The sequence below is a fragment of the Coturnix japonica genome, chromosome 2 (assembly GCF_054131305.1).
Source record: "Coturnix japonica strain WE chromosome 2, WE-NBRP24, whole genome shotgun sequence".
NCBI lineage: Eukaryota > Metazoa > Chordata > Aves > Galliformes > Phasianidae > Coturnix > Coturnix japonica.
Window position 1 is genome coordinate 6,782,528 of NC_140664.1, and position 72,089 is coordinate 6,854,616.

Sequence of the window (72,089 nt, forward strand, 5' to 3'; positions counted from 1 at the left end):
TGAAATTTTACAGATGCATGGAAGTCTAACAGAGTTCAAAAGGAATATTCACTGCTGATTTTTTTGTGGTGAAATAGTAGGATGAAATGTACCCATCTCATGCAATCATCTTTTGTCTCTGTATCATTTTAATAAATCCAGTAATGTCATTGAAATGAAAAGACTTTGTGATTAGATCTGGAAAATGGAAGAGCAACCACTGAGAACTTGTTTATTTAACAATCTTAAAAACAGTTAATGTCTGTCTGAGGTAGGGGTGTTTCTCACAGAACCTTTTCTTCCTCTAATTTATGAAGAGCCATGACTATTAATAGCATTCATCTTAATGGGCTGAATACCTCTATTAAAGAGATGGAAAAAAAAAACAGAACAACATACTGAAGGACCTGATAGCTGAGCCCAACACTGTAAATGTTTGAATCACATTTAATTCTCCTTAGCTATGGTAACAATGGAAATAAAGTCCCATCTCAAAGAAAAGAAAGATATGAAAACTACATGAAATGCCTCCAAAGACATAGCTTTGCAATCTGACTGTGGCAAAATGTACTTTAAAGGGGGAAGGGGATGCCTGTGTCAAGGTGTACAGAGGTTCTGACTTCAGTTATAAACAGTGGAATGGAGAGTCATGTCATGCACTGATCCCCAAGAAGTTAAACAAGCTGAGGAGGGGCATCCAACAAGAAAAGAGCTTTTCAGGAAGATTCTCTGCGAGAAGAATATTTCAGAGTGATGAATTTCTTAAATGAACTGTTGAGACTGGTTGGTTTGGGTTCAAAAGGCTACAGGTTAAACAGCTGCTAACTATTCAGCATTTGCTAAAGGTGTCTTATAATCCACTTTCAAAGCTTGGATAGGTGGTGTTTGAAACTAATGTGTACCAAATGTCACCTTGTGTTAACACTGTCATCAGCAGCAAACAGCAGTGATTCATAGGCATTTCTGCAGCGATTACCAAATTTTTCTCAAGTGCCTTAAAGAAAGCTTGTTCAACTCGAGCTTTATTAACCCATTCTAAAACTGAATAGAAACAATTCATTTTCCTGGCTAGTCCTGAATGTAATTTTTACTATTCACCAATCCCGTAATGGTTGTCTTCTCTCATCATCATCCAAGCTCTCTCCATCCATAAAGCAAACTGCAAAGTGGGATCTGCACTCAATGATTTTATTATTTGCTTTTATGTTACTGAGAGCCTTGCTTTTAAGTCAAAGTGAGGAAGAATTAAGCTTTATCAGTGGCTATGCAAATGTCCTAGAAAGAGTACATTAATGTGAAAGCATTACATCAGTGAACATGATGTGAAAACTTTGCTTGCATTGAGACTATAAATCCACTTACACCTGTGTAACACTATTTTTCTATTGGTAGAAAAGGAATTAAAAGAAGTGCATAGGGGAGAAGAAGGTAACAGGAGGGAAATACTAAATGGTATACCATACGTTTTCCTATAGTCTGAAAGAAATGTAAATGTGCGTGTACACTGAAGCAAAATAAGGGGTTTGTAACCAGAAAGGTGCAAAGGAAAGCAAAAAAGTTTAATGAATTCTTCAGTGTTCTTGAGATCCTAATGGCGCTACCTGATAGCACACTCATTTGCCCTGAGACACACTGTGGTTTCACTCCTTCCTGCCACAGCTGGCACTTCTGTAACTCCACATTCTGGGCATGGCAATGTGTGTCTTACTAAGCACTAAGTAAAAAACAAACCAAAACAAAATAAAAAACCACATCTTGATCTTATCCTGTCTTTTTTTATTATCTTACTATTGCTACTTTCATCAAAGAGTATTGGCGTATACTATTGCAAGACTTTTCAGTGGATGTATGGAGTTAGTGCCCAATTTAATTCTCTCAAAGACAATGGCACCTTTCCCATTACTAGGACAGACGATATAAATACCTGCTGAATAAGCTGCTTAATATCTTAGTGCTCTAAAATCTGCCTTGCTCATTTGCAAGATTATCTGAGGTCCTTCAAGAAGCAGTTCATCATAAAATTGATCCTATTAGCCATACAGTTACATTGATCTAAGTTAGTGTCTGAATTTCAGACTCCATAGCATTTTGAAAAGTAAAGGTATGTCAGAGACGTCCTGAAATCAGAAGTTTAGTTCAACTTCAGATCCCTTCCCCCAGATAATTATATTCTCATAACTGTCAGAAGAACGTTTCATGTGCTGCCGCTACAACACCTTTGACTGTGATTTTGTTATTCCTTATTAAGCAAGAAATGAAGAGAGAAGGAGAGGGAGCTGGGGCTGTTTAGTCTGGAGAAAAGGAGGCTGAGGGAAGACCTTATTGCTCTCTTCCAATATCTGAAAGGTGCTTACAGTGAGAGCGGGGCTGGTCTCTTCTCACTGGTGACAGGTGACAGGATGAGGGGAAATGGCCTCAAGTTGCTCCAAGGTAAGTTTAGGTTGGACATTAGGAAACACTTATTTGCAGAAAGGGTAGTTAAACACTGGAATAGACTCCCCAAGGAGGTGGTTGAGTCACCGTCCCTGGATGTGTTTAAGAACAGTTTGGATGTGGTGGTCAGAGATACAATTTAGAAGAGGGTTGTCAGAGTTAGGGCAACATGGTTAGGCTATGGTTGGACTTGATGATCCTTAAGGTCTTTTCCAACCTGAGTAATTCTATGATTCTATGATTCTAAATACTTAACTCTAAAGTTGTACTGTGGTTAGGCTACAAGATCACTGAAATTACTACTAGTAAAGCTTTTCCAGTAGTGATGTTCAGATTCAGATCTAACAACCCTGAGAGTTACATATAGAAGGTACTGACAGTAATTCTAAATGTGTTTTATAGGCACACTTATAGGAATAATCATTGTATTTTCCTCACAGATACAGTCCTTAATGAATGATGTCTAAAGATTTACAAAATTATACAGTTATGGGAGAGACTGAGTAAACTAATAAACAGAAATTTAGTTTTATGAAGTTAAGCTTAAAGCAGTATGAGGAAAGGCACTCTTCTCAGTTTTTCTTCAAACAAGCTGAAAATTCAGATTCTGTTTATTTGGAATTTCCTCCCCAAAGCACTTCCCCTTCCACTGCATTTGTGTATTTCCTTTTCTCAGGTACAGGAAATAAAGATTTCAAGTAACCTACTTATAAGTTTCTATTTTGTTGTTCCAGATCCATAACTCCATTCTTAGAAAGTTACAGTACTCATTTAAGTAATTTATTCTGAAACACTAACTTGAAAGATCACTGGAAAAGTTTGTGTAGACCTTCTTCTCTGATAAGTAAACCTAAATACAGGAATGTCCTTACTAAATAGAAAATATTTCTGCCTTCCACCCTTTTACTGACCTTTCTTTTCTCAGTTTTTCCCTGATGCATTTTTCCTACCCTTCTGAGAAGGGTTTTTTTGCCAATTCACTGCAAAAATTTTAATAAAGGTGCACCGAAGAAATTCAGGTGGCTTTTCTACCCAAAACAATTATGTGCTGTGACACGTTTCTGAATATAAAACTAAGTAAGACTGGAGCTGAGTATTCTATGCCTAGCAAATAGACCTTGCAGTCTGCTGGAATCATGAATTCCAATTTCTTCATTAATTCACTAACTAAAGAAGAAGAGATAGATATTAAAAAGCAACAGGAGGCAAAAATAGTAACAGTTTGGTTTTTTTTTATTTGTAGCCATATGCCCACCTTCCTGATCATCACTTCACACACCACCACTTAGATAAATATGGAAAAAAGGTAAAGCTCCGCTCTGGGAAGCAGGGACAAAGATGGGCAGAGACCAAAGCCACCTCTGAGAAATGCCTCCAGGCTTTCATTCTAAATAGTCTTCTTCTGCCTAATGGCTCATTGTTAGCTATGCTAGTGACATTCACCTTGAACATCCAGAGGTGATTCAGGCATGATAAAACTGAAATCTCTCCTGCAGTGCGACAGCATGGCTTTCTGTTGGCTTCAGAAATGGCTGTGCTGCCACGATCTTATTTCAAGGCCTCCTGTTGCTACATAATACAAAAGAGAATTCTGTGATTTCTTCCCTTGAGCAGTTCCTTGCTTTTTCTATGTTTATTTGATAAGTTTGAAAGATAAAGAAAACTTTGGATGGGTCCTTGTGGAATGTGTGTGCTACCAGATTCTCTTGACTGCTGAATAAAGCATGTAAAGCTGTATTACTACACAATTCTTCCACTCGTGATTTTAATTGGTAGTTTTAATGATGCGGTTTTTGCAGTTATATTTCATACCTGCACTTCAAAATATGGTATCATCCCCTGCTTTCCTTGTACAAGCAGTTCTAACAATAACTTAGATGAAACAAACATGCTGCACAAAAATGTTACATTTTATCATCACTTTGGATTTGTGTCATCAATATGTGCCAGGAGGTGGTGCCACAGAGCAGGAAACAGTTCAGGTATGGTCTGGCAAGCACGTTGCAAGAATAAGGGCAAAATACATGCTTTTGCTTTTTTGCAGTATCTATTAAAGATCATAGCTGAAGCTTGGCACAATTCAAATATATTGGGACAGAAAGCAAATACCTGTTTGTCCTCTAATTTGTGTTCCTCTCACAACAATTTCACATCTTTATTTGAATGTTTTGTCATGGAAGGATTCCCAGCTTTGTTCTACACAATAAAATCTCCCCAGTTCCCCATTATAAATTGACAATAAAGTCATTAAAGACCTGTGACATGATCCATCATTTTTACTCTTTCTCTTTTCCTTTCAACAGCCTTATTTACAGCTCCTGATTTATTCTGAAATGAAAAGGTTTTCAATCATCTGAAACAGTCTGAAGACCAATAATCTCTCTCTTACAGCTGATCTCCGGAACAGTTTCTGTTGTTGTTTTTCCCTGTTTACCTGCCTCAGTACTGCTTAGAAAAGTGTTAGGCTGCGCAAAGCAGAAGGAAACGTACACATCAAAGCACATAGGAGATATTTAATGTCCTCAGTGCTCAATAATTATACGAGACATCTGCAACACAGAATGGGACATTCATTTAATTATTATTTCTGCAGAGCTCCTGCATGTAACCATGCACTGACACAGGCTCCTCGGTACGCCTACAAAAAATTCCTTCCTGAGAGATGTGTTCCCCCTTTTAAGTCACACAAGAATTGTTAAACTAGAATTTTGAATCATTTTAGGTGGGGTGTACTTTACAGGTTCATTTGTCACTAAGGCAAGTGGACATTAACCTGTTCCTGAACCTATATATATGTGGCTTTAAGCACTTCTCGTTTTATGTTTTGAGGTCATATGCTTTCAAATGAGTTTGTTTTCAAACTCGATTCTCCACTTCTTGTTTAAAGTGAACTTGTTTTAACCTTATTGCTTCCTTTTTGTTGCATGGCAACCTGTTGACTCTACTTCAAATCCCCTTTCCTCTCTCCTCTGTCCTCCTGACACCTCTTCCTTTGGGTCAAGCTCACTCAGGGTCATTTACGCCTTTTCAGGGTATTCTGCCACCTACACTTTGCCTAAGGTGTCAAGACATGCTTTCTGTTCACAACCCCTCCTTTCATTAGAACTTCATTCTCTGCCTGGAGTCTGTACCTCACCTGTTTAGTTCTCCTAACTGTTGTGTTTTGCTATTGGGTTGTGAGGCCCTTAGTACTAAGCCCAGTTCTGCAGGTTTTCTCTGAACTACCTTAAAACTGAGCCTTGCCAATATAAAAATTGCCCGGCTAATGCCTTTACTCCTATGGAAAAGATACACCTCCATCTTAGGATAACTCTGAAGTCTGATAGAAAGATTGCTTTCTCCCTTTCATTGTCTGGAAGTTGTCTGGGACAGAACTAGTTTGCTTGGCCCTAAACCATACCATACACCAGATTGTCAGTTTAAAAATGCAGACAAATATGTCACAGTGTTCAAAAACACCTCCTGATATTGTTGAATTTAGTGACAAGCCTGAAAAGTATAGTAGGAACTCACAACTCAAAATATCTCTTATGTTTAACCAGCCTTAAACTGTTGCTGGAGTTTCTTCAAAGTCTCTTGCATGGCAGTTTTATGGGACAAGGTTCTCTTCTGGACTGTGCTTCTTCTAATAATACAAGCGTCATCAGTTATCTCTGAGCCATCTGTTGGTTTTATCATGTAGCACTGCAGGACCTTACCCTTTTTGTGGTACATATCCAGTAGTACATGCCCCGCTTGCCATACGCTGCTGAATAAAAAAGCACACTGACAAGATTGGGTGTGTTCACAGTTTCTGATAAAGTTTACTAACTGTATTAACGTTAATGTCTACAGCAGCTTTAAGCCAATTCAGATTTGATTACTCCTTGCTGTCATACTACTATATTTTTGTCAACATGACAGCTCCTTTTCTACTGAAACTGGCAAGTCAAATAGAGCCTGATTTTTCAATAAATTATTGTTGCCAAATTTCTTACTCAAACTTGCTCAGTAAATGCTCTGTAAAAAGGAATGTATTTATAGGCAGAGTCCCTTCCTGCCTCATTTTGACTCTGACAGTATCCTAATGTCACGCTCCTTGGTGTCCCACAGTACATAATAATTCTGCATGCAAACTGCTAGAAGTGACAGGGTAGAACATGTCTTGTTCCCTGGGCTTTTTATGTTTGACAGGCTTCACTTCCCCTTTGGCTTTTAACTGTGAACATCAGGCCTCAGCCACGTCTCCGTGAAAATTTTGTATTTTATGATGACTGATTGTCAGACTAACTGGGATCAGGCTGGTTTGGATACATATACCAGTGTTTGTACACAGAAACCATTAGGGTATGTTATAAACATGCCACAGATCTTTCCCTGTTCTCTAGAATTCTCCCTATTTTTGCAACTACTCTGTGGGTTTCCTTGGTTTTCCCTCTTGGAGTATTTAGTTTCTGGGATATAAAAGTTATTTACATTGTATTCTTTCGTTCCACATGGAGATTCTTCATTCAACTATGAATAGATCAGGCTCTGTGTCATAAACAATTAGATGTAGTAGTGCAGCACTCTACCCAGGATAATGATTCCTGCTAAGAATACTGCACTCAATATTCCCACAGTCTCTATGGCCCTACATGAGTGCCCGGAATCTCATTCCTGCCTTTCACAGTGCCATCATTATTGTGCACACTGGACCATCCTCAGTCAATTTGCTTGTCATGTGTGTCCCATTGCTTTACTTTGATGCTTGTATTCTTCTTCTGCACAATGGCTCTTTGTTTTGATGCCTTCCTCACAGATGCCTATTGTACTTATTATTAGCTGGCATTTTTTAAGGTTAAATCTTCTCTGGTCTGCTAGAATCTTAAGTTCCACTAACAAACCCATATCTACTTTAATATCTTTGCTCCTCAAAACAGACGTCTACATTTCTTTCCTAGTTGGATTCATTCCATATAAAACAGTATCTCCCAATGGCTTTGCTTCATCTGTATCCACAGCGCTTATCAGATACTCTTATCTACTATGCCAGTAGCTAGGACATTATTCCTGCCTTACATATTTCTTGACATTTTCCTTTGAAGCTTTAGATGTCCTTTCTTTTATTTTCTTTGATAAAGGCAAGTATTCTTGTATGTACTCCATCATTATTGTCATGCTTGAGTGGAGTTCTGGTCTGGAAATTGATGAATCCTGGTAATCCAGATCCTTTTGTGCTACCCATTTGCTATACTTTTAGGTAATGCTGTGCTACGTTAAATGTAATGGCCTTATAATGTGCAACTACATTTCACAGCACAGATTTTATAGTGGAATTAAATGTCTCTTGTAATCTGCCAGTGACTGTGGATGGTATGATCGTGCCAGGCCTTCATGGTGCCTGGCATGTTATTTCTTGAGGTAAAGGACAAGGGACTAGTGCCTGCCATTCCAGCCTAAAGGTGTAAGCATACTAGAAGACATATGACTTCCTATAGTAGAGTATAATTCTCTACCAGAGGAACTTTTGACACATCTATATAATTCCTCACACTTTGGACCACTGATTCCTGATATCTGTAAATGATTGCAAATATTAACTCTACCCGGTTCTCCTTTCAGATACTTTGCTTGGCTTCTTCTTGCATCAATGAAAGCTCCTTGGGCACCAAGAGTTTCTGAAAATCAGATTTTATTTTGGTGCCTGTCAGTGGATTTTATGTGCTTGGCTGTTAGCTCCATTTCATCTGCTCAGTGATGTATGGAGCAGTCCTATGGGGCAGATGGGCTGTCAGGTTCCATTTCTTCCGTGGCAGTTTATAATTAAGTGCATTTTCATGCAGATCATTTTTCTTTGGGCACAATCTGTTTCAGGCATAATCGCTCCTCAGAAATCAAATGCTCCCAAACCCATGTAGCAATTAGAATGACTGGTCATCTGGCACTTCATGGAGTTCATAAAGACAGAGGGCAACTGCATATGAATTCCCCACTTATGCAAATTGGACGTGCAGAGTTTTCATCCTTTACATTTCTTAAATACTGAGATACAAAATGGTAAAAAAGCAGTCACCGGCTGTCAGCAGTTTGAGAACCTAATTGTGTGTTTCAATATGCGTAATACAAATGAGGAGATGGAGAAGGCACTTTTAAGTTCAGCATCATGATCTTTGAAAAGCACAGGACAAGGGTAGTTCTGGCTGGTCAGACTCATGGCAGTGGCTCAAGTGAAAGGAGAAAATAGATAGGGGTGCACAAATAAATATTATGAAGAAATGTCGCCATTAGGAAGCATGTGCTTGTGGAACAAATATCAGGAGGGTAAATTCAGAAGTGGGAATGTGGCATCCTGGCTTGTACCAGAAACAGTGTTGCCAGCAGGAACAGTGAAGTGATTGTCCACCCGTACTCTGCACTGGTGAGGATGCATCTCAATTACTGTGTCCAGTTTGGGGCCCCTCAATGCAAGAAAGACATCGAGGCCCTGGAGCGTGTTCAGAGAAGGGCAATAACGCTGGTGAGGGGTCTGGAGCACAGGCCATATGAGGAGAGGCTGAAGGAGCTGGGATTGTTCAGTCAGGAGAAGAGGAGGCTCAGGGGAGACCTTCTTGCTCTCCATAACTGCCTGAAGGGAGGTTGTAGTGAGCTGGGGCTTGGCCTCTTCTCTCTTGTAACTTGTGGTAGGACTAGAGGGAACAGCCTCAAGCTGTGCCAGGGGAGATTCAGGCTGGACATTAGGAAACACTACTTATCTGAAAGAGTGGTCAGGCAGTGGAAGGGGCTGCCCAGGGATGTGGTGGAGTCACTGACCATGAAGGTGTTCAAGGAATGTTTGGACATTGTGTTGAGGGACATGGTTTAGTGAGAACTGTTGGTGATGTGTGGACTGGATGATCTCATAGGTCTTTTCCAACCCTGTTGATTCTGTGATTCTGTGATTCTGTAAATATGATGAAAGCTGCCTTTTTGTGCTGAATGCAATGAGCAATGATGGGATAGAGGATGGATCTTGTATCTGATTGCGTTGCAAAGTAAACTTTACAAAAATGTAAAGACAGAAGAAAGGTTTGCACCCCACACACACAAAGAAAAAAGAAAAAGAAAAAAAAAAAGAAAAAAAGGAGCAGAAGTAATGAATTCTGAGATGGAATTTCTGTCCACTTCACCTCTCTGAAAGGTCTGCTGTGTAAAGAGAATGGAATTACAAACTTCCTTTTTCCTTCTGTATTTTTTGCCAGAGTCGATTCTGGAGAATCTAGGAAAAATGTTTTCATTACACCTTCCACTCGTAAGTTCTGATGGAAGGGATATATTTTGATAGATCTTGGAGGCAGAACATAAATAGTAAATGCTTGAACAGAACCATGCATATTTTGAGAATTACCCAAGCTTGTAACTGGAGGTAGAGGCAAGTTGCCAGAGGTAACTTTACAAATTTCTTCAGTCCATTAAGCATCCCAGAGCCTGGTAGGAGCATAAGGAGATGGAAATATCTTGCAGTTCAATAGGGTTTAAGTGGCACATGTGTTCTCATGTTACTCAGAAAGGTTTTGGGGTCACTTCTGGGCATGGCATCTCACTGCAGTGTGGAAATGAGGAAGGGCCTTTTACAAGCTACTTAGTTTTCAGTGGAAAGGAAGACAGGAAAGATCCAGTGTCCCAGATGAGAGTAAAGTAGGACATCAGTACACTGAGTGACTTCATCCCTTGCCTGCTCTGTACACTTTTAGTTAGAGCGACAGTGCCCTAATTACAGCCCCTCTTTCCAGCTGCCACGGCTGCAGTGAAACAGGTGCTGGTTATGCAAAGTCTCCCCAGGGGTCAGAAAAGTGGGTTTGATGTAGCAGAAATGCAGCAAAGTGGGTACCAGACAACACCAAGCATTTAAAACTTACATTGGATACTTGCATTCATAATATGGGTTTCTTCCACCATCAGGACAAGAAAACACTGGAAGGCAACTTGCCAAATTTCTTCTCTAGCTAATTAATGAAGAAAATGAGTTGATCTGTTTACATCAGTTTCCTACTTTACTGGTGAGATAAAGTCCTGGGTCTCTCCAAGATTTCAAAAATTTACTTTCAGAGAGCAGAATTACATGGGAGTTTTTGTTCTAGAACCAGACACTGATCTTTAACAGTAGAAATAAAATGAGTTTGACTCTGGAATGGATCTCTGAGCTCTTCAGAATAAAAATGCCCAATACTTCACCTTCTTGTCTGCACAAACAGCAGTCCCAGCAGCATACAGTCTTCTCTTCATATCCACCGATAACATGGATGCCTGTGCATTAAGGGTCTTTGATTGATAAGGCACACATGAACAACACTGTTAGCTTTTAAATAGGACAGAGTTTGCTCTTGGGCTTTCTGCCAGTGCATCTGACTAGGGTGATTTACACAAGTGGACAGATTTACAGCCACCAGTTGACCACTTGTCTTTCCTTTCAGCCTGGTGATGAATTGCTCGAACATGAATGTATGGAGATAAGGATGTATCATACCAGAGTATCTTATATCCTGACTCACTCTGGGGTCCTCAAAATCTTTCTTCTTCATTCTGGAAGTAACTATATATGTGTTTAGAAGAAAAAGCAGCAACCCTTCCTCCCAAACTATAATATTAAATAATATCTGGTAATTTTGCAGTGTTGTACAAGAGTCAAAGGAAGAGTTATTCCTGCTTGAATGGGAAAAAATAAATATCTCTTATTATAGCTTGTGAAAGGGGAGGAATTGCCCCAAGATAAAGGGCAAATTTATAAAGCAAATTGTTCACAAGCAACCCTCTCAACTGAAACTCTTTTGACTGAGCAGAGATAATTTTCATGCAATATATTTTCCAGATTCTGAAAAGCAATATATTGTTTCAGTCCAGATTCACATGAAATGTGAGAAAATTGGGTAGTACTGCTAGTTATCTGGGAAAAGAGTCCAAACCCATCTCACCACAACCTCCTTTTGGATAGTTTTAGGGAGCATTAAGGTCTCCCTCAGAGCCTCCTCTTCTCCAAATTGAACAAACCCATTTCCCTCAGCCACTCCTTATAAGACTTGTGCTCCAGACCTTTCTCAGCCTTGTTGCCCTTCTCTGGACACACACCAGGACCTCAACACCTTTGTTGTAGCATGGGGTCCAAAACTGAATGCAGTGCTCAAGATTCGGCCTCACCAGGGCTGAGTAGAGAGAGATGATCACTTCCCCAATCCTCCTTTTGTATTGGACTTGATTATCTCTCTGGGTCTCTTCCAACTCGGGATGTTCTATAGATGAGAATGCTCTGAAAAAGCTGGAAGCTTCCCTTTGGGGCAAGAGGAGCAGTCTTGGTGGATTTGCCTGGGAAGTGAACTTTCTTGGGCTTTGGATCTGAGGATGTCAGAGCTTAAGAGATGTGCTGGAGCATAGGGTCTGAAGTCACAACTTCCTTGGCAATGGGAAAAGAAGTGGGAGAAAAAAGGGGCTTAGATTCAGAGGAGCACACATGTCAGAGATATTCACTGTAGACAAAAGACAGGGCAAACAGTTGCTCAGGTCACTCTAGGGAGAACACATAACAAGGCTCAGCTATAATTAGATCCAGATTTGACTTGAAAGTTCAAAATATGGATAATAAAATATGTAATGGGAAAAAAAAAAAAAAAGTAAGGATCTTTTTTTCTTTTACTGTGGCAGAAAAAAATAAATAAAATCGTTTGCCTGCACCAGGTAAATATTGGTAGTAGGATTTTTGTTTGTTTGTTTGTTGTCTCTGTTTAGAGAAATTTATCACTTGAGATAGAGTTTATACCAGTTATTACATCTCAGTACTAGGAAGGATTAGGCTGAACAAGACCAAAAACTTCCATTCCAGAGGAGTTATATGTATACATGAGTTTAGTTATTCTAGTTAAAATAAATATTTAAAGGAAAGAGCTGCCAGTACAGCCAGGCTAGTTCTCTAACAAATCTGTTGCAAGATAAAGTGGAATTTCCCTTCTCATACCAGATCAGTAAAGTTTTTTTCTTTTTTTTTACTTCTTCTTTTTTTTTTTTTTTTTTTTTTTTTTTTACTTTTTCCTCCTCTCTGAAATTCCCATTAACTCACAGGATAAGAGTTGTGTGAGAACCGCTACATTCCAAGGGGATTAGGTAACGGGGTCAGAAGAAGGAAATGGATTGCTGAAGAGTCTTGACAAAAGTCAAGGGTCTTCTCCCCATGTCTTTTTCCCAGTCTCTAATCTGCCTGTCTCTTTCCTGGTACCAAATTGCATTAAATAAATCAAATCACTAATTCAAGTACACATACTTTAGCAGGGTGGGGGTCAGTCTCTTTTCCCAGGTAGCGAGCAACAGGACAAGAGGGGTTGAATGGCTGTAAGTTGCTCCACGGGAGGTTCAGGTCGATTCTCAGGAAAAATTTCTTCTCAGAAAGAGTGGTGAGGCATTGGCACAGGCTGCTCAGGGAGGTGGTGGAGTCATCATCCCTGGAGGATTTCAGGAATGGAGTAGATGTGGCACTGAGGGACATGGTGTAGTGGGCATGGTGGTGATAGGCTGGCAGTAGGACTTGTTGATCTTAGTGGTCTTTTCCAACCTTAATTTTGCTGTGTTGCTATGATTCTGGGATTCTATGATTGTTTAATTAGCCTTAACCCTGGCTGCATATCTGACCTTCTCCACACCCTGACGTGGTAGCTAGGCGTGCAGGGCAGGACAGGAAACTGAAATGAATAGGCAACTTCTACCCCAAATTACAATAGAGAACAAATAACTGCATTTGAGGGTGATTCATTGAAAGAACTGATCTGCCAGAAGCAAATAAAATGGGAGTAGAAGTGAACAAACAGTTCCAACGCCTGCACACAGCCTTTAGCTCTGTATCTACCTCTGACAGGCACCTGCAGACTTTTATAGACTGGCAATGTTTTCACAGTTTGTCATGACAGTTAAGTGTACTCAAACCGCGAGCGAGAATTACAGATGTACACATGCTTCACCCTCACTGATCTCATTGCAACAGCACTGCTGAGGAAAGTAGATAGGGGACTCCATTCTGCTGCCACAGGATGTGAATAAATGTCATTGATTTCAGAGGGTACCGCTGCTGCTCTGTTTGGCTCTAGCCAAGGTAGCTGGATCTCTGCAGTAATAGCAGGGCTAATCCTGCTGCCAATTTTCTCCCTGTGTTTGTTGTTTTATGCTCTGCTTTTATTGAACTAATCACTGGCTATTAGGAAGAAACTTTCCCTCTGGCCATTATTGTTTGTTAGGTTTTTTGCACTTCATCTGACACGTTCAGCACCAACTTCTGCCAGAGATGAGGCTCAGAACCATAGGCAGCTCAGAGGTTCAGGATGCACAGAGCTCTTGGAGCTGCAAAATGGAAAACACTGCAAATGTAAATGGCAAGAGAAACACTTCATGCACACTCAGCTGCTTTAAATACTCCTGAACTTCACTTGCCCTCGTTACTGCAGCTCATGGAGGGGGTCCACATGCTTCTCTGATTCCACAGCCTTGGTTTTCCAGCCATTTCCACTTCAGAGCACTGCATTCCCAGCTCTGTTTTCATAGATACAAGCCTGTGCTAATCAGTTTTAGCAGGCTCATCATTTGATTGACTTCAAAGCTGTAGCTCAGTTGCTGTATCTCTTAACAGATAAGAAAGGCCAGCTGGACAAGGGTTGTTTTGCCTGCCTTTAGTTTCTAACTGTCCTTTGTGGGTAGGACAGAATTGAAAGTTTATCTGCTTCATGTAACTTTTGTCAGATTTCTTTCAGTCACCGTTGGACTCGTTTCTCACATCTTTGTCCAGAAAATGTATTTTCAACACTTGCAACAAAGCCTTTCCTTGCATGGTGTCAGATGTCCGTGTTGAAGGAGCGTTGCCTTTGCTTTTTGTGTGTCTGAGGTTAAGCAACTCACTGATCTGCCACAGAATTCACTCTCTCCAAAGGGAACAAAAAAGCAAAGTCCTGTACAAAAAGTACAGTCTCTGGAACAATCTCCATAGTTAAAAACTTGTGTGCGGCATGCTCTTTCCATAGCAACATCTTGCAGATAGCTGAGTTTCGACAGATACCTGGGCTGACACATTTATTATTCTGCACTGGAAGAACAGAACGTGAAATGATCTTATATGCAAACGTAAGCAGTATTCTGAGCAAGTCAGAAGTGGAAAACTTCACTTACTATCTTTTTGTCTATCATGAAGTCTGAGGTTTAGGATTTCTACCAGCAATGAATTTTTCATGGCAAGTATTTTCCTCCCTTCCTATTTATGAAATAATTACAAGTATCTTTTGCTCATTCATTATCCAAACGTGAGTTACATACCTTTACCCATTCATATTTGGTGTACAAGTCGTTCTGTACATAATGTTTCACCTTGTGTACAATCTGAGATCATTGTTGCAGAGATTGCTCTGAGACGGAGATGCTCTCTTTGATGCTTTGATGCCTCTTGATTGAATGGCTGTTTACCTAGCCAGCTGGAGCTGTGGAATGGGAGAAGTGGTACTTAACTGTCTTGAACCAAAGCACTCTGTCCACACAGGCATGCCTTCTCCAGCAACTGAACTTTAATTCATCCCAGCATGGGTTCAAGCATTATAAGTCTGCCTCCCAGCTTTGTTCCTTCTCATTCTTTGAAGCCCTGTAAGTGAAGGATGCCCTTCCTGTTCATGCATCACTTTATTTCTTGAGGTTTTTGGAGAGAAGCTATCAGCTTAAACTAAAAGATTTTGCAAACAACAGGTGAAACAAATAAAACCCAGACAATTATGAAGTCCGTAATATTACCTGTAAAACAAGAGATCTGCCTAGCATGGGGTAATGCTATTTACACACACACAGTGCTGAAAGCAAAAGGTGAGACCAGTAGGTGACTGAAAATTAAGTATCAAAGTGGAAACAAATTCAAATGGAGCTCAGAGTTACATAGGCATGAAGAAATGCATCAGCCCTTTTGGGTTTGGTGACTCACATGGGTGGAGCTTCATTTTCTGGGTAACACTGCATGGGAATTACAGCACCTTTCCTCTCAGTGTGTGGCTGGCATTTCAAGTCACAAGTGGTCTTACAAGAGATCAGTGAGAGAAACCATATGTTTCTCTATTTATTTTTGACCTCTCCCCACCTCTCCTTTCCCCTTCCCTCACACTGTCAGCATTCATGCCTACATCATTTGCTTTGGGAAGCTTGCTCTTTGCCAGGCTACTTTGCTTACAGGTTTCTCTATCTTACCAGTCTGGCTCATTAATGATGCCTAAGACTGGAGTAATATAGATTCACAGTGACACCTCTCTTTTCTTCAGGTCTCCTTCCCTGCTTCAGGGATTCTCTGTGCCAATCCTGTGGATGTTTCCAATCTAGAGCACAGCACAGACATTGTATGAACTGCATATGTCAAACATCAGCGTTCAGAGAGCTGCAGCGTCTGCTGACAGCGTGGGGTCCAGGGGTTATTTGACACTAAACGCCTTGGTGAAGGACCTCTCCTTGTGACAGCCTGCTGCTTTGTGTCTGCTCTTGGGATGAACAGCAGTCCCAGCCCAAACAGGGCCCCTCTGTCCGACCGCTGAACCGCACTCCTCACGGTTTCCAGTTGCTTTGGCTAGACAAGAAACAGCACAACTAATGGACAGAAGGGGTTATTAATTTGCATTTGAATACAGCCCAACACAGTTGCTCAGTGTTACTGCTGGGTAATGGGAAAATTAAGCTAAAAGGGAGTTAGCATATGGAAAAGAAATGTAGCTGATGCTGCGAAAGCAGACTGCAGTTGCGGTGAATTAGTGCCCACAGCTGCTGCACAGGATGCCTTGCTGCTCTCAGGGCAGGTAGCACTGCAAAAGTAAATATTGCCTTTTACACACATTATCACTCGGTGCAGAGTGCCTGGAGAAATAAAATCAACTGAGAGGAATAAGAAGAAAGTAGGGGAAAAAGTGATGTTGCTGCAATACTGATAGTCCAGTGATGGAAAAGCCACAGAGGCGAAGGAATGCAGCAGGGGAGATCCTGCCATCCTTAGAAAAACAATAAAAACCCATAGAAATGTTTCCTTTGACTTGTGGTGGGCCACCACCGTTTTTCAGTAGGGAGTCTGATTAATCACAGACATTCTGCCTGAGTCAGAGAGAGACCAGAGCTACTTTCCTACGTGTGTTTCTGGGCATTATTATAGCTGAATGCAATACATGGTTACTGTCTGAGCTACAGCTTCCTCTTATCCCCCCTCTTTCTGTGCAGAATTGCTCTGTGAGCTGCCTGTTGTCCCAGGGGGATCAGAGGGAGGTTTGAGAAGGTTTGCACAGTCAGCTTGTGTGCAGCTCTGGGTCTTCGTTTTTGTTCATTCAGCCCTAATTTGTTTTGTAGCATTCACTCCTGCAAAATCATTGTGGCATGGACTCACTGCAGAGTACTATGGGAAGTCACAATTCTTCCCTCTATTATCCTGAAATTAGGAAGCATAGAATCATGGAATTCTTAAGGTTGGAAAGATCACTAAGGTTATCTAATCCAACCATTAACCCATCACCACCACCATGGCACTAAACCATGTCCCTCAGCTCCGCATTTACACCTTTCTTGAAAGCCTTCTCACCCCATTTTCTTACCAGGCAAACTGTCTACATCTTGAATCAAAATGACAACCTTTCTAAAGGCACTAAGGCATCCAGTGCTCAACATAACTACCAGCAACTTTCAGTATCCTTTGAATTTTGTCACAGATATTCCCAAAAAATGAGTAGTTGTGGAGATGAATTATTTTTATTTTTTTTCTTTTGCTATCCAAAGCAATGCCCAGGATTTAGTTACACATCTCCTAGCAGTAATGGTACATGCTTAAGTACTTTGCATGGCTTTGAACTGCTCAAGTATGATTTTAGAATGATATTGTCTCTTTTTATTATTGGCCATATAGGATGAATCCTACTTCAGCCATTTTCTTGGCTTCTGATCTCATTGGGAAAAAAGTTAAACTTTTAATCTGTATCATGTTTAGCAGCTTTGTTTAGTTGTTTTTATTTTGTTGTGTTTTGTTTTTAACAGATCATTTAATTCTGAAGCCTGCACCATGCTGCTTTTCAACTAGTGTTATTATTACCAAATTCTTTCTCAGGGTTCGCTATCTCCTTCATAAATCATTATGTCCCCATTTAGCAAATTTAATAACAGGATCTGGTTTCAATCCTTCGTACACAGAAAAGCCATTTCAGCTTTTCATTTGGATAAGGAACTTGATGGAATGCATCTGGAGCGTTCTGGGGCCATGCTTCCTGTGCTACAAAAGCATGGGGCTGCCTCACCTCTGCTGCAGGGAGAGAATGGGTAAGGGATGAAGAATGAAGGTAAAACAGACAGTGACTGGGAGCAGTTTTCATCTTGGTCACAAACTGTAGCTATGTAGACAAATGATGTCAAGGTGGGGAGAAGGAAAATCACCAAAACTGCTCCTTAATGAGCATGCCTCCCATTTTGGCTGCCCAGCCATCTCTTAGCAGGTGATTGCCGTTCATGCATTAAAGCATGTGCTTATTGGCATTCACTAAGTCATAGCTATGTAGGCTTAAAGGCGTTTACAGAGTCATAGATGAAATAGATTGACTCATTTGTTTACCCCACAGTCACACTTTCAGGTAGATGCTTCTTTAAAGTTACTTGATACCTGAATACAGGGATGTATGCAGGTCTCAAGCCTTCTCCAGGTTTCCCAGCACAGATGTTACAAGCACATACACAGGACACCCAGTGCTTGAGCCTCTCTTGTCTCTAGATGTATAAGTTGTGAACTGTGAGATTTATTTTCATCAGAAATTTGGGACCAAATTGAAAGTAGTGATCCTAGAAGACCACGTGGTTCTCATACTTTTGATGGCAAAATGTGTCCTTGTTTGAACTCTGTGGCTATTCAAGCCTGAAAAGGAATTTGTTGTATTAATCTGAGACCTACGAGAACCTGTCCCTGTATCCTGCCTACACAGCTCATAGCCCTTCCTGAGAGCTCATTAGGCAACAGAATTTCACATGAGGCCCAAACAAAAGTCTACCGGAGCCAGAGAATGGTTGATCCAAGCCCTTGAACCGCAGTGGTACAGGCAAAGCAAATTGCACAAGCTTTCTGCTTTCAACACATCAGGACATTTAATTTTTCTGCTTTATGTCTCTTTCTTCTTTTGTCTTTTTTTTTTGAGTTTGAAATATTTAGGCCAATTTCCCCTTTCTAAATCTGTTTGCATTTCTAAGTGCAGTTACTGCTCAATGAGAAAGTAAGCAGTAGGAAGAAACCAAGGCAGATCTTTGAGCGGATAGGGAATGGAACTCTCTTTAAATACTCAGCAGCCTGAAGAGGGATAGCGAACCACAAAGGACTGTCTGAATAATGATGCTATTAAAAACAATAACAACAAGTAGTCATCATATATTCTGGTTTTGCAATTAAATAGTATCCTTTATCTGATGAGCTCCTTGTGCTTTATGCACTTCAGTTAATTAAACCTTCCTCACGCACATGATATGTAGAATGTGGTAATCTGCAGAAAGAGTTTCAAATGGCTGCTGAAGCTGAGAGTGGAAAGCATTCTCCTTCCCCAGGAAATAAACACTTTGCACTGGAAAAATCATTGTTTTCTGTATCTCTCTGGCAAAATTCTTCCCCGTTCAGACAGAAGAGTTACTAAGGCAATGAGGCATTCCTTTAACAGAGCTTAGACAGGGCAGTATAGGGCAAGAGAACCTGAGTTTCTTAAACAGCAGCTATTAAAGGCTGGGAAAAGATTGTAGCTGGAAGAGGAAGAGAAGCAAAGGTTACACAACTGCTACATTAACTGCCACATCATCTTTCTTTTTTGCCTCCTGTTTGCCTGCTTTTCCTTTTGCCAGTTTCGCTGAACCAGGAACAACAAAAGAGCTCTCTGCTTGGAAGCAAACATGGTTTAATAAAGGAATTTTAAGATGTTTCTTCTGCAACAACTTACAACAGCAGCAGTAGCAATAGTGGGAAATAAATGCTCCTTTAGGTGTATGCTACGTGTTGGGTCTATACCAAACAACGCTCTTCATTAGTGGTAATGAGCTGGCAAATTCCAGAAAGTTCATAACCAAATGTATTTTTTATAACTATGATCATTTAAAGACAATAGCGTGTTACAAATGATGATTAACAGGACAATGCAAGTGTCAATTAGAAAATGTTACTTTAATCATCACGCCTTCCCTTAAAGCACAAATCTTTGTATGTGCAATTCCTATCCAAAGCAAGGGAAGAAAACAACAAAAGGCTAAAAAGGAGATGAGTGTATGCTGGGAAAGTAAGGAGCAGAACTATTCTGCTTCCCACACAGGATTCTGAAAGGATGGCCCAGAAATGAATAAAGAAATGTCATGATATGTCACACAAAGCGACTGTCATCATGGTGCTGTTCTCAGTGACCAGAAATCACTTTCAGAAGTCACTTTCAGGGCATCCCAGTACCGTGGGAGGAAAGAGAGTGGCCTGTTCAACTGTGTCACCTTTTGCAAGGCACTTGCAATGAGATACTGTGGCTTTCACACAGGTAGCTACTGCCCTTTCAGGCACCTCAGGATATTCCTCCTAATTTTCAGCTAATCCAAATGCCCAAGACTTGCACATAGGACACAGGACTCAGGGCAATGCTATCATCTCCTATAGGGGCAGGTGGAAGATGCAGGTAAGAGCCAAAGGAAGAAGAATTACATAGGTTTCTCCAAAAGTAATATCTCATTTCTTTTCATGAAAACTGAAACAGATATAAAGAGCACAATATCACCATTTGATAGGGCAGATTCTCAGCTACAAAACACGATTTCTCAGCATAGGTAGCACCATTAGCTGTGTCTGTTTTCAACTTCTCTTATATTGTTATTACCACTGAAGATCTGAAAGTTTTAGACTAATTCTGTGGTGTTCATTTGGAGGTTATTACTTTTTGCCCCTACACTGAAGAGCACAGTAGAAAACAGTCTCAGTGTTGTACAAATTTGTTAAATAGAAAATATCAACCTGCAAAGCCATGGAGAAAGATGTCTCCCATCCATTATGGTGACACCGCTGAAGGCCAAGAGAAAGATGTTTGATTTAGCTCTCTCTGACAGCGCTCATTCAAACAGTGATTCTCTGCCACATTACATGCAGATCTGAAAGGTAACTGGGAGCACAAACATGACTTATAGGTACACAGGCACAAGCAAATAAGATGGGGGAAAGAAAAAAGAGAAGAAAAAAAACATCACAATCTTGAAAGCTTTGGGCAGATAGAATATGGGGAGAACTGCCGTTTGTGCTGTAACAACTTTTAGAAAGGTCTATTATGAGCAGACAAGGGAAAATAGTTTCAAACTAAACAGAAGAGATTTAGATGGCATATAAAGAAAAAGTGTCTGACAATGAGGGTAATAAAGCACAAGAACAGGTTGCCCAGAGAGGCTGTGGAAGCTCCATCCCCGGTGACACTCAAGGTCAGGCCGGATGGGGCTATGAGCACCTAATCCAGCTGTAGGTGTCCCTGTTATTGCAGGGGAGTTAGATTAGATGACCTTTGAGGATCCCTTCCAACTCAAACAATTCTACAATTCTATGATTCTGTGAAAATAGGTTCTATGCTCAGCACAGGAATCATGTCTATTATATCATGTCTGTGTAGTTTCAAAGTAGATTTAACCAGGAACTAGGGATATTATAGATTTTCCTACATGTGCATTTAGAGGGCTGTGTCAGAGCCATGCCATCTGCATCCTCTGTCCTGACTCCAAGCTGAGTGGTTTCCTCCTTTTCATTCATATCTATGCAACACTTTAAAATCAACATTCAGGACCCTCAAAAAAGTTTAAGTCTTCCAAATAATTACAAGATAAAAAAAGAAGTCATTTTTCTTGGCTTCTTTTTCTTGGCTTTTTCATTTTCTAACCCTTTTTGGCATGATGTGACTGAGAACTTCCATGTTATTGACCGCAGTACAATATAGTTTTAAATATATTATCTTAGGTGCTAGTAGCAGCTTGGCTGCAGAAGAATTTTGACAGGACAGAAAATGTCATCTGTAAAACGTGGCAATTTAGGTCAGGCTTTGAATTCTCTGTTGGCAAACTCAGACTTCTGTCACACCAACCTGGTCATCTGCAGGACAGGACAATTCAAGATTCCAGGATGACAGGGTGGGTTTATAGCCTCAGGCAAGGAAATCAATATGTGACCTACACAGGAATACATTTAACTGATGGATAACCCTTCCCCAGATGTCAAAAAGGAAACAGCATTTGTGTTACAGTGTTTAGTATCATAGAATAGCTTAGATTGGAAAGGACGTTAAAAATAATCTATTTCTAACCCCCCTGACATGGGCAGGGTTGCCACCCACTAAATCAGGTTGCCCAGGGCCCCATCCAGCTTGAACTTAAACACCTCCAAGGATGGGGCATCAATAGTCTTAGTAGTCTCTAGTTTACTCAGCAAGACTTTTGGGTTTATCAGACACTGAAGTGATGTCTGGAGGTAAGTACTTCCCACGTAGATCTTTGGTTTGGTTGCAAGTTCCACGTAGATCTTTGGTTTGGTTGCAAGTTAGTGCAGTTAAATTTTGCTCACTGACAGCTCCCAAACTTTGCAGTAAGAGTGAAGGACAGACCAGTCCTGAACTCCTTATCTTTACAGCCTCTCCTCATGTGCCTGGATATATTATCCATGTTTACATTCCATGTTTACATTGGAGAGCTGCTTCAGAGATTCTCAGTCTCACCACACCCTGGACCTGAACAGTCTGTTTTTTCTGGAACAAGATATTTTATAATCACTTCAGCAGAGCCTACCTAAATAAATTAGCTGTTCTGAGAAGCATCTAACTGTTGACTCAAGAACAGCTTGGCATCTTCATCACTTTCTGCACCTCTAGATTGCACAGTGCTGAATGGCACTGTGTGGGTGCCCCAGCTCTCTTGGCACTGACTCACAGGGCTCTTCCCACTGGGCTTCTTAGTGCAGCCTCATGCAAACCATAGGGTAGAACCATATAATATAACCTAGTGACATGTAGGGAATTACAAAGCCCAGACCAGGCTGGAGGAACTCAAGATGAAGTGTCATCACCCCCCTCTAATGAGGATTTACAGTTTTCTTTTGTACATTAATTTAGGTTGGCAGCTGGCATAAGTCCATTTGAGTTGTCATTTTGACTGATCACAGAAAATCATCAGATGGAAGTAATGTTGTTACATCCCTGTGCTTTCTGAAACCAATGGGGCAGTGTGCAAAATAGCCCTTATGAGAAGAGACAATGAGAAGATGTTTTCAGATTGGCCATGGGTGACAGCTGCGTGGCTGGTACCTTCCATATGGAAATGCAATGATGACTGGTTTGAATGGTGCCTTTTGAGGCATTTTGCTAGCTGGAACAGCTCCCCGGCCTGAACAGTACCCAAGGAACAGCAGGAGCTGAATCACATTTTGGCTTTATGTATGTGGTCCAGGAGGAGAGTAAAGAAATTAAACAGCTGATATCCTGGCTGCAAAGATGTGGCAAAGCCACTGGTCAATAAGCTCCCTGGAAAAATGACTGCAGTAGTTTCTTGTATACATTAGGAGGTTGGTTCTTGTTGTCAGCATCCATTCAGCTCTTTTGCTTTTGTTGTTGTTGCCTTGGTGTAAATAAGTTTTGGAGTAGAACATCTGATTTTATTAATTTATTTTTTTTTCCGGTTTTTAACTTCTTTGTTTAAGCTTCATCTGCCACAAACCATCATACACTGATATGAAATTAAACGATCAGTTCCAAAATGCAGTTTAACTTGGTCACAAGCCAAAAAGACAAGGAAAAGTAGAGCCAGAAAAAACAACCTTGAATATGCCAGGGAAGAATGGTCTTTTTTTTTTTTTTTCCTTTTTTTTCTTTTTTTTTTTTTTCAAAAACTGCATTCAGTAATCCTATCATTATTAAAACAAACTGCAATGTCATAACGTGGATGCTGCTGTTATTCATACTCAGTTTTATAAAAAAAAGACAGAAAGTGCAGCTTATGGTCCATATTAAACAAATAGGAAATTTAACTGCCTCAGTAACAGTTGGAAATTTGAGATAAAGCCGAAGCCCCATGTTTTATATTAGCAAATTACTAGCATGGCTGTGTAGACCATTGTACAATTAGTGACAAATATGGTGCCTATGACATATTTAGTGCACAAAGAATAGAAATGGTCTGTGAGATATATACTGAGTGAGTAGTGACTGTAAGTGATGGCCTGTTTGTACATCTGAGCAAAGCAAAGAAAGCAATTAGCTCTTTCCATAAACTCTCCATCACCAATGGGCTGTCACGCATCTGCTACTTGCTTGAGGCAGAGGGGTGAAGAGGAGAAAGATGGAGAAATGTGTGAAGGCAGGAGAGCAGAGCCTGTTATGGACACCAAGGCTGGTGTCTAGTGTCTGAAGAATAGGAGATTTGGAGAAGGCTTTATTATTATTCTATATCTCTCTCTGAAAAGTCAACCTCTTCTCCAGGTAACTGGTGATAGGACAAGAGTTGATGGCCTTCAGTTGCACCAGAGGGGAGGGGAGTTTGGGTTGAATGTTTGGAAAATTTCTTCTCAGAAAGAGTGGTGAGGCATTGGAACAGGCTGTAAAGGGAGGTGGTGGAGTCACTGTCCCTGAAGGTGTTAAAAAAAAGGGTGGATGTGGCACTGATGAGTGTAGTTTAGTGGGCACAATGGGGATGACTGGACTAGGTGTTCTTAGTGGTCTTTTGCAACCTTAGTGATTCTATGGTTTTATGATAGGGTTCTGTATTCTGCCCCCTGCTTTTCCTGCTTCAGTGACCAGTGCTCTCTCCCACTCAGATCCATCACTTGATATATTTCTTCTCTGCTAGTCCTTTCCCCAGAAGATCAGTATGTCTGATGAACATGTATTCATCATGTTGATGGATACATGGACAGTCCCTGGACAATCTCATTCCTGCACCTTTTGCCCTAGTGGCCAAATCTTAGATAATTTTCTGGCAGCAGCAGCTCAATTATAATGAGATGTTTACCCTTCTCCTCCCTTCCTGTCCCAAAAATAAGGAGAAAGATTATTAAAAAAAAAAAAAAAAAAAAAAAAAAGAGAGAGAGAGAGAGAGGAAAATAAAGGGAGGAAAAAAAAAAGTGTTATTAGAGAAGAAACATAAAAGAGCAAATAACAGATCTTCTGTGCACAAGTATGCATGATTTTTCTATATTAGGTACTTACAGAGGATGTGGAATATGTTCAGGGGGAAGGGAAAAGGTGATTTGAAGAAATACACAGCTTCTGTATGAGGAATAGCTGAAATCAGCAGCCATTAAGCCACAAGTACAGAGGAAACAGTTTAAGGAGGAAGTATGGGAGAGTTCTATAAAATCTCGAGTCACAATGAGCTGCAGATGAGAGAAGAATTGCACCCCATCCCTGTCTGTCAGCAGCTGGGAGGTTTCACATAAACCAGTTGGAAGCTCCAGGCCAAATCAAATCAAAGCAAGATGGTTCAGATACTGCAGTCAGTCCATGGACTCATTGCTGCTGTCACCTCCTTACTAACTTTACTTTTTAATTCTTCCCCATAGTACAGACAATATTATTGTCTCTTTCAGCTCCATCTGTCTGCTTACCTCAGAAATCTTCTCTACAATGTTTTCCTCCTGCAGCATCCATTTTGAGTGCTCAGACTCATTACTGTAATTATCTGGGCTCAGTATTTGCTTTTACTTCTCTATTAATTGGCATTAAAGTATGAGGCAGTACCACAGAAAAATTTCCCCTTCAACCTGCATACAGTTTTAACAGCAGCTGTAAACAATGAGTTGTTTGTGCCATTCCATGCACATTGTAAACACAGAAGATATTGGCCTGAATCATGGGAGCTAACAGAGGATTGATACTATGTTCCCCTTCTGCTCACCTTGGAGGGAAGCTGCAGTCTGAGTTTATTCTGAATGGAGCAGAGCATGAGGTGCTGGATGGAGATTCAGGTATTTCGAGTATGTTATCTGTCATCTCGCTCTCTTGTCTCAGTGTATATCAGTATCTTTCTCAGGGTCACTGGGATGCAATCACAGCCTATAAATCCTGCAAAAGTGCTTTTCTCCCTTGGCATACGAAGGGCCGACACTGCAGAAAGTCTGGAGACTGGAAGTGAGGAGGAACAGGCGCCTCAGCGAGACTGGCGTGAGAATGTACGGGAGGGATTTGCAGATTTTCACACTCTTCTTGCTCAAAACAGCATGAAAAACATCCTTCTTTAATCTTGGGTAAAGAGAAAGCTGGCTGACAACTTCACAGAGAAATGCAAAATGCTGAAGGATATTGTGGAAATAAATGATACATTTGACCTCAGGTCAAACAGAAGAGAGAGAATGAGCTGCAGATAAGAGAGCAGCAGGTAGAAGGGAATGTGAAGTATGAGGGGAAAACACAGGGCCAGGGTAAAAACAAACAGTAAAAATGCCTTCTTTGTTCCATGGCATTTATTTCTGATTGGCTCATTGGATTTATTTTATTTTATTTTATTTTCTTCAGGGGGAGGTTGTACACGTTTTAGATATGAGGAGTTCTGTTTGCTTGTGTGTTGCTTTAATTTTCATTGTTTTGTGTCTGTGTGTGGTTTTGGATAGAAAAGGTTTTTGAAGTACCCAGCTCTTATTTGAAGAAAGGGGAATTCCTTGGATTTTCATACAATTCCTAACAAATTAAAGAAAGCTTCTGCATATTACAGCAACCCAGCTCCTTCAGACACCTCAACATCTGTGAGGTATTAAAGAATTAAAGAATCCTTTAAAATACAAAGCATACTACTTCTATTAGTCAGAATATTCTCATCTTCACCACACTTCATACTAAGCTCCACCCATTGCAACCCAGTAGATTTCCCTACCCTTTTGGCAAGAAGTGGGAAATGATCACAGAATCACACAATCGATCATAGGAGTTGGAAGAGACCTCTGGAAATCATCAAGTCCACCACACAACTGCTAAAGCAGGTTCACAACATCAGGTCGCACAGGTAGGCATTCAGACAGGTCTTGAATATCTCCAGAGAGCAAGACTGCACAATGACATACGTCAACTTTTGCAAACATGATGGGGAAAAAAAAATAATGATAATAAGAAAGAAGAAAGATTAGGTCTATGATTTCCCTTCCTCATGCAGGAACTGCTTATTCTTTGCACTTCCAGTATCAACATCTTGTTGGATTTCTGCTAGACTGATAGGTGGAGATGGCACACAAATCCCCAGTGATGCGATCTGTCCAGACTAAATCGGGGCCTGGAAGTTGCCAGATTTTTTTAGTTTGCTACAAAGACTCTGTTCAAATAAAGGTCACAGCAGGAACTGGAGATTCCCTTCACACATACAAGATGCTAATGACAAGGCAAGGCCTGCATCCTGCTCAAGGCAACACCTCACTGCCTTCCACTGCAGGTACGGTAGGCTCTTTATCTTCTAATTTGAGAAAGAAAAAGGTACAATCCAATTTTTTTCCCTGATCAGTTATGTTTGCCCCAATTTTGTCCACGGTGACCCTCACTCCCTCAATGAACTTGCTAGCTCATTGCAGAAATTACAGGGCAAAATGGCCTCATTGGGGTTTTGCAACAGTTCAGCAAGGTGACTCTAATTGTCCCCTCTGGCCTTTGTGTTTGTACTTCTTTGAACATTTGCCCCTATAGTCACAGGCAAACAGAGCTGGGTTTAGAAACCAGAGGTTCTTGCATTCTGTTCAGGTCACAGACCAGCAGTTCATCCCTTTCTCATTATCTATTATTTATGTGATGGTAGAACCATATATCATCTAATTTTTAGAATGGAAAGATAAAGTCATGCTGGAGTCTTTCACCAGTTTATTTATCCTATTAGCACTTTTCCTGCTCTCTATACTTAAGTCTGCCAGATGATTCCAGTGAACTAAAGCTCAGTGAATCCAGGACTCTTTTCTCAGAAATCTCCTGCTCTTTTTTTCACTTTTCAGCAAAAATTAAAGGAAAAAAGTGTCCCTTTATTACAGTCCCATCACCTGCTGAATCATCAGTCGATATCCTGCCTGTGTGTGGGAGGCTTTTTAAAAATACTAGACTCATTATTCCCTGACCTAGTGATTTATATTGTGATTCTTTGTGGAAAGAAAATGCACCAAGGTCTCAAAGTTGGGGACTGAAATCAAGAATTCACTGTAATAGGTTGAGCAAACAGTACTCTAGATGATAGAAAACTGCAGGCAAGCAGAAGGGAGCTATCAGGCTCATGGGAAATATTCCAATTTATATTCTCATTATTTTGACAGAACAAAATCCATATGGTTTTATTTGAGGTGGGTTTGTGTTCTCAGAAGTCCCTCTGAAGACACAGATAAAGCCCAGCACTCCATGCACACAGTGGTGGAATTGCCAGTTATATATATGAACTTATATAGCTGTATATATGACATTTATCAAGTATTTTAAGCAAGTTTTAAGAAGATCCTCAACTTGCACTTGGATACTTCCTGGAGATTAATGTCTTCCAAAGACTGATTCTCCCAAAGGCTTCATCCAAAGACCATAGAATCACAGAATTTGGCCATGTAGTCCAACTCCCCTGCAATTAAAAAGACATGTACAGCTATCTCAGAGCCCCATCCAGCCTGGCATTGAATGTGATGGGCATCCACTATCTCTCTGGGCAACCTGTTCCAGTTCTTCACTACGCTTAGTGTAAAAAGCTTTGTCCTTATATCCAGTATTATTCTCTCTACTTTTAGTTTGACAGATCATTCTAGATTGTTCATCCTTCCAAGAAGGATCTTTAAATCTACTGCAAACTCAGCAATGTAGATTTTGGCACTTATCCTCCAGGCTCTCCCTTGAGTGGTTACCACAGAACATCAGACTGTCTTTTGAAGAAAGATAAATAGCCAAGTATTAACCTCAGGGTTCATTTGAAAATCAACTAGTTTTCTTTAAAATCCTTCTCCAAGGTGTCCACAGGGTGTGGACCTGGCATTCTCTTTGCAAACTGAGATCTATTCCACGTTCATGTGGTGGATGCTAAAAAGACCAAAAGTCATTTTCCCTTTCATTGCAGCAGATTGGTTCAAATCACAGTCAGCACTGGAAAAGGGAGTTAAAGTGAGAAGGGGAAGATGTCCTCTTAGTGCCCACCCCTGCTGGGCTCTGCTGCATTTTGTGCAAGCCAAAACTGGTGTGACTTCAAAGTCTGAAGACTGTCCTGAGGTATAATGCATTTATCAGGTGTTTCGTTGGATAAGTCTCTTTTCTCCCAGCTCTTTTGGAGTTTTCTTGGCACAAGACAATAATGGAACAAACCACATCTTGTCTATGCATGTTCAGTTAAGATCAACTGAATTAACCTTTCTTAGTTAAGACAGTTCCCACTCTGCCAGCTGCCTTTGGATTTCTACATCCTGCAAACCCCCACCACAATGCATAGTGCAGTTCCATGTATATAAAGAAAGCTGAAGTTTGCTGCTGAAAAAAATACTGTAGGAAACCACCATGGAAATTAGTCTTGTATTTTTCTAGAACTGTTTCTCCAAGATGAGTGCTGGTAAATTTTATGGGAAATATTTGCCTTTGTTTTCAGCTTCTTTACAAGGAAACTTTTAGTTGTTTCCATGTTTCCTTTCATCCTTAGGTAATCTTATGGCTATTAAAACAGCAAAGTTCAAGCTCTGTTGGAGACCACTCCAGAGAAGCATTTAACTGTGCAAAGTGTCCTACTGACTTCCAGAGGTACTGCTCAAATGCTTCAACTTGTGCTTAAGTGCTTTGCAGCAGTAGAGCTCCTGACCTCTCCGGAAATGTGACCTCAGGGATGTATCTTGGATGGATGATAATTTTTCTCCTGAAGAGGCAGAACGCAGAGCAGAGCATCGTCTCAGGTAGTTGTTGGCATGCAGCTCTGAGAAGTGACCGCTGTGAGTGACACATGAGGTGACTGTGCCTCACTGGAGACTGCAGAATGGAGGGGAGAGCAGCAACTCAGCTGCCCTGCTGCAAGGTCCAAGTTATATTCACAAAGACTGAGATGACAGGCCACACTGCAAGGTACAGCTGGTGAGGTAAAGACACATGGTCTCTTTCTCTGATCCTCCTTCACAGAAGGGCAGAGAGCACCAAATCTGTACAAAGAACAGATTTCTGCAGCTGTTTGCAGCGGTGTCAAAGAAGTTGTACAGGAGATATGCTTGGCACACTGTGAGCTGCAAAGCAGTGGTCAGAGGTTGCTGCACACAGCTGCCTGGGACCTCTCAGACTCAGGAACATTGATGTGGTTTTGTTATATAACCAAAGCTTTTTTATGCAACTGTTCCTTTAGCACTGCCCTGCTTTATCCGATTATTATGGAGGATGACAAACACTGTTATTTTTAACAGCTGGATCAAGGCTCAATGATCTTAGAAGAATATTCAGAAGCAGCTGCTTCCATGAGGCCATGCAGACAGTGGTGACTGCTGCAAAAACTGTTTGCCCCTCTTTCGGAGACTGAACCCAGAACTGATGTAGCCATGCACTTTCAAATGACAGGCTGTGATCATTTTTTCCCCTAAATGTTGTAAGCTGCCTGTTGACATTCACACACAAACACAACAACAGCTTTCCAAAAGATATCTTTCTATTGCATCAACAAAAGTAAAAAGTAATAATAATTATCTAGTGTTTTTGGAAGCATCTCAGTCTCAGCCTCAGTCTATAGTATGATTTTTGTATGGGGCATCTATTCCCAAGCACCTGTTGATAAAAGCAATTCACACACAGCTCAATATCAACCTCATTTAACCATAAGGGGAAGGAGGAAAGGGAGGAAGAGGGAAAGGGAAGGGAAGGTGAAGAGAAATGCTGTCTTCTGTTTCAGAAGTAAAGATACAGTGCCTGGAAGTGGCTGGTATGACTTATATGAAGAATATATTAATAAATTCCAGCAGTTAGATGATTATGGACTTGATGTTAATTGAATTTTGTAGTCACAGATTGTTTCAGGAGCCGAATCATCTAAAAGTTCTGGTCTGCATCAACTTGATATTTACAAATAAACACTGATGTGGAATTTAAACTCCTACATAAACTCCTACTGAAATGAAATTAGAAGAGTAACATCTGTGGTGCAGTGACTACATTGCACCAATCCTCAGCAAGTAGTTTCTCTTTTGATAGCTTATCATACAAATGAAGTTCCAAAACAGCACTGAGCAGGATTAGTGCATATCACATTTTCTTTCATTAGACAGCATTATAATACTCAAACAGCACAAAGATCCAGTTTCACACTTAAAAGCATAAACTTACTTTTGAAATCATGAAATCAGACAGAAGTTGCCAAGATATGGTTTTAATACACGTTACAACCTGACATACTGTTGTTTGCCTTTGTGGACTACAGAGGTGGCACTAAGGAAGGTGCCAGTATTCTGAATTATTTTTTCAGTCAGCTGTCATTCTCTGCTCTTTTTTCCACCCTGTATATATATTCCCTCAGGAAAAAAGTCACCAGGTCAAACACTCATACATGTTATTTTCATATATTCTATGATTCTGTGACAATGAATTCACTCACTACTTCCCATCTGCAGGCAGATGTTCAGCCACTTCCAGGTAAGCAGGACTCATCATGTGTAATGATTTATTGGAAAAGCAAACACCATCACAATAAACATCCCACCTTCCTCCTTTTTTCCCCCAGCTTTTATTGCCAAGCAGGATGCCATGTAGAATGGAGTATGTCCTGGTTCTGTCCCCTCCCAGCTCCTTGTGCACCCACACACTCTCTCTGGCAGGGCAGTGTGAGGAGCTGAAACATCTTTGTCTCTGTGCAGCACTGCTCAGCAATAACTAAAACATAGGTGCATTGTCGGTACAGCTTTTCATTAAAAATCCCAATCACGGGAGGCTGTATGAAGAAAATTAACTCTTTCCAGTCTGATATCAGGACAAATTTATGCCCTGAATTTCTTATTTATCCATAATGACTAAAATGGTATTTGAAGTGGACCAACTCAGCTGGACATATCTACACTGTAGATGTCTTAATGCAACTGTGTAATTATGAGTTAGTGAACTCTCAACCACAGTTTGTGTTGTCTTCAGCAGTCAATACTTCCAGGAAGGGATCAGGTCTGAACTCCCTTGGGTGCTGTACAAATGGAGAGGAAAATTTCTATTAAAAGCTTAGATCTGGCTCACCTTAGGAAGACAGAGAAAGAGCAGGGAAACAAAGACATGGAGAGATAGACCTGTTGGCAGAGAGATATGGAGCTCTACAGTACGGGGAAGAGAAGGTTCTGGGGGGACCTTATACTGGCTTTCCAGTACCTGAATGGGGCCTACAGGTAAGCTGGGAGGGACTTTTTATAAGGGCAAGTAGCAAGAGGACAAAGGGAAATGGCTTTAAAATGGAAGAGGGTAGATTTAGGCTAGATAGTCGGAAGAAATTCTTTAATGTGAGAATGATGAGACAGAGGAACAGGTTACCCAGTGAGGCTGTGAATGCCCCCTCTCTGGAAGCATTCAAGGCCAGGCTAGATGGAGCTTTGAGCAACCTGGTCTAGAGGGATTTGTCCCTGCCTATAGCAGAGGTTGGAACTAGGTGATCTTAAAGGTCCCTTCCAACCCAAACCATTCTATGATTCTATGAATCTGATGCTGCATCCTGAAAATCTGCCAAGGAAAAAAGCAAATTATACAGTCACATCTACTGTGTAATTCAGATAGGAAAGCTCCTGTATATATATTTTTACATTTTATCACAACTCTAAAATACAATACATGAGGGAGTCACAGAATAATCTGCCAGACAACAAAACCATACTTGGATGACATGAACATAATTTATTTTTTATTCTCCTAGGCAGTGAAGACAAAGGACATGACTGGTCATAAAATATGAGACTCCAAGAGAAGTGTTTGTATTTGGTGTATAAAGCACTTGCAAAATGCAATTATTTAAGGATATTACATTGTAAAGTGAATGAAGGTCAGCATCAGCAGATATTAACATCTTCTGCTAGAAAAGGAACAATTAGACATCGTAGGTCTAATTGGACTTCTAGGATCTTTACAAGATCTTTACAAGATCCTAGAAGGAAAATACTAGAAAAAGTAGTGTTTGTCAGTGAGAGTTATTTCACCAAAGACAGAAATACTAATGAGATGATAGGCAACTGGTCTGTCTTTTCCTGTGGAGCTGCATTCTGTTCCAAAAAGCTTGGCAATATTTTCAAAATTTCTTTTTTCTCCTCAATTTACTTTAAAAAACATTAAAAAATACATCTCTCCAAATAGATTTGGAATTGAAACCGTGTTCTGATCCTCAGTTTCTTTAAACCAAGTAACATTTCATTAAATCATAGAATTACTCAGGTTGGAAAAGACCTCAAAGATCATCAGTCCAACCACAGCCTAACCATAGTACCCTAACTCTAACAACACTCTGCTAAATCTTATCTCTGAGCACATCTAAATGGCTTTTAAACACATCTAGGAACAAGGACACACACTCCAGAGTCCAAAAAGTATTGGCGGGGAAAACTGGAGTATCATAAGTATCATAAGGTCCCTCTTAGACCTGACTGTAAATTATCTTGTCTTCCTTAGTCCCTGCATCTTGTAATGACACTGTGAAATTACCTCTGTCTTGCTAGCCATGTACCTTCTACTGGCCTCAGGGAAATACATACTCGCATGCTGTAAGGATCTGGACCTTTCTGAACTATATCTTATTACCATTCACACGAGTAAAATCTTGTTCAGAGAATTATGCAGGTGAAGCTTGAAAAGATAGCCATCACATATGCTCAGTGGAAGCCTGGTTAAAGTCAAGTGGTACAAGTGACACTTTTCATCTGGGCTTCATCCAAAGGGTAAATACGTACAGTGTTTGCATAGGATGGGCACAAGTATTGGAGTGACAGCCCACAGTATCTTTGAGATTCTCCATAATCTGAGGGTGGATGTGTGAGTGCCAGAAGTACCCCAAGTGGCCAACCTTGGCCCCTCTTCTTGGATTTGTATCTTGCCAAGCGAGCAGATGGTGTAAGTCAGACTGGAGAAGCTCTGCAGCTGCTGGGGACCTGGGAGACCTGCGCTGCTCTGGGGTATGGTGCTCACTGTATAGGTAGGCTTCAGGTTTGAAGATGAGAACACTCTCTCTCTGTGGGCTCAGGCTGTGCTTGGGATAACAGCATGTTGGTGGTGTATTTGCATTGTCTGTTTAGGCTTTCTGTATAACCAGTAAATAGTGGAAGTTCCCTCCGGGGCAAATTTCAGTGGAGGAATTTAACAGGACTGTGCTGGTGACTTTCCTCGCTCTTTAATCTGGATAAAACCTCTGGCTACTTTTTTCAGGCTCCCACTGCTTCCAGCTTAACATAGTTCTTCTTCGTGCATCGTGAAAGCTGAAGTGGTGATATCGCTCTGTCTTGGAGCAATGTCTACTTTATTAATGTTTTGGAGGTGCAGGTACTATGGTAACGAGCACCTCAGACAGTGCCTAAACGGGATTTCATATTGCCAGTGACGCTGTCTGTGAACAGCTTGACACATCTGTTCATCAACAGCAACCTGATCCTCTGTCAGCCCACAGGAAAGCTCAGCTGAGATGCAGCTGGATCAGACAACGCAGTGGTGTCAAGATTTCAGAGGTAAGGAAGGCATCTGACATGCAAGTGAGAGGGAGAAAATACCTGGAGGTTTCGGAAGGCAGCAATATTCATCAGAAGTCTGAAGTTATCCGTTCTGAGCAAAGCACCAGGAAAAGCAGAATTGTGTATTTAACACATAAACAGAAAGAAAGGCATACTTCAAACCAAGAGGATTAATGCTCTCCTAATCCTGGCAGTCTTCTTGGCATTTTGAAATATTGGCAACTTCAGGTAGTTGCATTTTCCCAAGAAGCAAAAAACCATGACTACTTTCAGACAACATTAAGTATGCCAGGAAGAACTGAAAAAATCAAATTAAACCTTGGAATAAGCTGTCTGATGCTAGCAGGACTGCTTGGAATTGAATGCAATTGCTGAAATATCTCTGGTTCACATAGCCATAAAATGGTACATTGTTTTCTTTCTTAGCATGTTCCACCAACTTTAAGTCATCTCTAGCAGCAAATGGAAGGACTCAAAACTGTCAGATTACTCTTTAATTTAATTCCAGCAATGAAAGCAAAAGAGAGACAATGAAAAAAAAGAGAGTGAAGAAGCTGAAAAGAAACAAAGAGCAAAGGTATATAATAAATGGAAATTAAGAGAGGAGAGAGAGAATATTTCAAAGATTAAAAGAAGTGGAAAAGCAATTAACAGAATACAGTTAGGCAAGATGCAAAGACCATGACCCATCATTTCACAAATGAAAAGGTACTCGAAGCTGCAGTTTTTGCTGGTTGTAGAAGATACTGTGCAATTATGAACATAATGGGATTCGTATGTTGATTTCTAAATTAAAAAGCTGATAAACAAACATGGAGGAAAACATTCCTATTTCAAATATTCACACTGAAGAAATCTATCTCACGTGAAAACAAACGTTCACATATGGAGTGTATGAAGTGTAGGGATTTGGGCTGGCAAAAAATATTAGGAGAACCGGAAAAATGAAGCTGAGATGGAAAAGGAAGCAGAACTACATGGTAAGTTTTACCATGCACATGCACATGTTGTCAGTGATGGTGTATGGACAACGCAGTAATGTGGATTTCACTTCGTGTGATCCCAATGGAAACCAGCTTCCCTGGGTGCATATGTATGCTGTAGTGCATTCAGCTGGACTCCACCTGTGCAGCCCCAGATGTTTAATGACTGCAGTTGGTGGTATTCTGATCATTAGATTGGAAGAGTAGTTATAATTTTTTTGAAGAATTGCCAGATCCCAGATCGGATAATTTTGGTGAATATCTTTTAACAATGGAATATTTTTGTTTTGAAAACTTCTGATAAGCTCTTAATGTGTCAGAGGACACTGGCAGTAAAGATAATATCATACAAATACACTTAGGATTTGATTAAAAATCAGCATTTTTAAACTATGAGATCATTTTACTAACATCTTCAAAATGGTAAGAATGTATCAGTCCAGTGAGTGATACATACAAGAGGTACAAAACCATTCCAATTACTAGCTCTAATGGGCTTTCCATTTCATACCAGCTATCCTTAAAGACAGAAAGAATAGAAACTGATATGAAACTTTATCATGATGGATAGAAGGGCCTGGGTAGTGAGAGACACAGGATGCATCAACTGAGGTTTCTGACTGCTTGGAGTTTGATAATTATCATAGAATGACACCTGTGAATACTCTGATATTGATCTGGACTGCAAGAATTACTTAACTAAAGAAACTAAACAAGATATGAAGCTACCCTTCTTTCCTTCTCCAGACAAAGGAAAGAATAATTGTTTTTCTCAAAGACTTTCATATCTTCAGCAGTCTGAAGATTTCAGTTGCCCTTTGGATCTATTTATTCCATTCTCACCAGGAAGACAGTTTGGAACAAAAGGACCAAAAAATACTGAATAGATCTGAATTTTGAGCATGAAGAGGCAAGTTCCTTCTCTATGATTTCTTTGAATTCTGTGTCTTCCCTCAGTGTTGGATCATGTCAAGTAAGAAGCCTGACATATCTGGAGTGAGTTGACAATCAAGGTTTATGTGGATAACTCTGTATCATATATACACTGTTATCATAGAACAGCGGGAATTCTCAAGATAAATAAGTAAATATTTGTGGAGGGAGGAGCCCTGGAAAGGTACAGATTGACTTTCAGACAACTTCTAATTGGGATTAACCTATTCCTCTTTTGTCTTGAAAAAATAACATTGTTTTTCTTCTCTAAGGCCTCACATTTTTATGTTCTGCAATTAAACAATAACCCTTACTGTTGAGGGTTTTGTTATGTCATAATTTGGCCATGGCATAAACTGGAATGCATGATCCGCTACAGTCAGTAATTTCTTTGTACAGCCCCAAAACAAAGGATGGTTTGTGGTTATGACAAAAAGGACAGACCTGGATACTTTCTGAGATGTGTACCACTCAGCTCCCATGTAAACCAACAGGACATGTATACTTAGTGTTTTGGAAAGCTGGGGCAGGAGGTGGGAGTGAAAGCTGACCTATTCTCTACTCCCTTTTGTCATTCCTATCTCTGTTTCTTCCTGCCTTGTCTTTCATTCCTCATACTTTGGTCTAAGAGAACATGGTGAAGCAACTCTTTTTCTTAGTTACTTAAAAAGGAACTTGTTTCCTTGACAAAAAAAAAAAAAAAAAACCAAAAAAAAAAAAAAAACACCCACAAAACCAACTCCAGCTGGACATATTCCAGGAAATTCTAATTAATATTTGATTTCCAATTAACATTTTCAGATGTGGAGAAAGGATTAGAATAAACATGTGCTTTTCATTGCATGTGATGAGAAAGATTGCTCCAACAGCTAGGATCATAGGAAGGTTGACAAAATCTGTTTTTCAGACCACTGTTAGCTCTAACTAGTTAGATTTATATGCAGTGCAGTCCTGTGAGTTACAGAAACATTGTCATCCCTCCTTCACAGAGTTATAGTAGAGACTAAGTGAAGGATGGGGAACTGTATTCAAAGACTAATTATAAATGGTGGCAAATCTAAATAAAGAATTGAATGGGTTTCTGCAAAAATTCATCCAGTCCTGTTAAAATACTTTATTTCATTACTTGGAAGAAGAAGTATAGAATGATCTTATTGAAATAATTGATAACATAAAACTGGAAAATGTTCTCCAGCTTTTTGGAGACGAGGATAAAAATTCACAAAGATCTCAGAAAATGGATAGGATATGTGAAAGAATAGAACACAACACTGCAAAGAAAAGAGAAAAGTCCCAAAGACAAACACTCCCACTTTGGATTTTCTGTACTTCTGGGGCACAGCAGTCTCAAAATAAATCTCTCCTTTCAGTACTAAAAAATCACCAAGAATCCCATCGGTTCTATTCTACATTAAAGATGATTTCTTAATACCTGTCAATACCTACCATGTACTTACAATCAGTGTACAGCCCCTAGATTTCTCCTTTAAGGAAGAGAGGCTGCACCACATCACAGGGGAAGATGTGTTACCACACCTCTTCACATCCACGTGGAAGGAGTGGCAATAGGGAAGCAGGACATTGAAAGAGTACAGGCTTTTCTCAGTGCTACTGGAATCTTCTGCTTTTTACCAATTGCTATGAGAAAAGTTTCTAGCTACTGTGTTTTTCTACAGAAGTCTCAGAAATGTAAGCTGAGACAACAGTCTGTGATATGGGTGTCTAGAACAGCAGGTCAGCTCAGCCACCTTTACAAAGAACTACCTCAGATGGCTTTTAACTGTCATAGAAATTACTAGTTTCAGTGTTGTTCCTGTTACCATTTAAAGACTAAATTCGTGAGGAAAACATGTCTTTTGTGTGTTTTTGTGATGGCGTCCTGTTTTTAAATACTCATGGCATTATATCCTACATTCAAAATGATGTGAATCTTCAGGGAGAGAAAGTCCATCTCAGTGAACCCAAAGACTCTCAGTAGCTATTCACAATTAAACTTTCCACTGTACTAACTTTCACTGTACTAATGAAGAAGCTTTGTATGTGAATGGAAATGGGTGAGATGCTACTTGTTAGAAGCAGGAAATTGGCTGCAGAATGGAATACAATCCTCCTTTCAAAGCAGACCTCATTTTGATAAAGCTGTTTCTCATTTTTCATAATCATTTCAGTCTTTCACCCCACATTTCTTCCCCCTGTTTTCACTGAACAGTAATGGAGTACAGTAAAAATATTATGTATGATTTTTCTTTGATGCTTTCAAAGTAAAAAATCTGCATATTCTCAAGTGACACTTTGCTGTGACTAAAAGATTTGTCATCTGGTGGATGTTCTAATTAGAAATCTTAACTACCATTAAGATTTACCTGCCAATGCATTCTGTTGTCCAAAAAAGATTACACTTGTTTACTTTTGGAATCTCACATCTTTATAGATTTACAGACAATGGAAATGAGAGTAAAATGTCACAGCACTGTTCAGAATTGCACTAGCATCAGCACCTTCTTGTCTTTGTCACTCGTATCTTTGTGTAGGACTGTAAGGACTACAAAAGCCTTCCAGACATTCTAACAAGAGAAAATGGGAAGAAAGCAATACCAAGAAAAGCAAACTATCTGAATTTCTGGGTGGAGAGAGGAGGCTCCTGTGGAGATTCCAGGTGTGGTCACTCTACCTTATTATTAAGTTGAGGCAATATCCTAGAAGCAATGAAAACAACCACATGAAGTTCACATTGAAGGAAGTGATTCTATGAAGCAAGTAGGTGATTGCAGAGCATGGATTACATGCAGTCCTGTTTGCACATGAATGCTTCTGTATTTCAAAGGAAGGACCGTAACATTACTGCCAACTCCAGCCTTTTGGGTTTTTTCCCAGATGGATTCAATCCCAAGCCACTAAGGAACTGAGGCTAACCAAACACAAGGAGATAAAATGCTCAGTGCAAGGAGTTAGCAAGGCTTTGTTGCTAAATCCATATCCAAGAGTACAAGGCTAAAAACACGGAAGCTGTATGTTTCTATGTAGTGTTCCGTGATGAAGTTTAGCCAGTCTGTGGAAGACACATGACTGCATTAGATACACAAGGGTTGTTGTTGTAGTTCAGGAAAAGTTGAGCATCAAAGTTGGTGATCTAGAAAAGATAGCTGTAAGGGTGGTTAAGTCAGCCAGCAAAGCACCGTTTGTGTCACGGCTCTCCAAATCAAGATGCTAGACATGTGGCACTGGGGAGAAAGTTTCAGAGACTAACGTTGTCAAGAAAACTCTGTACCACTGAGAACCTTTTTCCTAAAACATGGAAGAAAGATGTTCTTCCTTTACCCAGTAACCAATAATCACTGTTGATGTGATCTATTTGGACTTTTGATGTCTTGGTGACATTTGGCATAGATTAAATATAGCATTCCATTGACTTTGTGTGGATGCTTAAGATAGAAATATGAATCTAGCTGTCCCAAGTTCCCATTACAGTTAATAGAAGACAAATAAGTAAATCTCAGAAGCTATGTACCTTAGTTTAAGTTGGATACACAAAGCAGATTTGCTAAATTATATACTGGCAAGACCTACTGCTCCACATCGGCTAAGAATGATCCTAAATAGCTATGATGATTGCATGTACATCTCAAGACATCTGAACTGTACTATGGTTACAAAAGAAAAATAATAGAATAATTTAGGTTGGAAAGGACCTTCAAGATCACCTAGTTCCAACCTCTGATATAGGCAGGGACACCTCCCTCTAGACCAGCTTGCTCAAAGCCCCATCCAGCCTGGCCACAAACGCTTCTAGAGGTGAGGCGTTCACAACCTTACTAGGTAACTTTTTCCACTGTCTCAGCACCTTCACAGTAAAGAATTTCTTCCTACTATCTATTCTAAATCTACCCTCTTCCAATTTAAAGCCATTTCCCCTTGTACTTCCTCCCACTGATCAATTAGTGAATAAAATGAGGGCCTGTTTAAAATAGTTAGGTCTTTTAAATGTTTTGCAAATCAGGAAGCCACAGAGATTCCTTAATTGCTCCGTTTCCTTTTCCTGACATGTGAGTGTTAAGAAGTTTTCCCATAGACCCCAGGGGCAGAACAACCTGTCCAGTAGTGTTGCATTACCACAAGGTGCTGGGCAGTTGTTAGTACTTCGGAAGCTCCACAGCAGTGTGTGTTTGGGAACATCTTTGACTGCAAGTATTCCCCTTTGTGTACACTCCTGCCATTTGGTACATTGTAGAGCATCAAAAGACATGAAAGAGCTCTTCCAAAAATGCAGCTGTTCATTTTACTTCATCTTTTATACTGAATCCCAGTAGGGAAACTTGAAGAGGAAATATGGAGGTGGCAGGTTATTAAACTATATCATCTCTTAAAGCGTTTTTCCTCTCTTTTACAATTTGAAAATCCCATCACAAAGCAGGTATTAAAAACAATCAATCTGATTTCCCACAGGGTGCTCTATTAATTATTCAGATTTAGCTCTTTGCAGAACAGACAAGGTCTGACAACAGCAGGCAGAAAAGGAAAAGGAGCTAGACTTGTTCAGGTAATCTTTGGAAAGAATATTTTATAGTGCTTCCAAAGGCAAAGAATGCAAATAGTGATGTCTGTGATAATAGAAGCAGGATATTATTCCCAAATCACTTCTCTGCCATAGGCAAAAGTATCTGATGTGCTTTCTTACTTGGCATCTTACTGTCCCTTGGCAGATGACATACAATATACCTTAGATTCCTGCTTTAGAGAGCAGTCCTATTAAATGTATGTGATACATGTCATTGACTCTAATTGGCAGAGGAGGCCAGGGCTCATTGTGTCCTATAAGTGCTCTTTACCTTTTCTACCTCTCTTTATGATGTTTCCTTCTAAAGTACATCAAATAGTCTATGAATTAAGCAAACCCATCTTGTTAGAAGAGCCTCCAGGGTGTCTTCTGTGCTATGACTTCTAACTTCAGAGTTTGGACACAATCAATGAATGAATCAATAGTAATCGATGCACAGAACATTTTAACAGGATTAATGTCTGTCTGGGAGGTGCTGATGGGCCGAAATTAAGTCAAGGACCATTAATCCCAGCTGGTCATTTGTCTCTAGGCAGTGCTTTGTGCCGAGGCTATTACTGCTATTCTAAGAAAAAATAAAACGAAGCGGGCATTGGCACATGGATATTTTTAACCTGGCAGTTGCAGACAATTGTTTTGTATGACTCTTTCTATCAAATGTTACCCATTTTCTCTTAGGTTTTTCTACTGCATAAAGTGTCCCATCACTGTTTTATCCATTTAGTGTATCAACAGATATTTTTCATCATCTAAAGGCTCCAGAGAGTTGTCCTGGGATCCATGGAGCTTACAGCCTCCCCCACAGCCATTTCATTGTGGCTAAAGGAGACAGACCTTTCTGCCAATATTTAGGTATTAGGAACTGTAGCGGTCACGTGTGTCTACCAAGCCCTCAAGAAATCCTATCAGCTCAAAGCAGAGAGGTACCACAAAATAAGAAGTACTTCCATCCCTTCTTGGAGAGTCTCCAATGTGTGTCTAGCACAGCACTACACAAAGATGAGGTGGGAGTATAACTATAAACTTTCCCAATGTATCCCAAAGTATTATACACTAACTGTAATATAACATGACCAACAGTGACTGGACCAAATAAAGTAATGTCTTTCACATTGGGATCCAGATGTATTCTAATCCAAGGCACGTGCAGTATACAACACTATATGAACAACAGTATATCGTACTTGGTAATTTGGTTTGAGGAAGGAGCTAGGCAACCATAATCATGCTTGGTAGTTTGGTACTAAGAAGAAGCCAGAAGTCCTAATCACGTTAAGGAACCTAAAATGTACCAGGCACCTGTAGAACTGTCTTGTTCTACTTATCATAAAGCACACTTAAGTGCATTTCTAAACATCATCTGAAATGTCTCCTAGTTCACGATGAACTTCAGGTTTTCATGCAACACAGATAAGAAACAGATCAACCTGGAGTGCTCCTCTGTCATATGAAGTAATTTTCTTGCCTAAATACAAAGACGAGAGCCCTGAAAATGTTGCAAAGGGAGATAAATATTTTGAAGGAGAAGATAACAATTGAAATACAAAATTCTTCTGAGAAAGAAGGTAGAAAAAACCTCAAATTTTACTTTTTGCTAACTGGGTAAAAGTTTAACAGATGCGCTACTCACTTATTGGGAGTTTTGGAAGACTTGTCTCACAGGGTGTGCAATCGAGGCTTATAGCAGAAGGAAGAACAGACTGTTTGGATCAAAACAGGTCAATGTGCGAATTCCCATGGAGAGGAGAGGAGGGATTTTGCTTTGTCATATTTGGGCAGAAGAAAAAAAGCATATGAAGCTCACATTCAATGCAAGTATAATGCCAGTAACAAGACATTGTTTTGCCTACAAACATGCAGTTGCCTTGGCTATAAGGGAAACTGTCACTTACAGCATTCAACTACAGAATGGAGCTCCTTGGTGCAGATACACGTTGTGTGAAGTGATATTTATTTAGGCATGGTTTTACCCTGCATTTCCATAGTTTCATTTTTCCTTATTTTTACTTCTTCAAAAAGAAGCAACAATGAACAATCTGATTCCTATTCACTTACTGAAGGTCTTTCATGATTTATATAGATGTTGCCTGGATCTTTCTTATGATTGGTGAGATTGGTGAGAGAAAGAACCATACAGTTGGCTTTTTTTGGGGTTTTTTTCTTTTTTTTTTTTCAGAAAACTTCTAAAACAAAGTCTGTATTGAAACATTAACAAGCCAAACTAACAGTATGCTGCAAGAGAAGTCAACCAAGTGCTACCGCAATGCCTGAAAGAATTAGTGGTTAGCAAATGAAGCGTTTCCTGTGCAAGGTTTCTGTCATATTGCACAATTGTTTAATGAAACTAAGGGAAAGAATGAATGTCTTAATGATTTGGATCCTGGAGAAATCATGCATAACTAGATGGAAATCTGCTGGAGACAGCTGGGAACAGTAGCCCCCCACCTCGTCATACAGAAAAAGAGAAAATCTCAAGCAAAGTAGTTTTGTGCTTTTCTGATTATCCTCATCAATAGCAGGATCATTCTCAGCCTATGACTGCAGACATGCTAGAGAATGCTTCTGGTGTGATTTCAGAGTTGGTGTTGACACCATTTAATTAGAAAATTACTGCCTCACCTTGTATTGACCCAATTAAGTTACAAAAGTGTACCTCTGCAGAGTTCCCCTGAGTGTTCTCACCACTTCAGTGTTTAAGCCCAACACAGACAGGCATATTCAATTAGAATGATATACTTTCTCAGGGCTTTCTGGAGCATAAGCTACACCAAGAATGACTACAGTTCCCTCTCCTGTTGATCCAATCAGCACACATTAACCCAGCAGGTATTGCACCTGGTATCCCATTTCTGAGAATATGAAGAAAACAAGTGAGAAAGAAGTCCCCAAGAACAAGGCTTAGGTAACATGACAGCTGCCATTCAGAAAGTCTCAATGGAGAAGGCTGTGACAAAGCTGTTACTAAATCCAGGATGTGCGCACATGCTGAGTTACAGGCTGACGTTTCTCTCATACCAATTACAGAGACAGACTGCTTAGCTGTCTCTCATTGTCATTGTACTTAACCTAGCACTCAGAAAACCTTCAGCACAAGATGGGAGCACTGCCATGCCCAAGACCCTTCACCTCTGCTATATTCACCCCTGGGAAAGGGCTGCTTTCACCAGGCTGCGTAGGGTGGAAGGAATGGTAGCAGAGGGTCAGTCAGGATTTGCTAATAAGGAAGAGAATAATGAAGTAACCAGTCTGGATGTTGACTCCAGTGGGCCTAGAACAATTTAAAAGATTAAAAAAAAAAATAATTCCTTACCTGAAAAATGTTAGAGATTTTTTCCCAGATCTGAAATATTTTATGTTGTTTAAGATGAAAGAGGAAATCTGTTCCTCGTTGAATAAACTGTATTTGCTAAGGGAGAGAGGAGACTTCTGCATCCCGAGCAGTAATTAAAAGAGCAGCTGTTCTAAGAGTATTCACATGGGTAAATATTATTGACATTTACTTTCTGCTTTTTCCAGAGAAAACGTCAGTCAAATTATTAATAAAACATTGTTGCAATAATGATTTCCTGATCTCCTGATAGACATGAAACTTATTTTTGCCTCTGATGGTTTGGTCCTGAGTCAGTTTTCTCCAGTAACAAATGGAGCTTATTTCACTTTAGCGCTACTGACAACAGCAGGAAGAACACAAACATGGGAGCATCACAAAATGCAAGGCACTTCTAAAGTCAACAAATCCAGGGCATCGATGCTGGTTTGCCACCTACTGCCTCAGTCACGGGAAAGTGCTGACCTAGGTAAACTGCAGAAGCAGCAATCGAAATCCCAGACCCAAACCACTAATTAGACAGAGAGAAGCTTTCCAATTCCTTCTCTTTCTCCATGTTCCTGGGAACACACTAAAATGAATCTCCCAGTCCTACTGTTTGTACAAGGTAGTTGAGCTATTCTAGAAGTACCTATTATATTCCTCATGAGTAATTACAGACTTGCTTAATCCTTTGCTCTAGTGCTAGTTTGCTTTGTCTTGTTGTTTGGTTTTTTGTTTTGTTTTGTTTTGTTTTTTGTTTTTTTTTAGGAATTTTCCAGGAACAGATGCCTTAGAATATTTAGTAAAACACTCTGGAACTCTACTAAAATATATTGCTCAGCCTCCCTCTTGTTTATGGGCTACTGCTTAGAATACACTACAACAATTATAAAGATTGATGGTTTTCTTAAGAAAAGATGAATCAAAAGTGCTTCTTTTTATTTATTTATTTTGCTATAAAATGACTCATTGCCGATTCAGGAAGCGAAGTAATATGATAGTATTTTGTTGTACAAAAAGATAGAAAACTAAAATATTTCAAATAGAAAATATCTAATTCAGTACTTAGGTTCTGGCAGAATAAAGCATATGAAGGTTGAAATAGCTTTTCATTGGTTTGTGTCAAAATGTATTTCATTTAATAGTGAAGCAAGATTTGTAGGGAGAAGGAGTATATTTCATTGGATGGGATGGTGCCTATGGAAAAAAAGGAAAACAACAGAATCCCATAGGCAAACACTAATTCTTCTCTTAAAAACTTTAATATAAACTGAAAGAAATATTATGTTTAAATCTGAATTTGCTTCTATTTTTTAAAACATTTAAAATTTCCCAAGTTCCTCTTTTCAACCCTAAATATTACTTTTATTGTAGTTTCAAAGTAGAAATAAGTTTTACATGGAAAAACTTTTCAGTGTGGCTATCACAGCATGCTAAGGATTGGGAAAAATAAATACTCTTTTTTCAGCATACTCCAAATTCAGAACTAAATGGAACCTGAACGATGATTTATCTGTCAGCAGAGGAACTTCTTTGTGCTTTCAGTCCATTCATTTGGACAAAGGGAACTGAGGTTGTTCACTCTGGAGGAAAGAAGGCTGGGAAGAGGGAAACTTCATTACCCTTCTACTGCAAGCACCTCTGAACAAGCTGTAGAGAACTTGGATATTAGGCTGGATCAGGTTGGCTATTAGGAAAAATTTACTCTCAGAAAGAGTGGTTATGCATTGGAACAAGTTGCCCAGGGAGGTGGTAGAGTCACCATCCCTGGAGTATTCAAGAAAAAGATAGATGTGGAACTGAAGGACGTGGCTTAGTAGGCATGGTGGGGATGGGTTATTAGTTGGACTAGATGATCGTAGTGACCACTTTCAATGTTTGTGATTCTATGAGGAGGCTGTTAGCATCTTAGCTGAGAACAGATAAATTATGAAGATCTCAGATAGCACCTTGATGGGTTCAGATTGGATGTTAGAAAGAATTTCTTTACAGAATGTGTGATTTGGCAGTGGAATGGACTGCCCAGGGAACTGGTGGATTCTACATCCTTGAAGGTATTGAAGAGACATGCAGATATGGCCTTTAGGGACATGGTTTAGTGGTAGGTTAGGTGATGATTGTATTTGATGAACATAGGGGTTTGGGGTTTTTCCAAAATGAATGATTCTATTGTTCTATGACTCGATAATTTAGGTTTTGGTAATAACAGTCAAATTACCTGACTTAAATACAGAAGTACATTCCAAGAACAGCATTAAAGAAGGCACTGTGCAAATCCAGAGGTAGATGCCCACAACACCACTCTTGTTTTGTCACAATCTACACCCTGACACCTGATCACGTTGGCCACACTGCTGTCTCCTTCCTTCTGCCCTGGGGGACTGTGCCCTGCTCTCAGCTACTCCATGGTATTTACATTGTCCTTTGGACATAGTCCATCAATATCGATCTACACAAACAGGAAAGAAGAAAAACAAATAAATTAACCAAAACAAAGTGTAAAGTCTTCTGTTCCTCTCTGTCTGATCACCCTTGAGCAGCTGCATGCAGCTCAGCTGAGACCTGCTACTCCTGGCTGAGAACAGCAGCCCACAGAGCAAGGCTATTGAGCTATTTTAGGAGTCACCCATATCACAGAACTACAAAGCTCTTCTGTGCATAATCTGTCACTGCACCTGGCCCTGAAGAGCAGTGGGATGTGGATTCTGCTTGCACAGGCCATTGCAGTGGTTTCTTTGATAACTGCCTGTGTTGTGTGTACATTTTTTCTGGCACACAAAAATCCCAAGGAGAAACCTATTGTTCATTTACACTATCTCTAAACAAAAACCTCTTCAGAGAGGAAAAAAAAATAAATGTGGGAATATTGTTTTGATTGTATTATATTGTATTGATCTGTTGGATGTACACATAAACTGCTTCTCTGTTACTTCAAAGCTGTAGTTATTGACTCTTGTTTACTTTCTTGAGTGCACCCTTGCATCAGCCAGGGCACCAGTACATCTCACAGGATCTACACTTGAGGAAAGTGGCTTGCCAGCCATACATCCTCCATATCTACCGTGCACAGTGGAGATTTCTTTAGTCTAGCAGATAGTTGCACCTTTCTTTTCTGATGCAATAGGAAATAAAAGAAACTTAACAAACTGCATTAGCATGAGACTCTGTGACTGAATGTAAATTAAAATAATCTTTGCTTTATGATTTCTCCCCTCCTCATCTCTTATTCTCCTTGTTACATGCGCTTTAGAAGTTTTCCCAAAATATTCTGTCGTTGAGAATATTTCAAAAATAACTGCTAGATTTAAAGCACACATTTTTTCTACAATAAAAGAGTGAGGCACTGGAATAGGTTGACCAGGAAGCTGGTGGATGCCCTGTCCTTAGAGGCATTCAGGGTCAGACTGGACTAGGCTCTGAGTGAACTGATGGTGCTGTAGGTGTGTCCCTGTTCATTGCAGGGGAGTCAGACGAGGTGACCTTTAAGACTTCCTTCCAACACAAATAATTCTATTCAGGGATATGGTTTAGCAGTCAATATTGACGGTAGGTGGATGGCTGACTAGCTGATCATGGAAATCATTTCCAACTTTAATGATTATATGATTCTATGATTTTGGACATCAACAATGTGATATTGATACTCTATGCAGGCTTTGGATAGAAACTTGTCTTCCCAGTGCTTTTCTCCCAGAATATGACAAACCATCATGTGGAAAACCCATAGTGAAAGCACTGCTGGGGATTCTGCTGTCATGGGACTCGTAAACCTTTCTATTAGTAAAGAAAATCACTGACAACAAAACTGAAAACAAAGCTGAATGTGTTGTAGTTTTAGTTCAAATATCTGTAAACAACTGTGTAGAATGTCATTCAGATGCCATTATATTTTAATACAATCTGGGATGTTATTTCCATGCAAAAGTCTTACTGCAATTTTTTTTTTCTGTCTGTATTCTCTGATTCTGGGGATCCATGCATATCTTGCCCAGAGAGACTGTGGATGCCTCATCCCTGGAGGTGTTCAAGGCCAGGTTGGATGGGGCCCTGGGCAGCCTGGTCTAGTATTAGATGTGGAAGTTGGTGGCCCTGCCTGTGGCAGGGAGACTGGATATTATTGACCCCTGGGGTCCTTTCCAACCCAGGCCGCTCAATTATTCTATGATTACCTTTCCACATGTTATTGAAACAGAATAGGTAGATGCACAGAAAAAGTGTTTAACCTCACAAAGATTTGATCAACTTTCCTCTCAGAAGAGGTAATGGGGAAGGAAATGACATTGATGGGGAGAAGAGAAGGAGGGGGCAACATGGGGGACCATTTATATGGGGGAGAGACAGAAAGTGTACTTGAAGAAGAAGCAGGCAATAAGAAGGAGAAGAAATTGCAGCATAATTTTGATAAATTAGAGAAATAATGGTCCTATTTACTAATTTATACTTAAAATTCTTCTCTTAAACCAGCAATATTGTAATAGTATGAAGGACAGTGGATGCTACAGATCTGTTTGCTACTGGTTTGTGGAGATGTATGTCTGGCTTCACATTCTTTGGGAAAAATGATGAGGGTTGCAGTCAGTAATCTCTTCTGCAGATCCAGCACAGATGAAAGGGCATAGTCAGAAAACATCTCTATTTCCCCCTTAAGCTCCTATTCAGGAAACATCAGGGACAGTACAGGTGCAAGATGACCTCTCATCTACAACACATCTGTCATTTTAATAAATAACCTAAGGTGATGGAGAGAAAAATACTGGAGAATATGCTTTACTGAAAACAAAAGAAAACTCAACCTACTCCCACAACCCCACCCTCAAGACATACACTTTTAATATGCTGGTTTTGTGTTTGCCTATAAGAATAATACTAAAAAAGAATAATAATAATAATAATAATAAAACAGGGATAATGGGAACTGCATGTCTGTGCAGAGTATTTTGTGGGTAATTAATTTTATGTTTGGACAAGAGCTGCTTTATCTACTAGATTAAGTATCAATTCTAAGGTAGCGTTTCTTGCTTGTAGTTTGGGGCACAGGGCCCTATTTAATTAGCCATTTTATGTTGCTTGTTGGGTTTTTATACTTCAGTCAAACTTCTGGCACAGCTGTCATTTCCCCTTCTTATAGATGAACATACAGTTTCAAAGCAGTTCCCTGGGTGTTTCATTGAGATCCCAAAGTCAAGCACAGTCAGACCTGTCAGCAGCTGTCCCATTTCTCCACCTGCTAGAATCCTTGCTGCGCAGCAAAGTCACATGTAGTATCTTCAGCAGCAAGGTGTTCCAGAGAAACATTGCTAAGCCACTGATGTGGCTTTGGCTCGTACCCATAGACTGACTCCATCTCCTGCAAGGAGACTTGGAACAAGAAATGGATGGTTTGTACTTCGCACCTGAATGATTGATGATTGTCTCAACAAGATCAGATGCTATCAGCCAAAAACTTTTTTCTTCCTTCTGTGCCTGTACCCTGGTGAGGATAGGCCAAACCCTGCCATTCACTGAAAGGACAGAAGAGCTTGATTAGAGTTTTCTTCTCAAACTGCAGTCCATGGGGGAAATGTGCATAAGGGAAATGTAATGGCCAACAATGCACAGAACAGGAGGAGAAAAAATCTAAAGGGCTAAGGTGGGAGGGCAGAACAGTCTGCTCTTGTTCAAACTCAGTAACAAAAGCTTCAGAGTCACACTGGAACTGCTCCATAAACTGACTGAGAAAGAGATTTGACCTCAGTAGAACTCAAGGGCTTGAGCTGAAACAGTATTTCAATTACTCATGTGGGGTTGATAGGATAGCATGAGGAGCAATGTGAGCTTGAATATGCATTACCTTACAACGCAGACATAACCCAAGAAAACGAGAAGATCAACAGAAGTCCCACTGTGTACAAATTATCAGCTCTGTAAGCTGAAGTATGACCTCCAGCTAGGATATAATAACCAGCTTTCATGAACAGCACTCATTATATTGTGTCCATTATAAAAGAGAAGCTACATGACAGTGCCGTAGGCTATAATGTTCTTACTCAGAAGAGTTTCAGTTTTATTCCATGAGACAATATCTCCATTTGGCAACTCATTTCATGCATCCTGTGGTCACTTTCACTTGATAGGATGGGTGGAGCTTTTTGTGGTTCTTTTTGTCTGTTTTGTCTGATTAGCTTGGCTCATTTGTTAGTTTTCTAAACAAGAAAATGACAATAAAAAGAGCTCTGCAATGATCTGGGGGACAGGTAGGTTTTCATTTGGTGTAAATCAGGATGATACACAACAGCTGAGGGCTTTTACTGACTTCTGTGAGCTTGCTGGATCAGAATGTTTGTTGATGACCAAATATATGACAGCAATGGTTAAAGTGTCTCTCTGTTGATTCAACTGAAGGTATTGATTATTCAGCAGAAAACTTGGTTTTATTATGTGATGATTTAACATTCAAACAGAAGAGCTGAGTGACAAAACTTTAGCTGTGAGATAATACAGGGAGGAGAAGCAGCTGAAACACCAACAGTTTTATGGAGAAATACCTGAATTGCATAGGCAGATCCAGTCAGAGCTTACTGTCTCTGAGTAACAGCCCTCTGGTCCATCCTGTCAAGTTACCAACATGTGTTTCCAGGCCTGTCTTAGGAAATCTCCGCCATATAGAAAGCTATTTCTGAGCAAGTCCTCACAGCACCCTTTGTAAGACTTATGTTTTCACTGACATATAGGGAAACATACAGTAAAGTCACACAGGAGTCAGCTTCTAAGAAAGACAAGACAAACAGGTTTCCACTCCAGGTGCAATAGCTGTTATCTCTCTGATCATGGAGATATAAATATTCTGAGATGTGCCAAATCACTATATAAGTACTTAACCCAAAAAGCACTTCTGAGAGCTCTCTCTAGGATACTGCTTTCCATTCAGCCAGGAAAGTTTGTCTGAAGCAGTCTAGAACACAAACTCTTGCAAAATCCAAGGCACTGTTCTGATGGAACTGTCTTTAATTTGATAGTAGGGATCTGGTGATTCTCACTGCCTTGATAGAAATGGTATCTGGTTTCAGTCTGAGAAAAGAATTTTCCAGTAGTAGTTTGATGTGACGTCACCTTCAGCCTCCACTCAACCTCTCTTCTAAAGATGGTCAGCAAAGGAAATTGTCCCAGTCACAGATGCCAATTTTGCACATGAACAAGTGCTGTTAAACTCAAGGTGAGATGTCCAGCAAATATATATATTTGAAATATATTCCAACAAGGGACCAACACGGAAAGAAGAAGGGAAGAGCTAGAGAAAGTGGGATGTTCTCTAACTCATCACTAGTAAGAGCCATTAAAGGAGACTTTGGGATATTGATGGTTGGACTAGATGATCTAAGAGGTCTTTTGCGAACTTCACGATTCTATGATCTTCTGGATCATTCCTGGTTGTGTTGCTGCAGACGTGCTTGTAGAGATGCCACATCATTGTCTTATCTTCACTGGGATGGGAGGTGGGTGATCTCACTGGCCTCTTCATGCTTGTCTTACAGGAGTTTGCCCCACACCAGATTTCTCACTTCACCTCACTCTTGTGGTCTTTGTCAAAGGATATCAGCAACAACTGTACAGACTGTGGAGATGATGAAAACACAACAGAAACTATCTCAGGTTCATTGAGTAAGATTCATCTCCTTTTCAGTCCTAGTTTCCAAATAAACCCTTGTCTTACCCATCTCTCTCTTTATTTAAAGTCTAATTTCAGCAATGAAACTGGATTTGTTTGACTAAGCTTTGCATGCACCTGTGTGATCCATACTAACACCCTCTGAACCTGCTGGCCAAAGGTATTGACAAATGTCAGAACTGTAAAAAGGATAAATTCTAGTGAGTAAATGCTTCACTATGGGACTGCAGGGTTTTTATTCCATGGAAACCCTATCTTTGTCCATAGGGTGGATCAAGTTTTTTGTTTGCTTTGTTTTTTGTTGTTGTTGTTGTTGTTTGTTTATTTATTTTGATATTATTTTCCTTTTAGTTAACTAATTCTTTGCTTAACCAAACAACCCTCAGCACACATTTAAGTTAGTTTCCTTGGCTGTGCTTTCCAGGAGTGAGAATATTCCACAGATAGCCTACAACATATAGAAGTGATCTTCTAAAGGCTGTAGAAGATGAAAGAGTCAGAAGCTTATATTATCATTTTTAGTCAGCATACCCACCTTGCTTCATGTAGGTATATTCACAGACTGGGTAGGATCAGAGCCCTTTAGCATATGCCATCAGGATTCATGGTTGGAATATACTGGATTACATTAAAAAATATTGACAGAAATCCTGAGTTCCACTTACCCTGTCTTTGCCATCTTGATTTCTGCAGAACTACCCACCCCTAGTAAAAGAGCTTCAGTGGGGGATTTGATAATAAGTTTTAGTGCCCAGGAGAAGTGTGGGAGGATTGCCTGCTAGAGTTATCTCCTGCCTCCCGGGGAAAACATACCAAGTGTATTTTAGAAAAGGTCTTTCCATGCATTAATTAGAGCAAAACTGAGTCACCCATCTCATTACTTTGCTGATAGAGCTCAGCAAATACTTTCTCCAGGAGCTTTTGACATCTTCCAGGGGCTGCAAATAACAGCATAAAGAGACATACCACATTATTTAGTGGATAATGTGAATGAACTATTTTCTGATGGATCTAAATATTTACTAGCAGCTTGTAAAGAGATTAACAGTCTGGATCCTCTTCCCAATGTACCGAACAAAGCTCCTGGAGGTGGGAGCTAGATACATTTCCATCTGGCTTGATGGCAGAAGTATCTCAGAGATGGGAAGCTGGTTATGGTGATGCTCAATATCTGTTTCAAGACCATGTGGTATAGTCAAGGACTCTCACTCTTCTCTCTGGCCACCTTCTCCTTGTATTTTCTTCCATGTTCCATACAGCAGCAAGCAGTAGGAGAAGGCTGAGAGTGTCAGTTCTGACAGGTAGAAAATGTTTTGGGCAGGGAAAGTGCACAGCCTCCTTAGCTGAAATGCTCATGTCAGACAAGCTGTTCTTCTGTGCCAGCTGTGGGACTGTAAAACAGCTATTCCCAGTGGAATGTCTAAATGACTTGAAAAAACTGTTATTTTTCAAAGGAATTTTTTTAAATTTGATCATTTCCATCAGAAGTTTGTTAAACAGTTCTACCAAACAAGAAGCCAGAGGCAGTGACTTCAATTAAAACACTACTAATATTTCTGAAGCAAGTTTTGATTCTTCTTAACTTAAAAAATGTATGAGGCCACACTATGCAAAAACTGAGGATAGTGTTAAAAATTCACTTAGGATATGAATTGCAATGTTAAGGATCCTGAAGCAGGCAATGGAAGAGTATTTGCATTGTGGGAGATACTCTGGAAGGGAGTCTCAGAGACTACAGTTGTCCCTCTTATGTACATATTTTTTTCTTTTTATAAGTCAAAGTGCAAGCCTAAGACATACTTCAGAGCATCACAAAGCTCCCTTTGGTAGACAATGAAATCATCCTGAAAAAGTAACACTTTGCTGGGCTCAAAAATTAATTACAAACGCCTGGTGCAATTCTAGAAATCACCCACTGAATCTCTGTGATACATTTTTAATGGAAAAATACTCCTGAAATTCATTAAATTTTATAGATTTATATCTTCCAAATAATTCAAAGCAGCATCTCCAGAATTAGGGGTGATAATTGATAATTATTTGGAACTGCATAAATAAGAAATTTGACATGAAGTAAATACTCCCAGATATTCTGTTCCACATGCACAGAAAACTATTAAAGCAAAGAAAAAATAAAGAAAAGGAAAAGAAAACCAAGTAATTAGGAAGTCTGAAAGGAAGTATGTCATTTGATATAAATCAAAACAAATGTTCACAAATAAGTCAGTGCTTTTACTATTAAATGTATAGGTATTGTGAGGCTTACAGTGTTGCTTGCTACCAAACAGTTCTACTCAAAAGGCAGTTTGGGATTAAAACAGGTATGAAACCTCTATACCTATTTTGTACAAGATGACAGCAGCCATATAAAAGCAGTAAAAGATCTGCAGAATGGCTTGGGATCCAAACTGAGTACATTTTTGATGAGTGTCATGAGAGAACTTTGAGGGACCTGCTTTTTGAGGATTCAGTGTGCTCAGTCCTCTCTCAAGTGCTTCTCATACAAGAAGTTGTGTACCTAGAATTACTAATGACGCTTTGAAGATCCAGGATAGAAATGTGCATATTAATGCTAAAAAGGTCTCCTTTTTGAAGTTCATCTTTGTTGGCTCCTTCTAGAGAAACATTCATTTCTTATCCTAAATCACAGCAGCTAGAAAACAGATCACTCATGTTCTTTGCAAAAGTACACTTAAACCCCAGTGTCACTGAGATGAAATAGCTGTATTCTAAGATATTAATTCTTTAAAAAATTGGATCTTGGATTAGTCTGTACAGTCATGGAAGTAATGAACATCTACTGGAATGAATAGATCCACTGAGCTCTATGGGGATTCCTCCTATGAGACTCTGCTCCCCAGCCCAAGGAAGAGCTACAGAACCAAGACCTTAACACAGGAGAACACTAATATTTTTAAAACCTGGACAAGATGCCAAGTCTAAAGAGTTATGTGCTGGCTGTGAGTGACTTACTGGCACCACACTCAATATAGAAATGGTCTAGCTTGTCAGACAGGGTTTTGCAGCATCCGCCAGGTTTGCACCTACACATTCCTGTGCAAAGAAGGAGAACAAAAAGGGACTTGAATATTTTATTTCCTCTGGCTGGCTTACCATAACCAGCTGTCTCATTTTTGCTGCCCACACATTTTTATCCAAGAGTCTTACACTTTATCTAAAAAAAATTGGCAATTCAAGTGGAGAATTCTGAATTCTTGGGAATATTTTATGATGTTTCTATTTCACACATCTTCTTCTCCTTAACATGCTAATATCTAATTGACTCCATATCTTATGGATACCTTGGAGCTTTTTGTTGCTATTAAGAAGAAAATAAAAATGTTCAGGTTCTGTAGCAATTTTAAATACTTCTGTGTAGAAGATGAACCACTGGACTAACTGTCTAAATCAAGACTGTTATGAATTTTGGGACTGAGAGAAAGGCAGACAGTTACACATACACATTCTCTTGTAGCACATGACTATGTTCAATGTTAGTCTGGAGAAGAGGATGCTCGGGGGAGACCTTATCATTCTTCACAACTTCCTAAAAGGAGGTCGTGGAGAGGTGCGATTCTGTCTCTTGTCACAGGTAACAGTGAGAGAACAAGAGTGAATGGTCTCAAGTTGCACCAGGAGAGGTTCAGGTTGGTTATTAGGAAAAATTTCTTCTCAGAAATAGTGGTGAGGCATTGGAACAGGCTTCCCAGAGAGGTGGTGGAATCACTTTCCCTGGACATGTTCAAGAAAAGTGTAGGTGTGGCACTGAGGAATATGATTTAGTGGGCATGGTGGTGATGCGTTGGTGGTTAGACTAGATCGTGGTCTTTTCCAACCTTAATGATTCTATGATTCTATGATTCCATGACATCTTGACCTTGCTGGTGTCAGTGTTATCACAGAATTTGACCCATGGATTGATTAGGAACAATGTAAGAATAAAAGCAAAAAAGAAGGGGGAAAAAAGAAAAGGAAAAAGAAAAAGGAAAAGGAAAGAAAAAGTACTTATCTCTGTGGTGAATTGACTTTGGCTGATTTCTGCTTGCCAGCTGCTTTCTCACTGCCCCTCCTCATCAGAACAAGCTCAGAAAACAAGGTGAAAGAGCTTTTGGGTTGAGATAAGGACTGGGAGATCATTTCCAAGTTACCATAGGGGAAAATTAAATTGATTTATTACCAATAAAAAACAAAGTAGGATAGTGAACGTTAAAAGTGCAACTATAAAAACCTTCCCATCATCCCTATGTCTTCCAAAGCTTAGTTTCACTCCTTTTTCCACACTGAACACCTACAAAGCACTCCTGTAGCCTTCATGAAATCAGAATCTTGACACATAAACCCTATAAGTTTACTTAGAGGAGAGGGACAGGAAGATTTTAGGTGAAATTCCACCTTCACCTGTAACAAATACAGCAGATGTTGTAGAGTGTGTGACGATGCACATTGTGAACTAAGAGCTAACTGTTCCATTAAGTTGGTGCAGTGAAAATCAAGGCATGAAGAAAGGTGACAGATGAAATGAGAGCCAAGAACATAAAAATAATATTCCTTTCCTTTTTCAAGTGATAAAATCTAAGCTTTCTTTAGAATTAAGAAACAAATCACCCTATTCTTTCCAAAATGGGGCAGAAGGACAACACTTAGCTTGATCTGCAGGGAGGCTGGAAAATAATCTCCAAGAGGTGACAGAAGTTTTTGGCTTCCCCAGGGATTTGAAGCAGCTGCAACCATCCATCCAGCCTCACAATAAATCCAGCCAGAGTCCAACCTTCCCCCACAGACAGCAACTGTTACATTCATTTTAGAGATCCAGAAACACTGCAGTGTGTAACTGCTCGAGAACCCCTCCCTAGCTGAAATACAGAGATTTTTTTAAATGCTTCCTTTATTTGTATGCTTGTGGGTTTTCAAAACACATCATAGTTTTGAAATATTTCTTTTAAAGGTAATTAATTTTTACTGAAACAAATGTCAGTTTTCACAAAACCACAGACTGTGGTCACTCAGGTTTGCTAATACTTTCCACAAGCTTCTTAGATAGCGGTTAAAGGAAAGGAATTTGCTCTAAGTGCCAGCACCCGAGGACAGCTGCTGGGATTTTTTTTCACATTTTATTTTCATGAAACCCTTGAAAATAAGAAATGAATTTAAAGAAAGATATTCTTTTTAGTATATTGCTTAAATTCTCCATCTACAGATGAATAATGGATTATCAGTGGTGTAAAACTCAAAGCAAACTGTCACTCAGATAAAAAAATAATTAGCTCAGAAGGTCACAATCTGTAATATGTTAATATTGTTTATTGCAACCTGACACAGACAGTGAAGGAAGGCTTGTTGCTGTGTTGATAAACAAATGTTATTTCTAGGAAGCAATCATTCTATTAAAGAATAAATAGATCTCAAGTGGAGATGAAGTAAGCCTGTGCAATGAGGTATCTGGACAAAGCTTGGGCCGCAGAGAAGAGGCAAGTGGCCAAGGTGAGTCCCATGAAAGGTTCGCCCATGGTATTTCCAATATACTGAAGGGGTCAGGACAGTCAGGGTGGTGGGGCTTGATTTGACCTTGTGGCAACATCTTTGATTGTGTTGGGAGGGTATTTATGGGCATTAATAACATGTCCCTCAAGCCTCCTCTTCTCCAGACAGTCCTATCTCACCATATGAGGAAGAAGGAGACAAAGTGAACTGCCAAAAAGTAGGAATAAATGGGGTGGTATCCAGGGAGTATCAATCTCCCGTATCTATCTCTCTACTAGGAAACTGCTAAATGTGAGAGTGTGGAGTGTAGAGGAAAATATGCTATTTCTCTGTCTTTCTGGCTCCTTGTTCACTTAACTGGGATGGCTGCAGCCAGCCTGCGCTCCCATTAAGAGAGGTTTGCCCTGTGACAAAAGGCTTCCTTTGGAGTTGATCTTAAGGAAATTATGACAATACAGCTTTCCTGACACAAAAATACGTTGATTTTTCCAATTAAAATATTTCACAGTCAGTGGTTAAAAAGAAAAAAAGAAAGAAAAATAGCAATTTTGAAGCTATTTTAAGAGGACAAAAAATGTCACGTTTCATCGTTCTAGTTTTTATTCATTTTATGTTGACAGATTAGATTAGTTCACACTGTATTTTCTTGTGCTTTGTACACATTACAGCAAGAATAATCTGGGCTACCAATCCTTTTCTCTATCTTACTTAACATCTTATGACTTCTGGGACTAGAGCTGTCGTTTCAGCCCAGTCCAGAACATTTCCAATATACCTCAGTATATCCTGTGGGAATGTTAAATGGGGTCAGGTGAGAGGGAGAGGAAAGAACATAGAGCCAGGTATGAATGTAGAACATTCTGTTTTCTTTAACTGAACTTTAACACAATGAATGATATCCTCTGAGCCTAGTTTGTTTTATACCAGGCATGTATATTTCCATAGAGAATTTCTTTGCTTTTATTAAGACTAAAAGAAATTCATTTACAACTATGTTTAATTGGCTTCTGTCTTGACATAACCTTTTGAGGAAAATGGGGGTTGCTCTCACTATCCAACAGCAGCATATCCCCAGAGACCTTCCTACCACATGGCCACTTTCCTCAGCCCTACAGAAGCACTAAAAAGTGCTTTAAGCTTTACAGTTTTAACCTGTGCTATGAACAAGATGAAAGCAGAAAACAGATGAAGCTTTGAGAGAACATCACGTGACTTTATACTTATGTCTGAAGGGCTAAAAAGATGAAGTGTTTTGCTGAGTAGGTAGATGTGGTTCAGCTGGGAAAGCCCAGGGATGTTCTGAGAAAGCTGAAACAACTGCAGTTTCATCAGTCACCTCTCAGCATATCCCTTCTTTGACCTTCCGTGTGTGCTGCACCTCCTGATCTCCTTCAGAACTTGTTCCAAACCCTCTGCAATATACTCCTTCCAGATGAACGTCTCCCCTGAGAATGAAGCAGATAACCCCCTTCAGATAACCCCCTTTGCTCCTGGTGATGCTAGGGTGAAAGCAAATGAGCTTCTTCCATCCATAGTTCACAAGGGACTGGTCCAAGAGGCACCTGGCTAAGAAACTCTGAAACCATAAATCAGAAAAGGAGAAATGCTGTAGTTAAATTGACACCTCTGGTGGCAGCTGAAATGACCCAGGAAGTCTCTAGAGGCAACTGAAGTTTCTGCTGTCACAAGTGAAAATATCTGAGTATTAAGATATCTTTTACATCAAACTCTGATCTCTGGTTCCTGCAAAGAGAGGTCAGTCATATTTCAAACCACTGGAGAATCTGCAGCTGCAGAAAGTGCTCTGCACCAGGGGAGGCTGGGAGCAGTGAAGCACAAGAAAAGAAGAGATAGAGATTGTTTCACAAGGCAAAGCTGATAAAGAATGATGGAAGAACAAAGACGGAATCAGGGTAGGGAGAGAGGAGGACAGCAAAGAGTGAGACAAAAGGTAGACTAAGAGACAATGAAAGGAGGGTGAGAAAAGAGAAAGTGGGGCAGGGGAGAGGGGAAGGGAGATGAAATGGGAACCGTTTGAAGGAAGCAATATGAAAAAGGTGATCTTTGAAAGCTTTTCTCCATTCTAAGGTTTTTCTTTCACCACAAGACTGCAGCGGTAGCACTTGAGCTGAGCACACATAACATCATTTCCCTCCTTCAAGCAAAAGTACCACCTGCTTGACAGTTCATCCATTTATATCATCCAACCAAGTATAATTTAGGGGGAAAAAAATGGCAGACTGTTAGCCTAATTGAGGAAGAAATTAGATGTTGGATGATGGTTATAAATAGCAAGTACCACTTCCCAAAACATTCCCAGCAAACAAGGCTGAGCAGGACCTATGCCCTGGAGGCCCAGGGTTTCTTTAAGGCCTAGGATAGGAAATGTAGGATCTATAAATATATTTCACTGTATACTTTGGTAACAAATATTGCTATACAGAAAGATGACCACATAGCGCAGGTATTAAAAAAAAAAAAAAAAAAAAAAAAAAAAAAAAAAAAAAAAGGAGGTAATTTGAGGAAGAAGAGTGGCCAACAGGGAACTGCTGTTTTCTGAGTCACTGTATCTGATCGCTTAAAATAGCAAAGCAGAGCTACCTTCATCCATAAACACTCTGGACATCAAGTTTCAGTTCTTTACTCTTTTTTTTTCTAAGTTTAGTAGCAGACATAGTTAGTTTTTCAGCCTGTTTTTATTTCTCACTGTCTCCTAAGATTATTCACGTTATCAGGCACATTTAGACCACATACGCCTTGTCTTGTACTTACTAAAATAATTAAACTTATTTTCTTCATTCTTATTCCTGTCTTTTTTCTTCTGTGCAGGAATTGACATACAGAACTTTTTCTGAGATTTAAACCTGCAAGTGGTTTATTATTACATACACACATATTATAAATTATTCAGGGGCTTCAAGATGAGAAGTCTTGCAGAACTGGAAAAAAATGTCTGTCTTTCATTGCAGATTCTGTCCTGCCAACTCTTTGGAAGGAGAGTTATAAGAAGTATTTATGTATGGAGTGGAATCTCTAGCATCCAAGCCATTAAATGGCAGTGGAAATTAAATTAAATTGTATCTCAATATATGTAACACAGAAACTAGACATTATTATTATATTTGGTAAAAATAAGTAAACAGACAAACAAATAAATAGTCATTTTTATTAAAATGGATGCAGATTCTAAATAAAATTCTTTGTCTGGATGCCAGGTCAGATGTTTTGAGTCCAGTGTGCTGAGCCATTTTCTATATGAGAAACATATCAGATTTACAGTTCTTTGGGAACACGTGCAGTAGGCTTTTCATTACCCAGGCCTCAAAGGAGATATAATTGGTTTCAGAAATTATGTGCAATAAATCCTTCTGCTTGGTTATTAGTTAAATAACACTTCTGTTTATAGCACTTTTCAGTGCCTCCTGCCTGCGTTTTTGCTGTAAAAATCCATGTTTTGTGTGTTGGACTAGGGGAAGGAAGGCAAGGGAAGGCAAGGGAAAGGAAGGCAAGGCAAGGCAAGGCAAGGCAAGGCAAAGGCAAGGCAAGGAGGAGCTCTGATAGCTTAGAAATACTTCAGTGCCTAACATGTCCAAGACCCCTGTCTGGGTCTTCTTAGCAAGGCCCAAGTGTACTCTAAGACCTAAAGGCACACCTGGATTCCATCCCAGGACAAGCCTGAAGCTGAACAAACAGCAATGTTTACTTGCCCCTAGGCTTCCCACAATGCCTGAATAGGGAGAACAACTAACAGAATTTACTTTCTGCTCAGTAATGATTAGATGTAGCCACCATAACAGAACAAAACCATAGCAGTCACAGGTTGTCTTCGGGTAAAGAAAGCATGGTTTTGCTTTGGGCATCACTCTCTCCCCCATCACAAATAGTTTTCACCATCATCATTAGGTCAGTAGGGAATCCCATCGGTGATTAAACGTGAGCAGTTCTTCACAATTAGTTGACAAGGAAATCCCTTACCCAAAACAGGTTTGGATTTGAAAAATTCAATGAAATGTAAGGTCAGGCTAAACAGTGTTTCCCCAAGAACCGATTCCTCAGAGGATTTGAGTACCCCATGTTAATAAATCACTTTTTATTTGCAACTTTCTGTTGTACCTACTGCACACAATTCCTGAATTTAGACCGAAGGATGGTATATATTTTATAAGAAGTTATGACAGGGCAGGCAACAATTGAATTTTGCAACTTGCAGTGAATTACAGCCTTGGATGGCTTAAAAAACACCATAAGATAAATGGATGATACATGCCTACCATTGCACATCGATCACGATGACCCAGCTTTGGGAAAGGATCTTGCTGCCCTTACGTCATCCTCTGCAGCTATTTTATTTCTCAAATGCTGCTTCTGTGTGCAATAAGAACCATCTTTGATGATAAGACAAGGATTTGACTTTTATAAATCTAATTTATGGCTGCCAGCGCCGCTCTTTCACTAGTGACTCTTTTGTTTAACTTACACTGGAAAAGAAAGAAATTGGTAGATTCCTATGGTACTAAACACATTGCTGAAAGACATAAAAGAGGAGTGGAGGAGAAGGGAGGGGAAGGGAAGGCATATTAAAGGAAACTTTGACTTCAGAAATGCTGTGATCCCACAAAAGAAGGAGGGGGAAGAAGTTAAATGGGTCAGCTTTTAGTAAAGGATTTGAATGTTAAAATACAGTGGGTTTTTCTCTGGATAGTTGTCAAGTCCTGGTCATTTCTTTTCATCCACAGCAGCAAAGGAACTGCCAAGTGGTGTCAGATGCACCGGCAGGCATCACTCACCTCATGTGCCTGCAGCACCTGTGGCAAGCAGAGCTGTGGGAAGGTGACGTATAAGCCTCTGTCTAACAAGCCATAATCCAATTTCTACATTGAGAATAATCCACTCTGGCTTCAGATGGGTACTTTATGCATCAAGCTGAAGAGAGAGAAGCAGATTATTGCCTTAATGAGTGAAGCAACCTATTGCTCCCTATAAAGGCCCTTTTACATGTACTGCTTTAGCTCCTGGCTGCATGCAGGGTATGACTTTTTGTCACCAGCTCTCTCCATTAATATATATGTATATTCATCCTCTACCACAATGATGTTGCTACCTATTTCCTAGCTAACCTTTTCATTATCTGGTTGGGAAAGAGGCTCAACCACAAAATGGAATTTGTCTTCTTAATAAGGGGAAGTCAGGAAGTTATTTCATCAAGTTTTGCCCAAGACAAATAGCAGAACTTTATATATTAGCTAAGAGTCTCTGAAACACCCCAGATTTGTGAGGTTAAAATGAAGCGAATCAGTGCTTACAATCTGAGATTATTTTGTTTTCTTGGGATGTGTTGTGTATCTGCTGTTCTTTGGTGCAGCCTGTGACAACATCAGATTGCTGTGTATCATGGAGTATATCTATGGCTGTTGTATTGGATCTGCAGTGGCCACCAATCAATTATTTATAGTATAAAACACACACTGTTATTTATATACCCTCCCTCTGCGTAGCAAGATGAATCACTAGGATGCGGAGAGTGACCCAGGATAGTCTTCACAGAGTTTCACAACAGTTTACAACTGCCAGGAATCATCTCCAAGAGGCTTCGCCTTAATTGCTATAGCAATTAAGACAAGGGACTGTACTGCAGACAGTTCCCATTTTGGAAGCAAACATGAACACAATTCTGGAATCTATTTTAAGGTGTCCAAGGATAACTACACCTGGGCTACATTAAGCTTTAGTCCTAGTGATCTCGACATGAACAATGGCTTTGAGACCTATCGTATTCTTTCCCTTTTGTACATAAAAGAAATGAATGCAGGGCTTATAAACCAAAGAGAGAATAATCCAGATTAAATTTGCTCTTCAGTGTCTCAATATGAAAGTGCATCATACACTGTTGTTCAGGTTCAGGTTATTACTCCAAGCCTCATCTATCTCCTTGGAAAGAGAGGTCAGTTGTTTTAGTTTCCAGTAGTTAAGATCTGTCTTTTGAAAGAGGAGAAACATAAATAAACACATTTTTGGTCCTCTGGGTGTTTGGCAAGCATTAATTATGATATTGTGCGGGCTGAGAAAAAATAGCCTGGGGAGGGAAGTGAGGAAAAAGAGGACAGATTTAAGTGACCACTCGGAGGACACTGGCAACCTTCCACTTCTTGCACCATCGTAATGGGATGATCAACTTTCTCACAGAGATAATACATTTTGTAGTTTATATTAGTGAAAGTACACTTCGTTTGGTGTATCTTAATCTCACCCTCTCCTGGTTCAGTGCTGATAAGAGTAGTGAAACCCAACAAACTAAATAACAATCAAGAATGTTCTTCCTCAATCCAAGTGGTCTATTCAGAATCAGATGGACCCAGAACAGCCATGAAAGCAGCCCTGGCAAGAATAAGAAGTAAGTGGAAGATTAGATTAAATTTAACAACATTTTGCCTTGTTAAGATCACACAGATGGAGAGGCCTGTTTTTAAGGAAACCTAAAGGTCATGCATTGCTTAGGCAGAACTGAAATTTTTGTCCACTCTGCTAACTCAAAACAACAACAACAAACTATTAAGAATAGTTTGTTTTATTACATTAAGAATGTAATAAAACTGGACTTAGAAATGGAAGTGTTTAAATTATTTTGATTTTTATGCTTTGATATTTATGCTTGATACATGTACAGAAACACAGAAAAAGGATATTTACATAGTAATTAAAAACATGAGCAAGACTGTAAACTCTTCAAGACAAACTGCACTGCTGTCCCAAAACTGTCTAGGACAATGATCCAGGTTCCCCAGAGTTAGGACTGGCACCTCCAAGCACTTTAATAACAGCAATGTTTGTGCACAGTGCGTGCATGTGACAAAATTACTGAAATTGGAAAGGATTATAGCACCTCGTCCATTGACTACTTGTTAGCTTATAAGTGATACTGTACTTTTTCCTTCCTTCCTCCCTTCCTTCCTTCCTTCCTTCCTTCCTTCCTTCCTTCCTTCCTTCCTTCCTTCCTTCCTTCCTTCCTTCCTTCCTTCCTTCCTTCCTTCCTTCCTTCCTTCCTTCCTTCCTTCCTTCCTTCCTTCCTTCCTTCCTTCCTTCCTTCCTTCCTTCCTTCCTTCCTTCCTTCCTTCCTTCCTTCCTTCCTTCCTTCCTTCCCTCCTTCCTTCCCTCCTTCCTTCCCTCCTTCCTTCCCTCCTTCCTTCCCTCCTTCCTTCCCTCCTTCCTTCCTTTTACTGTTTAAGCTCTCTAGTAGGTAAGATTATGAATAAAGACAGAACTTGCCCATCTGCTCCCATAGGAAAATATACAACCCCATATCTGCATCAGTTTCAATTAGCCTTTAAAGGAAAAGTGAGCCCTTTTGAAAAAACTGACCTGTAATGGATAACTGCCATGAAAGAACTCAGAACTCACAAAATTAAAGCAGCTTTTTTTTATACAGAGAAGCATTTACAAAGAGTCTGCAACTTGCAAGAATCCTTTTAGTAACTCATGCAAGGACTGATTTGATGGATGTCTCTGTTAAATGTGCCCACTCATCATGTATGCCTCCTTCTGAGCCCTAGGACAGTTACCATAGGTGCAAATGACACAGAATTTGTAGAGAGAGCTACCTCAACTGCTGGTACAGGTGTCATATCAGCGCCATGTGCCTATCTGCACCATCTATAGGGGATGGAAGTAATAGAAGATATTGAAACAGCTATCACTGTCATAAAATACCAAGCAATCACCATATGATGCATGATGCTTCCTTGAAGGTTATCAATTTAATATGATATTTTGACAAGACCACCTGCTACAGAAAGGTATGCAAGATGTATTATATCATCAGAACAAACTTCTACCCTAAGGGAGGCATACTGTTCTGAGTTGTTTGAGGAAAGTAGCCTGATTCCAAAATAAGAACTTTAAGGCTTATGTGAAATGGTGACTGGGATTTGGGCAATAGCAAAAAGGCCATCCCAAAGCACTTTTGAGTGCTAATAAAAATTCCAGAGAAGGAGCCATACATGGGTCAGACTTTTCCCACAAGATGTGGCATGAAATGACTGAGAAAACGGATGGTGAGAACACTTTAGACTTTTCCATCCTTTACCTTTGCTATATAGCAGCAGAACTTACTTATTGGAAGTCTTCCAGCGCAGAACTTCAATCCACACTGACTGAAGTTCTGCATAGGAACAAAGATCTCAGATCCCAGAGAGCTTTGCTGAAAATGTCTTGTGTTTGAGGAGGAATTTGCTCTGAATCCCTGCTACTCCCCACTACAAAGTTCCCTTTCTCTGCAGCTGTTCTTTGCTGTGCACCTGACAACAACATCAGTACGAAAGGCAACAAAAGTTTGCAGAGCTTCCAGATTCAGAAAAAATGGTCTGAATCCAGGGTGCAGCCAAACATACTGAAAGACAAACAAAGACGACTTTTCAGCCAGCAAGAATTCTGCTTAATACTTGGCTCCTCCAGTTTGTTACCTAGATCTTTGCTCAGAACATGATAATGCCATTAATCATCTACCAAAGAATCCCGCACAAGCAGGATATAGGCGTTTTTTATTGCTTTATGGGTGTTATGCTTACTGATAAGGATTTGGTCCTTCTGGGAGACCTCAGAGTTCTAAACTGGAACACCAATTTTGACTGGGATAGAGTAAATTTTCCACATAATAGCCTTTGTGGTGCTGTATTTTTAGTGATGAAAACGGTATTGATAACACAGTGATATTTAATTGCTGCTGAGCAGTGTGTACAGAGCACCAAGAGGAAGCACTTCTCATGCTGCCCTGCCAGTGAGGGGCTGGGGGGTACACAAGGAGCTGGGAGGGGACAGAAGCAGGACAGCTGGCCCAGACAGACCAAAGGGATATCCCATATCATGTGACAATGTGCAACAGCTGGATTAGAAATTTACCAGGGTTGCCTTTGCTCCAGGAATGGCTGGGGATCTGTCAACTAGTGGTGCGCAATTGCTTCTTATATCATTCATTTTTCTTTGTGTGCATTGTCGATTTGTTCAACTGTTTACTTTCTAAATTGTTTTTACCTCAGCCCGTGAGTTTTATGACTTTCACCTTTCCATTTCTCTCTCCCTCATCCTGCTGGAGGGGAGTAAGCAAGCAGTTGTGTGGCGCTTATCTCCCAACCAAGGTAAACCACGACTATCAAATTCAGAACTAAATTTGAGTTTATTCAAGGCTGAAGGTTTCTTATATAGTGTAATTGTATTAGGATCTACATCTGTCTAGTTTAATACAATTCACTTTGTTTTACAGCCCGCACTGATGCTTTTTGCTCCACAAAGGCAACAGCATTTGAGGAAATCAGCATCAGAAAGTGAATTCTTCAATCTGTTTGATAGATAACAGTGTCTTTTCAGACACACAGAAGAAGCCCAGAACAAAGACACATTCCCATCTTCATGACTCATTAGTGCTGCTTTGGTTTGGAAATATCTCCTTGCTTGCTGTGCTGTACTAAAGTGTGAGATGAAGCAATTCACTACAAGAAGAAAGGAGTTCTTGAAACACAGGGCCATGTCCCATGGGCTCCCCACATCACTCCTCTTCTGCTCTCATTGCTCAGGAGTGAGTTCTGCATACAGACATACTGACTAGCAACCTGTTTATACCCAGCTGGACACTTTATCCCCAGCTAGTTCTTCCCCAAACCAGTTACATCCATTCCATAAACAACACACAACCTTCCAAAACATTTTGCATCAGTTAAAGGGAAATCTCAGGAACAAAGCACTGGAGGTGTCCCACTCCTTTCTGTGACTTGAAAGTTATGAATTAAAGTCTCACCGCAGTTCTGAGAAAGTGCGTGCCATGGGAGAGCATGGGTGGAGAAGGATGACTGCTCAGCCTAGCAGAATTAATAATAATAAAGTGCATTTTGTTAATGTCTGTGTTATTGCCAAAGACTTGATTGAGAAAAGAAGGGAATGTTGAATTAATACTATAAACAAATGAAAGGCTAGAGGCAGGACTGTCCTAACAGGGTACTTTCTGAGGATTTGAGACATTTAGATTCAGATCACTCAGAAAGGATCCATGGTCCTTGCGTCATGGAATAAGCCTTCAGGAGTATGAAACAGCATAAGTCCAGAATCCTGGACTCATTCTACTATGTATTATTACACACACTTTATCCCACACTTCACAACTTTCCATACCAGCCTGAGGGGACCATAGTCTGTCTGCCTCAGTTTGGGCATTAAATCCAGGTATCGATACTTCTTTCATCTTCTCCCTTGAGTCCAGGTGAAAGTACTATTGTACCTTCTGAATTCATCACAGTGTGCAAACAATATTTATATGACAGCAAATCCATACAACTTTCAGCTAGCAAAAAAAGAGGAAGCCCATCAGGTCCTTGCTAGAGGGCACAGTAGTTCTCTCCTTTCCCTATTTCAGTGCAGATTCTTTGCATTACATGAAACCACACACCACAGAATCTTCCTTGTTTTTCTTTGGGGTGTGTGGGGTAGGTTTAGTTGTTTCTTTCTTTCTTTTTAAGATGAAAAAGACCAACACCCTGGATTCTAATGAGTGATTTTTTTTTTTTAATTTTTGTTTCTTAATAGTAAATCAGTTTTACCCTGTTCGTTCTACAGTTAGCCTGGTCCTACAATATACTGCATACTTCCCATTACCATAGGAATATACATAAACTGATCCAATCAAAAGAATGGAAAAGAAATATAAATCCTAAATACAGCTACTGGGACAAGGGAAAGAGGGAGGATCTTGGTCTATCTGTGCCATTCTATTATAAAATGATTGAATACACTACCGTGAAGTCTTTGAGCAATTCATTGGAATGTTTGTAGGGAACTGGAAATAAGAATTGTCCCAGAACAGCAATATAAGACAGTCTGATAGCTCCAGATTCAAAATAGGACTAGTAGATCTCAGATTAGACACTGAAAATGCTTTTATTATTGGGAGAATCATAAATTCCTAGAAGTCTTCTCAGTTTTCCTTGGTGTTAGTCACCTTGGTCTCCACATACCAATAGGTCTCCACATACCATAGTGTAGACTTCAGAGGTATATGTCTTACTGCTGTAACTTGAGAGCAGAACAAGAAAGTTTTTGCCAGATAATATCAATTTAAAATAGTCATGGAAATGTGTCAAATGTAGTAATCTTTCAATAAACTGTAAACTTGGTCAGTACTTTCAAGGACTGTGATGGAACCCTGAGTCATCTTAGTGGGATGAGACTTTGGAAACCATGGATGGTCTCTGGTCTCTTTTCCATACAAGTAATTGGCTTTAGACTGAGCCCTCTCAGGAAGACAGAAGCTTAATGTTCCCCACAGCCTGGTGGGATTAACTATCCAAGGGTCACAGATGAACACAACAAACTCATGTTATGGTCAGATGTGAATGGATGATCACTAAAGAGTCTATTTTTTCCAAAATATCACCTGATAGAGTTTCAGAAAATAAAAATTGAAAGCATCAAAGCAATCGCAAATTCAATTTCAGCCAGAAGTATTTTTTATCTCCCTTGCATCCATTTTACTTACATTAAGAGAGTCATTCCTGACGTGGGGACTGGAGAGTGATCAGCAAGGAAATTCAATTAGACTGGAGTTGATTAACCTGTGCATTACTCTAAAAATCACGTTTCTTAGGTATCATGGATTTGCTGAACCCTTAGACTGGATTGCCAAATCCGTCCTGTAAACATATCAGAGGAATCTGAAACAGGCTGCTCAGCCACACAGAAAGGGGAATGGGATGAAGTCATTGGTCCTGTGTATGTTGTTCATATGTGTACTCTGGGAGGTTTGCATGTGTTTTGTGTGGCCAGACATGTCTGTCTGTATGTATGTGCTGAAATGGTGTGCTGAGTGTGTGTGTCTGCCAGGAAACTGGGCTCATTCTGGCTGCTACTGGGATCTGGGCATGGGCCCACTCCAGTGTCACCTCTCTCAGGTTGCTGGACTCATGGAATTCCAGAATGCCTGAAGTGATAAGAGACTTCTAGAGGTCATTTGGTCCAACCCCTGCTCTAGCAGGGACACCTAGAGCAGAGTGCTCAGGACCATGTCCACGTGGCTTTTGAAGATCTCCAACAAGGAAACTACAACCTCTTTGGGCAATCGGTTCCAGGGCTCGGTCTCCTGCATGGTATCAAAGCGTGCCTCCTGATGTTAAGACAGAACTTCTTGTGATTCAGTTTGTGCCCAGTGCCTCTTGTTCTGACATTGAGTACCACTGAAAATAGCCAGTCTCTTCTATTTACATCCTCCCATTCTCCCTTCAGGTATTTATAGATGTTGATAAGAACACCCCACCCCCTCCTCTGAGCTGCCTTTACTCCAGGCTGAACAGTTCCAGCTCTCTCCACCTTTTCTGAGGAGGTTTTCCTGTTTCTTGATCATTCAACTGGCCCTGCACTGGAGTCTTCCCAGCATGTCTGTTTTCCCTTCTCCTAATAGTAATTATCACCACTGAAAGGCCATCACCACCAGGTACAGATGGAAGCTGTGTGGTTTGTCTCTGGCAGCCCAGTGTCACTGTCCCAGAAAAAGCAGTCCAAGGAAAGAAAGGGTAAACATAGCTACAAAATCCAGGCCATGGTGGCAACAGCAGCCATCACTGTGAGCCCATGGACCTGTGGGTTTCAAAGCCCCAGCCCCCTTTCTTTTCCTTCTATCACCAACATAGAAAGTTACTATCTTCATAAAGGAAACCTAGCCAACACTTCTTCCCTCCCACCTTCCCAGTTTCTCAAACCTAATCTGTGATCAAATCCACCCACCAAAATCAGATGTCTTTTCAGGGATGAACTTTCACACAGTCTTGGAAAATATTTCCTTGTTCTGTGGTTGGAGCAAATGAAAAACTAAAGCAGCTTGTTCTGTGTAGAAACACTAGTCCCACTTTGCATCTATGCGAGGCTCACAGGGTTACAGAAATTAGAGATCAGAAAGCCCACGGGAGACAGCTGCTCCAGCTAAGGGACTGTGCAAAAATACTGCCTGTACCACATGAAAGGAAGAGCTTTCATGAGCTGCCATGTTGTCCTTGTTTTCTCGTCAGCTTCTTCCATGGGTGTGGGTACTGTCCTTTCCAGAGAAAGTTATTTATTAATTTTAATGAGCAATCAAAATATGTAGAGTTGAAGAACAAGCTCAAATTAAAATATTATTATTATACAATGAAACACAGGCCTTTCACAGTGACATTTAAAGAGCAATGTCTTTATTTTTGGATACAATTGCACTGAGCTGATGTGAGATCCATCAACCTACCTAAGGAGCTGACCCAGATTAGATATATTTGTTTCAGCTCTCAAGCTATTATTTAATTGTGGATCTCATTTTAATGCCAGATGAATGCTGTTTTAAAATCTCCAAATGGCTTTGGCTGAGTAGAACTAGGCTCCTTTCAGAGCATGCACTTAGGATCACTTGCTGCTCTCACGCATGAACCCAGCAGAGTGCCACTGAAAGCAGTATTGCTGATACATGTAAATAACTCTAGCAACAGCATTTGACTCATTGCAAGAGTCTATCCATGGCCTCCATTTAGCACAGAGCTCCTGGATCCATTGTGTAGTTATCACCTGACTCTCGTTGTCCCATGCTTTCGTAGCCCTATACAAGTGGCCAACTTGCATAATTGAAAGTGACCTCCTTCACTTTGCCTTCCTAACTGAGTCAGTCTGCATTTCTTCACGAAAGCTAAGACCTTTGGTCAGGGGTATGGCTCACTGCCCAGCACCCTTATTTGGTCTCTGCAGAGCCACAGGAGGTGTCTTCAGGTGCTTCCTCTCTTGCACAATGCCTCCTCCACACTTCTCAGCATGGGATGTGGCTTTGCTGTTCACTTTGTTCGTGTCCCAAATTCACTCCACTTCACAGAATTAATAGTTCAGCAAAAGGGCAGTACCACATGAGGATTTAGAGGTCTCCTAAGCTGCTGCAGCAACAATCCTTTGCTCTCACTTAAAAGCAGCAGAGTGCTGGACATGAGAAGAAATCCACAAGGAGCAGGGAAAACATATTCATTTGCAGTGACTTGCTGACGATGTGGTTTTGCTGTCAAAACCTATGACCTGAATTACTGCCTGTGCTGCCAGAGGGATTATTGGAAAGAGGATAGCTTCGCTGGGAAAAGAAATCAGATTTCTGGGCAGAGCTTTTCTTAAAATAAAAGGAAAAATCTTATCTCTGATAAATAAAGAGGACATGATCTGAACATCCCTGTTGCTAGACTAGGCTGTAGAGTGCAGCTGGTCCATGTGAACAGCAAGACTGGGATGCTGCAAACTGCCTTCATACCCTCTTCAGCTAAAGCACCCAAAACTTTGTTCCCCAGTCTACAGTTCTTTGGATACTGCTCTAGTTTCCAGTAAGCTGAAAAAATCACAGCCAGAGAAGTGGCATGGCCTAGTGTTGTACTCCGATCATCTCCCATTCTATATGAACATTCTCCAAAAGGATCTCTGCAGACCTTTAAGGCTGCTGGAAGCCTAGAGTTCTCTTTCAGTTGATATTTCTTAGAGTTTAGGATACAAATTATGAACAACAAAAACCTCAGCAAATAAGTTCAGGTAAGTCATTAACACTGATGTTTGTGCATCTTTACTTATAAAACAACACACCCTATCCTGAAAATATTTTTGACTAGATAGAGATTAAAAGGTATTTTCAGACCACTTTCTCTTATAGTGAATGGAGTCATTAAATATCAAAGGCTTTGGTGTTTACCTATAGTAACATCTCTGCATTGTGCTTCTGAAAATTGGATGCCAATAGGACTCATGACTTTAGCAAGCTACAGATCTTCCCTCATGATGTTACCCTTTGTAGAGATATCAGTGTCTTTTTTGTACTTGCTCATAGACACCCTTGTTGACTCTTTAAATATTGTGTCTGACTTTGGGGAGAAGTAATTTTTGAGGGGTAAACAAAACACATTTTTCTTTAGGTGTGTTTTGGTGCATTTTGACACACTTCCCTGAAAACAGGCTGATGGACACTGACACTTTTTTCCCTCTGGAATTTCAGTTCTGATGGTAGAGTATTCAAACTGAAGCTTTGTCTATAAAGGGGGATTAGCTTTGATCTCAAATAGCCATCTTTCCCTGTCCTTTAAGACAAATCCCTTTTCTTGAGTGAGTGTTGGTATGATTGGAATCAATACATTTGATCCTTCAAATGTTAT